The 72089-nt window shown below is 40.9% G+C and overlaps 2 protein-coding genes and 1 long non-coding RNA gene across 3 annotated transcripts in view; 2 read left to right on the top strand and 1 right to left on the bottom strand.

The window, feature by feature from the left end:
- The first annotated feature begins 24488 nt into the window (after window positions 1–24488).
- On the top strand, window positions 24489–34802 carry LOC131688197 (putative mediator of RNA polymerase II transcription subunit 26). Its single transcript, XM_058972368.1, has 4 exons — window positions 24489–24720; window positions 33303–33811; window positions 33882–34607; window positions 34650–34802. Exons 1-4 carry the CDS (start codon window positions 24489–24491, stop codon window positions 34800–34802), a joined length of 1620 nt encoding a protein of 539 aa, XP_058828351.1.
- Window positions 34803–47848: 13046 nt separating this feature from the next.
- Window positions 47849–50772, bottom strand: LOC131688196 (uncharacterized). Its single transcript, XM_058972367.1, has 2 exons — window positions 50766–50772; window positions 47849–50394 (listed from the first exon to the last, which is right to left on the bottom strand). The coding sequence occupies exons 1-2, from the start codon at window positions 50770–50772 to the stop codon at window positions 47849–47851; spliced, it is 2553 nt and encodes an 850-aa protein (XP_058828350.1).
- Window positions 50773–70391: 19619 nt separating this feature from the next.
- Window positions 70392–72089, top strand: part of LOC131690102 (uncharacterized) — a 3559-nt gene continuing 1861 nt past the window's right edge. The window contains exon 1 of the long non-coding RNA XR_009305508.1: window positions 70392–70517. This is a non-coding gene — a long non-coding RNA (uncharacterized LOC131690102). The remainder of the gene's footprint in view (window positions 70518–72089) is intronic.

Genomic DNA, 72089 nt, shown 5'->3' with positions numbered 1-72089 from the left:
TTGACATTATTTGACTTTTTCTTGTACTTTTTTGATCTCATCAAATTTCCGAACCACAGTAATAATGCAAGTTTTCCTTCTTATATAAGCGGTTCTATTCTACAGATTCTAAAACCTCATGGATTCCCTTACCGTATAAACATTGGCTAAACGCTTCAAGCGTAAAACGTAGACTTAGGCACTTCGACGTAAGAATCGTTTATGTAGAACCATGTGCATAAAACCGGTCCAAGAAAAATATAATTTTATGCGGATTTTTCTGAGTAAGAATAATTTGAATTCAACCGGGTTTCGAAACTTAACTGATGAAGGTAAAGAATAATTAAGTTGTCGTTGAAAATGTCTTTTTAAATGTCTGAAAATATGTTTGATCTTAAATTTATGCTAACCCAGGATTGGATGGTTTCGTACACATACAATTTCGCTTCTTAGATTCCATGGTTTATTCAATCCATTGAAAACTTCCTATAGTTAATAATTACAGCGAGAACGGACGATAAGTAACATTTCGAAGCAATCAAATTATAATTTCCCGTAATTTAAACACACTAAACAACACAAAACAAATTGTTGAAAACGTTCACACTTTTAAAGCAAAACTTTTCCGAGTCCCTTAAATGCGAAAGCACTATATACTCATCATATCGAGAATTAGACTTATCTTGCCTGGAGTGTGCGTTAAATTTGTTTTAATCCATGTTCTTTGGTATGTTCAGATGTTTCCATACAAGACTGAAAATTAATTATATGCGATAAACATCTTCAAAATGTTTTCGAGAATTGCTTACATGTCAAATGTCCGTACAGAGATCATAAATTAACGTTCTTATAATTAAAAAACAATCAGATTCAAAATTTAACGTTTCCTAGCATGCATTCGACCATGCTCAAAATTTTACTCCGTTTGCTCAGCATTCGCTGAGCATTTGCTCAGGATTTATCACTTTATTCATACGGAATTAGATGTTCGAAAAGCAAAAACACAAATGGAGAAAACATCTGTCAAAGCAAAGTCTTTATTCATACCAACTTGAGCAAATGCTCAACGCTACTGCTCGACTGCTCGAATCTCAAGAAGCTGAGCAAATGCTAGTTTTTATTCATACGGCTTATTGTCCCGGCAACAAATATGGGGTTCGAAATTCTTCAAATTAGACGGCCTTATACTGGGCTTCACCCCAGACCCCACCATCCTCGGATCTTCCGTTTATGAATCGGATAGCCTGTCAATTATTCTTCAGTTCTTCCCGAAAGACATTTCCACTTTTTTCGCCAATCAACACTTAAACGTTTTCAAAATTTGAATCATGAAACTGGTTTATATCATGGAAACTTCTAAAATAGCAACAAAATGTCACATAAAAAACATCGAGAGAGAAAATACGAACTGTGTCGAATCAGACCCCGCCTACTATTATATATATATATATATATATATATATATATATATATATATATATATATATATATATATATATATATATATATATATATATATATATATATATATATATATATATATATATATATATATATATATATATATATATATATATATATATATATATATATATATATATATATATATATATATATATATATATATATATATATATATATATATATATATATATATATATATATATATATATATATCCCGAGTTTGTGAATGTCCCCATTTCCCCCAGATGTCGGCTTTACTTGGTGAATGAAAAAGCATCAAGTTGATATGAAGACGTCAATTTTGCTATGAAAATCTAGTCAACTTGACAGTGAATGATTGAGAGACGCTTTGAATTTCAATCCTGGCTGCGGTAGATGCAACGGGGATGGCATTTGAAAATGAAAATTCGCATCGCTGACTCAATATCTCATAGGCTAAATCATATTACATAGTAAAATATACTCAATCTTCAGAATCTGCTTATTAGAATAACAGTTTTTAATCCAATAAGGTTCGGTAAGAATGAGAAATTAGTAAAAAATAATGAAAATAAGAAAACACATAAATTTTAGTAAGATACCAATAGTCGCATACTTAAGAAAAAATTTTGCTAAAAAAGCAATGAATAGACCTATGGGCAATATTAATACACTAAACGGAATCCTTCAATCCCTACTTCATAGAAAAAAATATAAAGATGGTTTAACCGTTATGTATCCGAAGCGGTACCCCGGTACCTTTTTAGGTTTCAATTAATGAAATTCCTATGTTTTATCCATAGCTGGAAATTGAAACTTTGTGACATCTTAGAACTTCACTAAGTCAAGCTTTTGGGTTAATAATATTGTTGATATAGTAAGGGGGAGTTAGGAGGTACTCCTGATTTTTTTTACTACGTAACAGGCCGACGTGGGTACCCACAAAAATGAAATGACAATAAATAAGGTAATTTCCACCCGATTTTTATGTTTTTGGGTGTTTTGGATTCAGGAACTCATCCGCTTTTGGACTTGGTAAAAATGAATCGGGTTACTTCATTCGGTTTCCGGGAATCCGGATTTCCGGAAGCAGGTTCTAGTACTGGGATACTATGTGTGAACTTCAATGGAATACTAGCAACATGGGTATCAAAATTCTTGGAATTGCATCAGTAGGATGTATCTCGTGGTTTTGGAACCATTTGGTGATTTGATCCCGAAACTGACATTCCGGAGCAGGTTCCCGTGAGGCCGTGTGTGGCCATTCCATTCCAATTCCATTTTTTAAATTGCCATAGGGTCCCGTAACAATAAATAACAGACTTCCGAGACAATTGGAAGGGTTTTGATACTCATATTGATAGGACATTATTAAAATTTACAAGTCATACCCTAGTACTGGAACATTACTCCGGAAAATCCGGATTACCAAGCACCAGATCCATTCATCCGGTTCAATTTTACAAATCAAAAAGTGGACGAGGTCCTGAATCCAAAAAATCTAAAAGTGTCCAAATCGGATAAAGGAAGCCATAGTTATGAGCATTTCAATTTGTGGGTACCCGGGTACCATTAGATTTTTTGGATTGAGGACCTCTTCCACTTTTTGCTTTAGATGCATCGTTGGCCTGTTAAAGGTGTTTTTTTTGTTGGACACATAACAGTTAATAACCAATTTTTGTATTCAAAACCGCTTGTATCACTATAGGAACACATGTACCAATAGTGGTGCAATCGCTAATTTCGGTTGCTATAGTTGCAAATCCTATTGATATCTTATGGGCCTTGCAACTATAGGTACATTAGATCAACTATAGGTATAAGGGAGCTCAAAATTCAAAGAAAATCAATTTTTTCAACAGTTATTTGAACAAATTTCAAGGATAACAGTTTTATTTGTCGAATAATTTTGGTGCGATGAATCGACCTAAAATTATTCCCTTAGTTAGGCGTACAACCCACTAATGCAACTATTGGTACACCTTAACTATAGGAGCACCCACCCTACAACTTGTTTAATGTGTTAGTGTGTGTCAAGTTGTAAAAAACAACATAAGCGCTCTCAGTATCAGTAGCGCTGTTGCGCCGGTCCTATAAAAACAATCGAATAACCTTAACAACAATAATAACCTGTGTATCTATTTTTTTGGCTATTTTTTTGCAAATTCAAGACTAAGAGAAACGAAAGCAATTAAATTGAAAGACGGATAGGTATTCTAGAACGAATCAGTTATCAACTTAGACCGGAAAACTAGGACTAGCAGCTCATATAGATATAATCGAAAATAAATATGAAGAATCCTTTGCCTTCTGCTAACTAGGAGTTGGGCGTTGCACCCAAGGCTAGCGAATGATCATTGATAGAACATAACTCATCATCACGTTTTACCGCTGACGCCGCCGCACTATGGGGAGGCATGTGGCCAAAAATCGAAAATTGCATCAACTCCAATTCAAACCAATTTTATACTGAATGTTTATATATACTCTAGCTAAGAAATTCCCAGAGTATCTCGGAAATATATTTGACTTAACTGTGTATATGGGTGTCTAAAGGTAAAAATTTTGAAAAATAGAAATATCACGCGCGTTTTTTCAACTGTTCGTATCTTTGCTGAATTTTGAATGAAACATATGTTCATATATGCCATTTTAAAGTTAAGAATGCCAGCTTTGTGATTATATTATTGAAAATGCAAATATATTGCATTGGTATGGAGTTATATGAAAAATAACGATTCAAAGTCCTAAAATATACACAAATTGGATCCGGGAAAAAAAGTCCCCCAATGTCCCCCGGAATTCTCGATGGGGGATGCAAGGATAATGCATCTTCTAACTTATAGCGAAGATTTTAGTTGCCCGAATTTGCCCCAAACTGAGAACGCATCACTTGAAGTTTTAAAGGCAGTCTCAACTAGTCGACCAGAAAAGGATACTTCAGTACATGTTTCGGTTGAGTGCTTCATATTCCACAACGAAATGAGCGTGGACTACAATTTTGTTGAAAAGATAATTCATCTGACTACATTTTTGCTATTCAACATTACTGTGTAGCAATGAATGGTACTGAGTTGTACTGGAATTTCCGTTAACACGATCAATGTAACCAAATATTTGAAATTTTTAAATAGCATGATTTGTAAATTCAAAAAATGTTCATGCTTATAATAATGAGCCCCGGAATCGCCAAAAGCAGGTTTTGTAACCAAGAAATTTTTTATGGGCGCTCGTAATATAAAAAAATGTATTTCAAGACCTATTCTGATAGTTTTAACTATTTCGTTTTCGTGATATTGTTTTATATAGGATTCATTATGCTATATCTCCGGAACAAGAGTTCCAAATGAAACAACAATTAATCGCAAACTATAAATATGAAGAAGATATATTGGCATAGCAATCAACTGAAAGAGCGACATTTCTTTTAAAGCTCATTGGTCATTTCAACATTGAAATAATCACTATGCACTTCAAACTACTTTCTATTTACTTCTATTTAATAAATAAATTGAAATATTTTTGTCTCTTTTGCGGCATGCATTCTTTCTCCGTTACTATTGGTTTGAGGGTTAAAAAGCACATGTTATCTGAGTTTTTCCTTTTTTTCGCTTTTTGAGTTTTTTGTAACACTTTGAAGCCAAAAAAAAACTACTAACATTTTTTGTAAAAATAGTTGTAATAATAATTTTATCGAAAGGTCTTGTAGTTACCTGGAGAATGATGTGAAGAAGAACTGTGAAAAATTTCGAAACCATTGGCCCAGTAGATTTTGAGTTATGATGCACACCGCATTTTTTCGAGGTTCAAATACTGCATCATTATATGGAAAGTGATTGAATTGACTAAAACTCTCTGCGCCTCTTTTTTATTTGTTTAAAAAAAAATTACCCTGAATACCTTACACCAACCCCCCCCCACCTCTCCCCCTCCTCCTCCCCCTTAAGGTTTTTAAACCTGAATACGTCCATTATGAGTTTCGTTCATTATTAACAGCTCAAACAAACTTTTCGCGAAAGAATATGAGACAAAACATTTTTGGCCACCTGTTTGTATGGAACCTTCCCATAGTGCGCCGGTGGAACGCCCAACTCCTACCAGTAGAAGGCAACGGATTCTTCACATTTCCTTCCGATCATGTCCACATGATTCTGCTTAGTCCTAGTTTTCCGTTCTAGTTTCTAAGTTTATAATTGATTCTCTCTAGAATACCTATCCGTCTTTCGATTTCATTGCTTTCGTTTCTCTTATGGTTGATTTCTTCACTCTCAATTAACTTTTAAACCAGGTACGTTTAAACCTGGCTTAGACGTTAAGCAAAATCGGCCCTTAGTCATGAATTTGCCGAAAATAGCCAAAAAAATCGATACAGTAGAACCTTATGACAATTAAAACGTAGAAACCAATAATAACCTGCTCCCGAAAAAGATTTTTTTTTGCAATTTTAGCTTAAATCTCTATTGAATTTGGTACTTCAATTAACCTCACATGTAACTGTAAATAAAAATGTACCATTTTGCACTCCTAGTGGATCACTTACAAAATTACATATTAAAAGAGATCGCGAAAATATTGTCGGATCTAAAACAACTCTGTACTAAAACACTATTTTAGGCAACCCCTCTCTTCCCCATTCCACCCCTGGGATCGCCCGTGGCACAGATTCAAGGATTTTACTGTTGTTATTCGGGTTCCGACTCCCCGCAGATTACGGCAAAACTTCAGAAAAATAGGAATCCTTTTGTAATAAACATAATTTATTGTCACTCTGTGTTGCTTGCACTGTTTCGCCTATGAAGAAATCGTCGCCCACGGTGTCGCCGACTGAACTTCTTTCGCTTAGTTTTGCGACTATTTTTCACGCCAGCACCCACCGAAGTTGCGCTTACATTTTCCGTTTCCCGCCGAAATCGGGCACGAATCGCTTCCTCGGTGGTCTCCTCAAATTCTTCGAATTCGATCTGTTGTTCGATTTGCCTCAGCTCCTCCAAACACTGAATATCTAAAATGGGGCAAAACAGATGCAAGACATTATTTGTCAATCCAAACCGAATTCAAGCATAGTTAACTTACGTTTTTCGTCCTCAGCGGCACAATCACAGATGCAATCTTCACCGGCGAACGTCCCATCGCAGCCGCAGTAGTCGCACAGCAGCAGACATGACTCGTTTTTCCGCAGATCGTTACTATCGAGAGCTTGCAATCCTTTCACGAGCGATTCTCGGAGGGAACTTTCCGCCCAACTCGTTACAAATAACGATAGTAAACCAACACCGACCAATGATATCAGGTACTTCATCCTCACTGCCCACTAATCCTGTTGACAGATACTAGATCTCTTCCACTGGTTGTGTTCTATAGTTTTATAACTGGAACATCTTGTGCAGTTGTTTTGAACAGTCAGCTTCTTCTGAGGCTAAGGTCATGTTTTGTCCAGTAGGTTGCCCTTAAAAACATAATAAAACAAAAAGTCAACGTTGATGGTTTATTTTCAAACAATTATTAACATTGACCCTCACCGAATTTGCTTCGAAGACATTCAGCGAATTGAGTGTATAAAGCTTGGTGTCGTGATCGTAGTACGCCTAAAACCATCAAACATGGGGGAACTTGGCTGGATTGTTACCAAATTGTTACTAGCTACCACGGTAATCGTTGCTGCCGGTTGGCTGCAAACTGCTGATGGCTACACCTTAGAACTGGACGAAATGATGGAGAGCCGGTTGAAGAATTTGACCTGTGGATCCTACTGCGATCATTGTGGATGTACGGGCGAATTCCTGGAAGATCAGAACAAATGTGTTTGTAGCTGTGCGGATGGATTTGGTGGTGAGTTAGTGCACGCGGATTAAATTGATCAATTGAATAAGAGATCGTTTGCATAAATGATCCAAAATACTTCGTTTTAGGTCCCGACTGTATAGCTGAGGTGAAGGAAACTAAGCGCCTTATTGGCCTGGATTACACACTGGAGGTGAACGGTTTAGGTGAAGACCGACCGTACGTTCGAGTCCGGCGACAGATTAAGTCACATGTTGCAGGGCGTCCACGTGCGCGCCGGCAGCGGTACGGACGGCGAAGAGTGCGCCCAACACTAACACCTATGCCTGTCCGTGGGGTTCGCAGAGGGATGCGACGTCGGATGAATAATATAAGTATATTACCTACTCCAATACCTACGAGCGTATAAGGTTTATTCTGTAATGATAGATAGATCCTCTTTATTTTACATACATCAATAGTTTGCGAATATAAAGCTAATCTCGTCAGGGTATCTTACGATCGTTCACTTTTATTTCAAATCTAATTGAACCTGTGAATCATTGAATTCCTTAAGTTTATCATATACCGTGAATAAACAAAAATGAAAAAGCAATTGGGCCATTTTAGAGAAAAGCCTTCTGCCCATTTATTGTTGGCTAATAGTTTCCAAATCGTTTTCAGAATTTTGTTCTGAATCCTTTGAAGTATTTTCTTTCCAGTACAACAAGAACATGACCCGATATACACAGAATGAAACATTGTCGACCGAAATAATTGGTTATAAATCGTTCGTTTATTTTTTTAATCAGTGCCAACATTTCTGTATTTGAACTTTTATTACATGTATTGTATTTTGCTAGAATCCATTCAATGTGATCCTTAAAAGTATGATCTTTGACGTAAATTAGACCCAAGTGTTTAACTTTTTGCCTATGCAATCACTCTAAAATTCGACTTCGTAAGCGAGGCCTGATTCAGTTCGTCGAGATCGGAAAATGTCTGTATGTATGTGTGTGTGTCATTAAAACTTACACAATTTCTCAGAGATGGCTGAATTTTGTTTCAAATGAATGGTATAACGCTTCTATAAGCTGGGTTGAATTTTTAGTTGATCCGACATCCGGTTCCGCAGTTTCGGGTTGAAGAGTGCGGTCCAATATAAACTAAATTCCAAAATAAACTGGTAATTTTTGATTTCCGAATGATGTAATACATATTAAAATGTGTGCAGCATTACTTGGATTTGCAGATCTAGATAACAGTGACGATTCTTGGTGCCCCCGGGAAACGGGCCAAGTTTCTAAACTAATAGTACATCTATTTCCCAAAGAATTCTTGATCGATTTTTACAAACTTGATTTCAAATCAAAGATACAGTAATCCACTTAATTGCTACCGAATATCATTCGGTTCTGACTTTTGGTTCCAAAGTTACAGGTTAGTTAGTAAGGTCACAATGAAATTCCCCATTTGAATCGTTACAATCGTAAAACCTCAGAGCCTAAAAATCTATTAGAATGGTCACCAAATTACATCGATAAGCAGGTCTAAATCACTGATTTCCAATCAAACATTCTTTAAATATATATGCCCTGGATCACCTGAAGTATCGCTCCATCTGTAACTCTCGGAGCTTGTGTGTGTTTATGTATGTATGTGACTAACAAATGCACGTCGGTTGCTCGGAGATCCAACCGATTTTATCCAACTTAGTTTCAAATGAAACTAAGTTGGATAAAATGAAACTTTCGGTTCCGGAGTAACAGGTTGAAGAGTACGGTCACGCATGAAATTCCCATATATAAATTGGAATCAACATGTTATCTAAAATGCAAAATTTCATGAAATGTGTTGCAAATTGCTTGAATTTATATCTTCAGCTAGCTGGTGCCTAAACAAACCCACATTGTCCACTTTAGACACCTTCGGCGGAACCGAAAGCTTCGGGAAAGTTGTTAAGATCCTGAATTGAAGTCATATCTGCTTCTCACAAATATCTGACTCGATTTTCACAAATTTAGTTTCAAATGAAAGCTACAGCATCCCTATTAAGTGCTATTAAATATCCTTTGAATAGAAGTTCTGGTATCCTGTGTTAAGGAATAGAATAGTTTTAGACATTTTAAACGCACATTATGAAGTAAGACGGCGCCGGTGGTTGAGTGGTAAGCGTGACCGCCACTCATTCCAGTTGGCCTGGGTTCAATTCCAGCCGAGGTCGTTGAGATTTTTCTGAGGTGAAAAAATCTGTGGTCACGTCTTCCTTCGGAAGGGAAGTAAACCCGTTGGTCCCCGGTCCATGAAATTGGTGGATCGATATCTAGTCCAGGTAGTGGAATCGCCTCTCTGGCGTTGGTAAAGAAGAAGTAGATCCAACTTCTATACTCTTACTAACAAAAATATCCTCCTCCCGTGATACTTGTGGAGCGCGCAGTAGTATATACGGCCTCTAGCAAAAGCAAGTATCGGACTAACCATTCCTTCCCTTTCCTTCCGCGATCTACGTTCGGGCCTGGCCGGTGCCGGTATTGATCAAAAACACTTTAGGATTACCAGGAGTTGCACATTGAAAGATGTTTCGCTACTTCAAAGCATAATTATCTACTGATTCCCTGTGCAACTTCAGCTAGTCCCGGTCGATAACGGAGTAGCAGCCAGGGGTGGTCGCACAAGCTGAAGCTCAAGCATTTAAACGCACATTATGAAGTAAATGCGTCAAAATCGAAATTTTGTCAACTTTTCACAGATAAATATCGTTTGTTATTGTGAGTTACGAGGAGTTGACAATCAATAGTTTTAGACATTTTAAACGCACATTGGTAAGTAAATGCGTCAAAATGGATTTTTTTTTTCATTTTTTCACAGATAAATGTTGTTTGTTCATGCGAGTTACTAGGACTTGAATGTGCGTTTACTACATCTAAAACTATTGATTTTCAACACCTCTTAACTCGCAATAACAAACAATGTTTATCTGTGAAAAGTTAAAGTTTTTTCGATTTTGACGCATTTACTTCCCAGTGTGCGTTTAAAATGTCTAAAACTATAGATTTTCGACTCCTCGTAACTCGCAATAACAAACAATATTTATGCGTGAAAAGTTGAAATTTTTTCGATTTAAACGCATTTACTTCCCACTTACACACACACTCACATAGACATTTTTCGATCTCGATGTACTGAGTCGAGTGGTACATGACTCGGTCCTCCGGCCCTCGATTAGCAAGTTGGGTTTGCAGCAACTGCCTAAGCTTGTTGTATGCGGCAAGCAGGTAGCTGGAAAATCACCCAACATCCAAAAAATCGATTTCAATTAATTTTTTCGTTGGAGATTGCATCAAATCTCTGCGTTTCATGCATTTTAAAGGTATTTGACATCAAAAATACAAATTCGATTTTTGAGCTTTAGTGTACGGGTGTACCCCATTAGGCATAAATACGTTAGGCATACGGACGTTTGGCATACGTACGTTAGGCATAATGGACGCTAGGCATAATGGACGATTGGCATAAATGACGTTAGGCATAAATTATGATATTGAAGTATAATTGTAAAGAAGTCACATTTGGCGTTGACGGCCTCGGGACGTAATAGCACAAATGTTTGGAATTTTTGATATTGTTAAATTACTCTGGAAGCTGATGAAAATCGATCAACAGTTTATTCTATTGTATATACTTGAAGAAATCTTCACTCATATAAAAGATGCATAACGAATGCTTGGCATGCGGAAACTCTGCTTGCGCTAATGTCTTGGCGAACAATCGATAAATTGCACATGACTAAAATAAGCTAAACACTCTTGTTTAAAATCAGTTTCATTCGTATTAGGGTATATATTACGCACATTAACCCTTTCATGCCCATGCTGTTTATAAACAATAGCTATAACTTTTGATTTTAGCAGAATTTACTCACAAAAACCAGTAAGACTAGTGACTGGGACGATTACCTTTCATTTCAGCCCAAAGTCCCTAGAACTGAAGTTATTGCTATTAGCCTAATAGAACTCCGCTAGAGCAGTGCTACCTACTGATATTTTCAGTTAACGTTGATAAGTGGAATTTTGATATACCTTCGTTATTTCTCATTGTTATTGAAAACTGCTAAAACGCATCAATTTGGTCCGTCTTCGACTACCTTTTCGTAACATATTTCGTTTCGGTAACTACACACAAAACTCTCCCTATTGAAAATTTTCTAGGAGAATTTTCAAAACGGGTTTTTCTTTTTTTTAAACCCCATGAACGCTAGAAACAATTTGAGAATGAAAGGGTTAACTTAGATTAGATCCTGCATGCATGCTTGGTGTAACTGTCCAAGAAGAAAATATATAACCTTGAAGAACAATTCATGAAAGAAAGAATGATGCATTTTATTATTTATTCAACGAATATACGAATATTGCTGCTTCTGTATTGATTATCTCTCATATTATTTAGGTCAATGATTATATTCTCGAGGCCATTAAAAACAGAACTATGGAAACTGTCTGCTATGTGGGATAGTTTTTTCGTGTACTGTGACGAGTTACTGAAACGAAAAAGGTATCGTTATTCGTCACAAACATAAAATCCGTACCCTAATGCTGATGCAGTACATAACACTGCAAGTTTCCATTGGTGTTAAAACTTAATGTTTGTTCATAATTTTGCTTGTTTAAATATTTGGATACACTTGCATGGGTAATACATCTAAGAAGCTTGAAATGTGCCTGTACCAAATCTCTTCACTTGAATGAATGAACACTTTTTCCATTTCGTCCACGGAAAAATAAAGAAAAACTCTACACTTGCAAGGAATAAATATCTCACTTGCTATTTTTCATTTTGGAGTCTCTTTTTTCTAACCCGAAAAAGCAAGCGTACGGTTGAAATCTCTATAATAACGAAAACCTTGCGATTATTTTTTCACTTTTGTGAATTATGCCTATCGTTCATTATGCCTAACGTATATTATGCCAATCGTCCATTATGCTTAATGTACTTATGCCTAACATATGTATGCCTAACGTATTTATGCCAAACGTCGCGCACCCTTAGTGTACTGCCTGCTTTGGAAATTTTGCAGTTTTGGTAATTTCATATGTGGCCGAACAATTCAGTCTATATTTCCTAAACAATATAACCCAGTTATTCTCAACCTGGGGTCCGCGGACCCCTGAGGGGTCGTTAGGTTTTTGGGGGTCCGAGAAGAAAAATATATTTTCCGAGTGCATATTACAAGTTTTGTTTCCTTGTAAACTGAAAATAACATATTGAGAGCATACAAAATCGATGTTTATCCGTGGGGGTCCGCAGCAATCCAAGGTAATTTCTACGTTGAGAGCCGCTGATATAACAGGTTCGTAGAAAACATTACCACAGTCTATAGTGATAATATACCTTTCATTTGAGACTAAGTTTATGAAAATCGGCCTTACGATCTCCCAGAATTCAATGTGAATTTAGTAATTTTGAAAGATGGTCATTTTTCTCGGGAATGCCGGAACCGTCTATGAGGGTCAATGTTGCCAAAGAGACACTGAACGGTTGTTTGTGAACTAGAACTACAAATCTAAGCAATTGGGCTTACAAATTTGGAAACGTTTCGCCTTTTCACATTAATTTCTGTATGCGTTGAAATCGGAATTTTTGGTGTGATCGTACTCATCACCCTATAATTCGGGTAACCGGAAGTCAGATACACAAAAAATCAATAGCAGCCGATAACGTTGCACCTCTCATTGAAGACAAAGTTTGTGAAAATCGGTTCAGGAAATGTCGAGAAACCGATGTGGACAAACTATAATTAGATTTTCTATATGACTGTACGTTTCAATTCGTAACTCCGGAACCGGAAATCGGAATTAAATGAAATTCTACAGCGATGGGAACTTTGTATCTTCCATTCGCGACTAAGTTTGTAAAAATCGGTTCAGCCATCGCTGAGAAAACGATGTGGAGATTATGTGAATATATTCGCACATACACACATACATACATACACACAGACATTTTCCGATCTCGACGAACTGAGTCGAATGGTATATGACACTCGCCATCCGGGCCTCTATTAAAAAGTCGGTTTTTGGAGCAATTGCATAACCTTTCTATATGAGCAAGGCAAAAAAGGGATCAAGTCTCCTCAGTCTCCTCTACACTGTGCCACATATATGACAAAAATAAAGTTTTGATGATCATGGAAATTAGTATGGAAAATCGGTTAAAATTGAAAATAAATTCTTAAAAAATCACCTCATCAATCAATTCATGAGAACACTATATATTTATAAAGGTATTCTTCTACTGAACACATTCGTGGAACATTGTAAGTTTGTGAAAATTCGCTGAAAAAAGTTATTAGCTAAAGAAGCAGAATGACTTTAAAACAAGTGGATTTTATTATTAATCATAGCAACCCTGTTTTAATAGCTTCATCGTTATACAAGTGTAAACTAGGCTTACCACCAACCGCTCCCGTATGGCTGATGCAGCTATTCAAACAGGGTTGCTATGATTAATAATAAAATCCACTTGTTTTGAAGTCATGCTGCTTCTTTAGTTAATAACTTTTCTCAGCGAATTTTCGCAAACTTTCAATTTTCCACGAATGTGTTCAGTAGAAGAATACCTTTAGAAATATATAGTGTTCTCATGAATAATTGATTGATGAGATGATTTTTTAAGAATTTATTTTCAATTTTAACCGATTTTCCATACTAATTTCCATATAAACATTGAAATTTTTGGAGGGTCCGTAGACACAACCGATTGATACCAAAATTTGCACAATTATTAAGGCCCATAAAAGGAATCAATAGAGCCTGGTGGAGCTAAAAGTCAAAAATTGAACCAGTCTAATGTAGATAGAGATAAAACGTGGCAGTATTGCCGTGTTGTTATGAGTTCACAGTGAACAAAACAAATGTTTTTACCTTATTGGTATAGAGCAAAAAATGGTGATAGCAATATAAACAGGGCCGCAGAGAGAAAATACGGGCCCGGGGGTCCAACGTATGGGCCCCCACCACTGTGTATTGCCTGAGTACAAAAAAGTCAATGTTTGAAATCCATTGGAGTTCACTGATATTATGTATAGTATACTGAAATTTTATATTTATGTACCATTTGGTTGCTCTAGTTGTTTGTAGTGCTAATGAAGGAAAAAAACGTAGAGTTTTTTATACTTTGGGAGTTTTTATTACCTCTTCGACAGTTTTGGTGACTTTGAAAAGCGCCATTTTTGTAATAGTATTTATAAAAGTAGGGAAATGACAAGATTAAAAAAAGATAAAAAACAATAGGAAAACTAAATATTAAAAGAATGTACAAAAAAGCTAAAAACAACAAAATCAACCACATAAACAAATGTCAATTGTCAAAAAATGTTTAATCGAGAAAAACACAACCAAAACCTATAAAAAATTTGTAAAGGAAAACAGTAAACTAGAAAAACATATTGCGAAGATTAAAAAAGTCGAACATTATTGAATAGATGGTGAACATAATGAAAAATCGATAGGAAATAAGGAAAAAAAATAGAATCAATGAAAATGAAAAAAAAACTACTAAAAAGAATACAAACATTAATATAAAAATGCATAAAACTGGAAAGCTCGATAAATCAAGAATAATAAAATTTATTTAACATTAAAAACAAGAAATATTTCAAGCAATAGAAAAAATAAATAAAATGTTAAGAATGCATAAAACTAGAGGAGTATATAAAGAAGACAAGAATAAAATAACCATAGAAATTAAAAAAAAATGGACGAACCACAAAATTTTGAAAAACTAGAAAAGTTTAAATGATGAAAAGACGAAAAAGTAAAGAAAATTGGAAGTATTGAACAGAAACGGAGCAAACAGATAAAATAGAGAAAATAGTAGAAAAAAGCCATACTATACAAACACAAAAATGAAGATATTAACACGAAAAAAAAATAAAATGGATATTATTTAAAGAATAGAGAAAGCACTAGAAATGAAATTTGAAATAAATTCAAACAACGAACTAAATGTAAAATTAAGAAAAAATGCGCATAGTGTCAAGAAAAGATAAATCAAATGTTTTTTAGGAAAATAAAAAAAATATTGTTAACGTATGGGAAAAGTATTTTCGAAACAGGTTAAATGGAAAACATGAAGAAATAACAATAACAAATTAAATCTTAAGAAAAGGTATAAAAAATTATATTAAATGAACAATTGGAAAAAATAAAACTACGATAAACGGAAAACTAAAAACTAGAAAATGTGGAAGAAAATAGGAGAAAGGTAAAAAATTAAACAATAAGACAAATTGGAATGAATTTGAATAAGTAAAATCGCTTTTAGAAATGCAAAAAAATGTGAAAAAAAGGAAAAGGCTATGACAAGTATAAATGTAGTAAATAAACAAATTCTAAAAATTGGATGGAATGACAAAAGGAAAAAATAAAAAAGCAGGGTATTAAAATATGAAACAATAAGAAAAAAATAAAGAAAGCAGGATTTTCTCGAAAAATTGCGAATAAAATTAAATAACAGAGAAAAAACTATAAATTAAAGTAAGTGATAGTGATAGCAATAGAAAAAAGCAAAAGTAAGGAACGTAAAAAGATGGATAAAATAAAATTATGCAAAAAGATAAAAAGGCAGAATCTTACAATTGTAGAATCCACAACTTGTATGTAATCCACAACTTGAAAAAATAGATCAATGAAATTTTAACAATATAAAAAAAAATCCGCGTAGGATTAAAAAAATGGAAAAAATATGAGAAACATGGATCAAATTTAAAATAAGGGTTTCGGATGGATTTTACGCTATGCTGGTTTCGAAAACATTCATAATCCTATAAAAACATGAACTATTCTTTTATTTGTGTTGGTGTGTTAGCACACCTTAAAATATTTTACAAGAATGTTGTAACTGATTTCTAGAAAATAGTTCAAAAATAAAATAAAATCGTTACGTTCAGGAAGCGACGTTCAAAATCTCACGCTCACTCCTCCAAAACGAAAAGATTTTGTATGCGGATTTAACTTGCTACATTAGTTAACTAATCTTGTTAACTAGTTGGTTTAGTTTGGAAGCAGAGTTAAATTTTCTCTTCGAAATCAATCAAACACAATTTAGCAATTTAGTTGCTTCTTAGAATCATTGGCAGCAGCAGGATTGTGAACTGAGAGATCTTCTCTTCATTCTCCATGACATATAAAATTTAAAACAAAACTATTAACACTATACTTGTCACGAAAGGGGCTTGTTGTGTACGCAATTTGCTGTTATAATAAAAATGTTGACAACAGGCCGTATTTGAAAGAATTGTAAAACGTATTTATTTGGTTTTCCATCCCTGGCCTCTTTGCTAGGGAGAATTGGCAGTCGAAAATAGCCGAAAAAGCTGCGTCATTTGAGTATGACCCCTTTACAAAAATGTTTCGGTATCATCTCGTATCTGAATATGATTTTTTATAGATTTTGTATCAATGAACGGCAAACCAAATATATTAAATTTCAAATTAAAATTTTTGGATTAATTCCGAATTCTTTTGGTATATCAAGAGTTTTTGATTACTCATTTGACCAATTGAGCTCTCAAATAGAGGTAGGGTTACCACCTCTAGTGGTACTTTGACCAGCAGAATTTTATTGAGCAGGAGATAGACTTCAAGAGACACATGGGTATGCGTTGAAATCAATTCGAATTTCGAATTAAAGTGATCACTTGACACAATTTTGGAGCGCTTCCATTGCTTTTTATTGTATAAAACGCTTAAAAACAAATAAATATGCACTGTTTTATTTCTTATGTAGCTCGCAACACTACGAGGAAAAATATCTTATTTTCTTCCCATTCACCGTAGAGTGTAATATTTTGGTAAAGCACTCCACCTTTCTGTGACGTTCACATTAAGTTGTATGTTTTGCATTTGTTAACAGTTTTGTTGATTTAGTTGGATGTAGTGATTCGCTTTCTCGGATATTCACAAAGAATCCAAAAGCACCAACCACTCTCGCTGTGAAGGATAACCCGAGCGAGCTTTGCTCTGCTCCTCAGTAAACAAACACGGGGTGTGAAATCACACTTCAGTTTCTTTCGAGAATCTTTGTGAGGAACATAGGGCCTGTAACCCGAGGATGATGTTTATGAGGGCTGGGTGCTGGGCGATTCCTGGTAAAGAAAAGGGCAACGCAAAATTGCAAAATAATCCAATGGATTCTTCCGGGCGAATTCAGATTTATCTGAAAGAAAAGACACGGAATTCGCCTCTAAAACCGGTGTGGCAACCCTAAGCAGGGTTTTTTTCTTTCAATAATTACTTTCGATACTAATCCAGCGCTTTCGAAGATTGGAAATTCAATAAATCAAAAAAATCGATTTCAAATTGGCGAAATTTGAAGACAACCTCATGACTTCTAATCAAACCATTTAATTGTTTAACCCTTACAAGTCTAATCATATTTTTGTTTCGATTATAGACATTTCAACCTTAAGGTCATTCGCTTCTTCATTCAGGTTAGGAATTTTCCTATAACAAATCTCTATTCTTGTGTGGTTGGGATTCGAACCCAGGTGAGCTGCGTACATGGCATTCAATGTACAAATTCCGCTATGCCCGCTCGAGTCTGATCTTGTTTCGATGCGAGATTTACGTTAATATAAACGTAGTTGATATCAAATATGCAGTAGTTTAGAATTTTCGCCATTCTAGTTACCTCATACACAAGATATTGAATTTTTCATTGTATTCTCAAATAAATTTTTGTCGAAAAAGTATTTGTCAAAATTTTAGTTTCTGTTAAAAATCCGGGCCCCCTTCAAAACTCCGGGCCCGGGGGGAAACACCCCGGTCCCTCCCCTCTCGGCGGCCCTGAATATAAATACAACTTTCTTATAAAGGGTTAGAATATTTTATTGAATTCTAAGCAACAATCCTGCAATATTTTGCTGAAGTTTATAAATATCATTAAATTTATACAAGATAAATGATCAGTACTCTTCTATTTTGGAATAGAATAACTATATTAGACGCTCATTGAACACGCGATAATTTTATTCCAAACCACTGTGAACCTGCATACGTTTGAACGCTGCCCATATGAATAAATACCATTCCAGAAACGTTTTGAACTTTTTCCAAACTAATCAGGTAATACTCACCATATTACTTCGGTGATAGCTAAATAAAGCGCCAGTCCACTTAGTCTCTGCGAAGTTTTCTTCAGAAGATGGCATGTAACGAAATAAAACTTCATCAATCGATAGAATTGAAATGTGGAAAGGAAGAGATTTTTTCTCCATCTAATATTTTATGCATCGCTAGATCTAAAATATGCATGTAACCATAAACTAAATGGTTCTTGAATGGTATGTTGTCAAAATGTATATAGAAAAAATCATGTTTTGGTATGGTGACTGTTCTTAACAACCCGTTGTTTAAATGGTAGAGTTTAGAAAAAATGATAATGGATATGTTCGATATTGTACCAAACAATGATTAATCTATTGTGGAACGAACCATATTGACAATGGTTTTTAAAAGTTTGATGCAATAGTTGGTATGAGGTTCACATTTATGCGTGTGTGCATTGGGTAGCCTTTCCACCTTGTGATCCTCCTCCTGCAGCCAAACGCAGCATGCATTTCACTTCATACAAAAAAAGATTCGCACAAGTGGCGAAAATCTGATTCGCATGAAAATGCCTTCTCCAGATTCAGTAAGCGTGGTATTCGGAAGAACTTACTTCATCCGCCACTCATCACGCAAGCCGATATGTGCAACATCGAAGCACAAAGCGAAAAGGAAAAAAATCGACGTTCTCTCAGCAATTAGCAATCTTGCTTTTTGGAAGAGATCATAAAACCAAACAATAAATTTGAAAGATCAACTTCTTTATTTCAGATTCCCAGCAACATATTTCATTTTACAACTTTTATACATCCACAGTTGCCACTTGAAATAACAATATCAAATTTTGAAAACATCTCCATTGTTTGGAAAATATTTTCATGTTCCCTTTAATATACTACTTTAACAATAAATATAAATTTTAGAATTAAACCGTATCCAGTTTGAGCCTTACACTGATGCTTAGTACACATTCTGTGGTGTTTTATTCTGTTTTAAAATTTTGATGGGTATGCACCACCGTTCTATTAGTTGTTTAATTTAAAACACGTTTAAAGCTGTGTTATTATGATTGACTACCAAGAATAGAGATTAACTTCACAATTTTTTGCAAACCAAACTGAAACTGCTCAAACATAACTCAATCAGCAAGCCCACCAAAATCTCCAACTAAACCCCAGCTTTGAGTAGGCACAAACCCAGTTCAGTCCGCTGGTGCTTTCGAAATACCTACAGAAGCGAGTTGTCAGATGCCTTAGTAATAAAAAAAAACTCATCGCATATATCCGAAATATGAAATGAAAATGCCAATAAGCTCATTACCCTACGTACCCAGAAACCGTCGAAAACATTTTGGCATGAGTATTCGCCTGTATCGTCAACCCAACGCACACACAAACATAAAAATAAATTCATTTGTCGCAACGAAAACGCCCAAGCAGCGCACACACGTCGCGGTGTTGAACTCAATCCAAATCCATCCTACCAACCCACTTTCCAAATCATCGTGTATACACGCAGACCCAGTTGATCGGGTTGGCCCCCGCCAAGGGCGCCAGCCTTAGGAGGTTGCTGAAATTTTCATTTGCTTTATAAACTTAGTGAGAATAAGCCATCAAATAAGTTAGAATAGGTTTACCATTTGCAGGCAAACAATATATTATTGTCAGTTGACACTCCTTGACTGACCAGATCGGTTGGTTATACTCGCACAAGGTTGTGGCACTCGACTCTCGTTAAAATGGAGGTTAACAGTGTAGAACAAAATTGAAAGGCACGGATTGTTCGTGATTTTTTTCCGATCCGAAAAGTTACTATTTGGTATATTTTCGAGAAAATATTATTTATAACAAAATGAAAAACAGGTGTTCCTTTTGCTCCCGCCAAGAATGCTACTGGAAAGCGTTGAAATCGTGCCATTTCCATGTACACACTTAACTATTATTACTATGTTTCAATTGCCGTAAGGTTCTACTGTATCGATTTTGTTGGCTATTTTCGGCAAATTTAAGTCTAAGAGAAACGAATATGAGCCTGCCTAGTCCTAGTTTTCCATTCTAAGTTTGTAACTGATTCGCTCTAGAATACCTATCCGTCTTTCACTTTTCATTGCTTTCGATTCTCTTAGTCTTAAATTTGCCGAAAATAGCCAACAAAATCGACTATTTTTTAAATATCGTACTGAAAAAAACAGTGGCACAAAATTGAGAATTCGCCAAGAACGCCGTATACGACTCGCACCTACAGCATTTCTATACTCGTGCATGCAAACAAAATTTCAAATCGCATAGCAGGCTGAAGAGCGCACGATAAACTTTGCACACAGCGAGGAAAATGGGTGCAAGTAGAACTGGCACCTGAAAAATTCGTACACGGCTTAACTGTGTACGGGTTAATGGTACTAGTGCCGAAAATCCATAACGTCTACTGCTTGGCATGCGAGTAACAAATGATTCAAACAGACCTGTATTTATAACCTTATTTATAACCTGAAAAAACTGCTGCACGAATGTGGCACAGGTATTAAATTATGACCAATATTTAAAGTAGGCGCCGTCATCTAGTAATGGCGGATTTATACGCGTACAAACTTCACATAGTTTTAACGAAACTAGGCAGAATAACACCTGGATAGTTCAGTTATACTTTTTAATGCCAAAAAAATGTTGTTACGTCATACGAACTACCAGTTTAAAATATGTATTACATTCTGCCTGACTATTGCTAACTTGACAATAAACCAAAGTAAGCCCGGCATTTGGCATTTTGCTTTGTGCGTTTCATCCCGCATATCGCTCGCTATCGCCGCAAAGACGTAGTTTCCCCTCAGTATCCTTTAGTTGCACTCGTAGTAGAGCACTGTGAACCCATCATGAGGTAAAGAGCTATTGCGGATTTTATTCAAATAATAAACGTTTGTCAGAACCTTTATTTCATACACCATCCAGATGATGCCGAATGCACGAAGATTAGCTTATGAAACCTGTACCGTATGCTCTAAACCGCCAGACCAGGGCATTATTTACCATTTTAGTAGATTTACTGCACCGCATGGACCGTTCATTTCACAAAATGGACACCTGTTTGTTGTTGTTTCTGCTCTACAACTTGATAAAACATGACGAATTCGTAATCATCGTGAGAGCAATAATGCGTATTTTGACAAAGTTGCAATATGAAGAGCATTGGTTGAAACACACTTTTTGCATTAAGATCACAAAACTATAAGTCAGGAGGTTGCGTTTCGACTTCGTCTGTACAAAATTTGGCACCAGACTGAGGCTAGTCCAAAATTGGAAACCATACTTGTGAACACACATGAACGATTTATGACTTTCAATGTACCTCGAGAAAAACTTGGCTCTAGAAGCTGTCAAAAAATGAGTCATTTTGGAAGCATGGACCGAGTTACTGATTCGTGATATTCTGCACAAGTGGTGCACATAGAACCTATCGATGTATGAGTTGGTCTAAATTGCGAAGTGAAAATGTTGAAATGAATGTTGCTCTTAGAAAAGCAAAAGCACAAAATAGAACAGATACAAGATTTCTTCAAAAAACTGTCCTAATTTTTGCACAACATACTCATCAGAGACTTATGTAAAATTTAATACAAGTTCACTGCCGGGCTCACAATTTTACAGTACTATATTAGAAGAGCAGGTTCTAGATGACGTTAGATCAATCGGGATGAAAAAAACCTATTTTAATCCACCTAGCGGTGCAATTGTGCCTTTCTCAATCATGAATCACGAGAATGTGTGCGTTGTTTATATTCATTAAAAACTTTTAAATGCATATATTACATTTTATTATTATACATCACATGACAACTATATACAGGAAAATAAATCATTATTCGAGATCTACAATTTTGAAAAAGAAAAAACAGCCACGGTAATATTGAACTGAAAAAAGGTGCGAAATCGGCAAAGTCCCAAAAAGCTGATTTTAAAAAAAAATTTCGAAATAACATAAAATCTCGACGTTTCATGCATTTTAAAGAGGTTTGTCATCAAAAATACGAATTCGATTTCTGAAATTTCATGGGGTCCCCCCTTTGAAAAAAAATTGAGTTCCGGCTTATATGGGAATTTCATATGTGACGTGACGATTTAGTCTATATTTCCGGACCCATATAAGCGATCCGTATGAAGTTTTATACACATCTGTGGGGATATTATAGCTATCATTTGGGACTAAGTTTGTGAAAATCGGCCCAACCATTTCCGGGAAACTGATGTGAGTTCGTAAATTTTGAAAGATGGCCGCTTTTCCCGGGCACTTCCGGAACCGTCTATGGTGGTCAATGTAGTCAACGAAAGTTTGTTTGGCCGTCGGTGACCTAGAACTGCAAAGTTAAGTTATTTGAGAGACATTTTAGCGAAATTTTTACCTTTTTTGCTTCCATCGGGGTATCGGTTTGAATCACAATTTGCTATGTGATCGCACGCCACAACCCGTAACTCCGGAACCGGAAGTCGGTTGGGGATAAAATTTAATAGCCATTTACGGGGACGCAACATCTTTCATTTGAGACTAAGTTAGGTTGATTCGGTCTAGCCACCTCCGAGAAACCGATGTGACTGTTAGTCTGAATTTGGATACTTCCGCCGGGGCTTCCGGAACCGATGATGGTGGCCAATGTGACCAAAGAGACTTTGAATGGCTGTTAATGACCTAGTACTACAAATCGAAGCAGTTGTGGTCACATTTTGGAAAATTTTTCACCATTATACATTCATTGCAGAATTTCTTAAAATCGACGTTTTCTGCGTGATCGTACTCATCACCCTGTAATTCCGGAACCGGAAGTCGGATCCATTAGAAATTCAATAGCAGCCTATGGGAACGTTGCACCTTTCATTTGGGACTAAGTTTGTAAAAATCGGTTCATCCATCTCTGAGAAAAGTGAGTGAGATTGTGTTCGCGTACACACACACAGACGCACATACACACACACATACATACACACACACATACATACACACACACAAACATTTGCCGAACTCGACGAACTGAATCGAATGGTATATGTCACTCGGCCCTCCGGGCCTCCGTTAAAAAGTCGGTTTTCAGAGCAATTGCAATACCTTTCTATTGAGAAAGGCAAAACCGTTTAAAAGTGTTGGTGTGGCAAGCAATTTGTTCATGTGACATTGAAAGTTCATCGGTCTTCACAATGAGCGCAATCAATGATGAAGACTTCAGGAACGAATATATTCGAATATGACTTTTATCTATGCGATATGTCTGCATTAGGAGAAAATTGTTTGAAATATAAAGGGCAAACATTGAACGTATCCATATGTTACTATGTTTCAATTACCGCAAGGTTCTACTGCATCGATTTTGTTGGCTATTTTCGGCAAATTTAAAACTAAGAGACAACGAAAGTAAACCGCTGTTTACCGCCGACGCCGATGATGATGAGTTATGTTCTATCAATGATCATGCGGTAGACTTGGGTGCAACGCCCAACTCCTACTTAGCAGAAGGCAAAGGACTCTTCACATTTCCTTTCGATCATGTCCATATGAGCCTGCCTAGTCCTAGTTTTCCGTTCTAAGTTTATAACTGATTCACTCTAGAATACCTATCCGTCTTTCAATTTCATTACTTTCGTTGTATCTTAGTCTTAAATTTGCCGAAAATGGCCAACAAAATCGATACAATTGAACGTATCCGTCAAAGAATATTGCAGTGTTTATTGATTATACATAAACTACAGAACTACTTCAATAATAATTTTTTTTCAGAAAACTTGCGTCCACTTTATAAAATGAACTCCTTAATTGTTATTGAGTTTTGAAGCAACTAAACTTGCATAAAGTAGCATCAATACTAGTTAGTCTTATGTTACTCCATTTACCATTTTCTAGGTCCAAGCTCTAAAACACGTGTCGTGTGACACTGGGAAAAAATATTCATGACATCATCACCGTCTGACTACCTGAGGTTAATGATCTTTATCTGGTAGTGGAACGTTTGTTCCACAATAAAATTGGTCAGAATATACTAAGACGAGACACAATGAAATACCAACGCGGAATACAGCAGAATCTTGTGCGTGTCCGATTAATACGTGATTTGTTCTAAATAGTTCAGATGCGGAACTACTGACCGGAGCACGCTTTTCCTTGATCTGTGAGACTTGGTGATGCGCTAGAACGATTCTCCGATATTAGTTACCTGCGCGAATCATGACAGGACGGTACAGAATTGTAGCTGCACTGATGTTGGCCACAGTCATCATCTGTGGCATCTACTCGCGGGAGCAAACACACATCGAAGACGACACGTTTGAGCTGGATGAATCGCAGCAAGAGCGCACGAAAGATTCTATTTGCACAACGCACTGCGAAGATTGCGGATGTTTGGGAGCCTTCGTGGAGGAAGAGAACCAGTGCATTTGCACGTGCAGTAACGATGACGGTATGTTGTGTGGATAGATTTAATTTCGTTATACAAACGTTCGGAATAACTGGGGCAAAAATTGGTCGAAGGCACTCCAGATGGCAGAATTTTTTACGAAAATGGGTTGCGATCCTCCAAGTAACGTAGTTGGAAAAGTATGTGCTCAAATTATATTTGTAAGGCAACTAGATTAAACAAACCATACAGGTACTTTCTAGATCGAGATGCTTTTGTGATAGCTCTAGTAGAATCGATAATATTTGATTGGAAATGGAATTCACTTTTCTACATCGTCTGGTCAGAATTAGATTTTGTGAGCTTTTTGCGCAAATTGGTTTTATCCGATTTTCTCCTTATTGAAGGAAAATTGGCTTTCGAACGAATTATTCTCCTTAGGGAAATATATAGTAAAGAGTATTTGATACTGATTTTCACAAACTTAGTTTCATCTGAAACGTATAACGCTTCCATAGGCTGCTATTGAATTTTTAGTCGATCCGACTTCCGGTTCCGGAGTTACGAGTTGAAGAGTGCGGTCACAGAGCAAATTCCCATATAAACTGATACAACCATGATATCCAAATAACGTAAAACATATTTAAACACACAGAAGACAAAGACAAACAAACGTAGATTGTTTTTCCTGTGAAGAAGACACTATAAATTGTCGAAACGTCGGATAACATAAACATACATTGTTTGTGCTGCAGTACATGCCTCAAATAGCCGAAAATCCATTGAAAAAAACTGTTTTAATCCACCTAGTGGTGCAATTGTGCCTTTCTCATTTATCCAAACTACGATTCCATGGCTGGTTATATTTAATATAATTGTGGAAATGTCTATTAAATATTCAGTGCGATTTACACATCAGTAAAATGAATCGACAGCTATGAATTTGAGTCGCTTTATGTCGACGCTGAAACACTTGAAACCAGCGGCGAATCCAGGAGGAGGGTGCGGGGAAAATTTTAAATCAGTTTCTTAACTCAAAATCATTTCAAAATATATTTTGCACTGGTTTTTCAGACCCACTAGGAAAATTTATTCTAGAGGAATTAGAAAATTTTATTCGCGTAGAGGAGACTTGATGAGGGAAGGACAATTTAGGGAAGGGTGGTGAGTGATGTGGGGGGGAGGGCCTCACCGTATCCCCCTAACTACGACCCTGTTAAAATACAGAAAACCAAAAGTAAGTAAAAAAAAAATTGGCCGGGATTATGTTGACGATGTTCAGAGTGATTGCATAACCTTTCTATAGGAGAAAGGCAAAAATGTGTCCGTACTCTTAAACCCGTAACTTCGGAATTGGAACTCAGAATTTAATGACATTCAACAGCAGCCTATGGGAACGTTGTACCTTTCATTTGAGACTAAGTTTGATGAAATCGGTTCAGCAATCTCCGAGTAACCGATGTGCGTATTTTTGGTCACATACATACATACATACATACATACATACATACATACATACATACATACATACATACATACACACTAGACTGGTTCAATTTTTGACTTTTAGCTCCACCAGGCTTTTCTGATTCCTTTTATGGTCCTTAGTAATTGTGCAAATTTTGGTACCGATTGGTTGTGTCTGTGGACCCTCCAAAAATTTCAAATTTTATATGAAAAATCAGTTAACATTGAAAATAAATTCTTAAATAATCACCTCATCATTCAATTAATTAGAACACTATATATTTCTAAAGGTATTCTTCTACTGAACACATTCGAGGAACATTGCAAGTTTATGAAAAATCGCTGAGAAAAGTTATTCACTAAAGAAGCAGTATGACTTCAAAACAAGTGGGTTAACCATAGCAACCCTGTTTGAATAGCCGTATCTGCCATACGCGAGCGGTGGGTGGCAAGTCTAGTTTACACTGGTATAACGATGTAGCTATTCAAACAGGGTTGCTATGGTTACTAATAAAATCCACTTGTTTTGAAGTCATACTGCTTCTTTTGTTAATAACTTTTCTCAGCGAATTTTCATAAACTTGCAATGTTCCCCGAATGTGGTCAGTAGAAGAATACCTTTAGAAATATATAGTGTTCTGATTAATTGAATGATGAGGTGATTTTTTAAGAATTTATTTTCAATGTTAACCGATTTTCCATACAAACTTCCATATAGACTTTGAAATTTTTTGAAAGAGTCCGTAGACACAACCAATCGGTACCAAAATTTGCACAATTACTAAGGACCATAAAAGGAATCAGAAAAGCCAGGTGGAGCTAAAAGTCAAAAATTGAACCAGTCTAATACACACACATACATACGGGGGCAGCAGGGACAGGAAGGACAGGAGTATAGGGGATAGATCCCAATAATCTAAGATCTTAGCAATTAAAGCACTCTAGCCCAACCGGAGTGCCAACCGGAACATCAGGATCGACGCCAGTAACATCCTGATTATGGCATACGGGCCATGGCGAGCATCAACGGACAGGACACGGATCACGAATACGATGGCGACTTTGGGCTGACAGGCGTGCTGTTCTACTCCCTGAGTAAGGAAGGATGACACCGACATGAAATGGCGAGTGGACTAACAGGCTGCCTCCTTCCCAACAAAACCCTGGCAGATCTCCGAGTACGTTCGAAACTCGTCATCATTTGGTTGGTGTTACTAGGTTCGGTTGTATCCCCATGAAGGATAGTGTCAACCCTTGCATGACCTCACTGCTGCTTTTTGGCAGCATAGATAATCACGGGATCGCGAGAGGCGACTATGTGCAGCGAGTGGAGATAGCGGCCCGGAGTTGGGACCCAATAAAATAGAGAAACAACAAGCAACTAATATAAATGGAGCAGGCACGGTGAATCCGTTTGCCAGAGGTGGGTTGGTGAGGTCACCACCACCAATAGTAGCTGAAGTCATTCAGCAAGAGCAGGAAGAGGAGAAGCCGAAGCAACAGCAACAGCAGCATCAAAAACAGCCAGAGCAGAGCGGAACCCCACAAACGCCAAAAGTAGTGGCAGCGAAGCACTTGGTGGAGGAGCTCCACAAGTTCGTGGGCACGAGAAACAATGTCTATAAAGACATTAAGGAGATGGTCATCAAAATCCGGAAGGCGCTACTGTCTGCCGCGAAAAAGTATGATACGGCAACGCAGAGGGCGGATGCAGCTGAGCGAGCATTGGCGTCGGCTAAGGTCACTATCCTCCTAGCCCCTCTGAAACAGGGTAAGAAGAGACAGATTGGAGTTAAGAACACGTCAGTTCCCATAACTCCAGAGAGGACAAGATCCTCGCCAGAAGACGAAAGACCAGGCGGGTGAAAGAGGTAGACGATCGAGGACGCTGTTGCTGCCGAAGGAGGAGCGAAAAGGGGAGCAGAAGAGGAAATCAGAACCCTCGGCTCGTCAGAAGGCGCCTAAGGGAGAAGCCGTGATCGTCAAAGCAAATGACGAGACTACGTATGCAGCACTGCTCAAAAAGGTCAGAGAGGACCCGGAGCTGAAAGATTTGGGGGAAAACTTGTCAAGAGTCAGGCGTACCCAAAAAAATTAGATGCTCCTCGAGCTGAAGACGAATTCTACGACTAGTAGCTCTGCCTTGCGGGAGACTATTACTAAATCAATGGGTAGAAAGGCAGAAGTTAAAGCCTTAAGCCCGGAGATGGTAATTGTGTGCAAGGACCTTGATGAAATAACAACGGAAGACGAGAGGTGCAATGAAGCAGCAGTGCAAACTGGGCGAGGTGCACATGACGATCCGGTTAAGTAAGGGATACGGAGGAACGCAGACAGCGATGATTCGTTTACCGGTAATTGCTGAAGACAAGGCGCTGGAGGTAGGTAAAGTTACAGTTGGATGGTCGAGATGCCTACTGAGAGCCGCCCCACGAGTAAATAAACAAGCGGAGAAATGCTTCAAATGTTTAGGCTTAGGGTATTTAGCAGGGGCTTGCAAAGGCCCGAACACATCCGGGATGTGCTGGAAATGCGGAGAGACAGGCCATCTTGCGAGAGACTGCACGCATAGGCCGACGTGCTTGCTTTGCACCCCAGCGGAAGAAAACGACCATCAGACGGGTGGCTTTAAATGCCCAGCCTACAAGAAGGCGACTGCAGGCCAACGGTGATGGAGATGACCCAGATAAACCTGAATCACTGTGATACCGCACAGCAACTGTTGTGGCAGTCTACTACAGAAACTATGTGCGATGTCGCTTTGATTGCAGAGCCTTATCAAGTCCCCCCTAATAACGGTAACTGGGTGGCGGGTAGATCAAGAACCGCTGTGATACAAGTAATGGGAAGATTCCCCATCCAAGAAGTGGTAGAACGTTCATAAGAGGGTTTCGGGATAGCCAAAATCAACGGCATCTTCGTATGTAGCTGCTACGCTCCCCCAAGGTGGACAGTAGAGCGGTTCAGCCTAATGCTGGAGCAGTTAACCGAGCAGTTGATCGATCGGAAGCCTGGGCTGTAGTAACCAACACAAGGGGGTGTATCCTGCAGGAAGCTCTAGCGAAGTTAGACGTACGATTGTGCAATGAAGGTTCTGTTAGCACATTTCGGAGAGACGGGAGGAAGTCTATCATCGACGTCACATTCTGTAGTCCCTCATTGACGGCGAACATGGATTGGAGACTATGCGAAACGTATACGCATAGTGACCACCAGGTGATTCGCTACCGTATTGGTCAACGGAACTCCGCGGCAGTACAGAGAAGGATGACCGGCGAACGAAAGTGGAAGACGAAAGCCTTCAACAAAGACCTCTTTGTTGAGGCACTTCGGCCGAACGGCGGGACCGAGAACGTGAATGCGGCTGACCTGACAAGAAGGATTGTGGCGGCTTGTGACGCCATAATGCCGCAAAAACTGGAACCACGCAACAAACGGCGTCCAGCTTACTGGTGCAACGAGATGCTTAGTACGATACGCGCAGCTTGTCTCAGAGCCAGAAGGCGGGCTCAAAGAGCACGGTCGGAACCAGATAGAGAACAGCGTAAGGCAGCGTTTCGGAAAGCTAGGGCCGCTTTAAAACGGGAGATCAGTCTTAGCAAGTCAGAGTGCCACAAGGAGCTATGTCGAGAAGTAGACGCCAATCCCTGGGGTGACGCATACCGAGTCGTGATGGCGAAAATGAAGGGCCCCGGCGACGCCAGCCGAAATGTGTGCGAGCAAACTGAAGATAATCGTCGAGGGTCTTTTCCCGAAGCACAATCCAACTATATGGCCACCGACACCGTACGGCGAAGAAGAAGGATCAAACACGGATCGGCAAGTGACTAACGACGAGCTAGCAGAAGCATCGAAGCGCCTAAAATCAAAGAAAGCCCCTGGTCCGGATGGAATACCAAACGTGGTACTGAAAGCTGCGATCCTGGCATATCCGGACATGTTCAGGATAGTGCTGCAGAAGTGCCTAAATGAAGGCAACTTCCCCGAAATGTGGAAGGCCCAGAAGCTGGTGTTGCTGCCAAAGCCAGGGAAGCCACCTGTCGATCCGGCCTCGTACCGGCCCATATGCCTGCTGGATACACTCGGAAAACTCCTGGAAAGGATCATTCTTAACAGGTTGACGAAATTCACGGAAGGTGAACGGGGACTGTTCAAGATGCAGTTCGGTTTCCGCTAAGGAGCATCGACAGGGGATGCAATTCGGACAGTGCTCGAGAGTGCTGAGAAGTTATCTAAACAGAAGCGAAGAGGAGATCGATTCTGCGCTGTGGTCACGATAGATGTTAAGAACGCGTTCAACAGTGCCAGCTGGGAAGCCATCGCTACAGCGCTGCATAGGATGAGGGTTCCCGACTATCTATGCCAGATCCTGAAGAGCTACTTTCAGAGCAGAGTGCTGCTGTACGAGACGAGCGAAGGGCAGAAGTCATTGCGTGTCACAGCGGGCGTTCCTCAGGGCTCCATTCTCGGTCCAACTCTTTGGAACGGGATGTACGATGGGGTCTTAACGCTGCAGCTGCCTAGGAAAGTTAAAATCGTGGGTTTCGCGGACAACGTGTCACTACCGGTGATGGGTGAGACACTTGAAGAAGTTGAGGTGTCGGTGACGGAGACAATAGACACGATCGAGAGCTGGATGAACGGGGTCAAGCTGCAAATAGCTCACCACAAGACGGAGGTGTTGTTGATTAGTAACTGCAAAACGGTTCAACGGATGCAGGTCGACATCGGAGGACACGTGATTGCATCGAAGCGTGCATTGAAGCAATTGGGAGTTATAATCGACGACCGGTTGAGCTTCAACGACCACGTTGATTACGCCTGTGAAAAGTCGGCAAAGGCAACGAACGAAATAGCGAGAATCATGCCAAACGTCGGCGGCCAGAGAAGCAGCACGAGACGTCTGCTATCTACTGTTTCGTCATCGATACTCCGATATGGGGTTCCTGCCTGGAGTGCTGCGCTGAAAACCAAGCGAAACCGTGAAAAGCTAAACAGGACATTCCGGCTGATGGCCGTACGAGTCGCGAGTGCCTACAGAACAATATCGTCGGAGGCAGTATGCGTTATCGCCGGGATGATCCCCATCTGTATCAACCTGGCGGAGGACGTGGAATGCTATCAGCGGAGAAATGCACGTAACGCTAAGAGACTGGTCCGAGCGGACTCGTTGGCTAAATGGCTACAGGAGTGGGATAACGCGGAGAAAGGAAGGTGGACCCATCGACTCATCCCAAATGTGTCGGCCTGGGTACATAGGAAGCATGGAGAGGTGAACTTCCATTTGACGCAGTTTTTGTCCGGGCACGGAGGTTTCCGGAAGTACTTGCATAGGTTTGGACATTCTTCGTCACCCCTCTGCCCAGAGTGTGCAACTGTGCAGGAGACACCGGAACACGTGGTCTTCGAATGCCCTAGGTTCGAAGAAGCTCGTAGGGGTATATATCGTCGAAGAGATGTGCCATGACGAACATACCTGGGACGCTGTCAACAGAGTGGCCTCGAGCATACTCTCCGAGCTGCAGAGGATGTGGCGAAAAAGCCAACAAGAAGCCACAAATTGGGTTTCGAGAGAAATTCCGCCGCCGGGGAACTCTCCGACTGTGTAGACTAGGTCCACCGCTGGGGACCAGTTGAGTAGTACGCGACGTAGCACCGAGTTTGGTTGTCGGGGCGCCTGTGAACCGGACGTCAAGCTTCACCGGAATCGCCGAACCGATCTCGGCACCCTACCGGGTAGCTCGTGAGTAGGCTAGATCCACCGCCGGGGATTAGACCGAGTAAACCGCGTCGTAGAGCTAGCAGTGGGTCGTTGGGGCGCTGGTGAACCGGAAGTTACGCTCCACCCGTAATCGCCGGATAGACCTCAGCACCTACTGGATGGCCCGTTGAGTAGGCTAGATCCACCACCGGGGACTAGATTGAGTAGATCGGGACGACGCGGAGAGCTAAATGGCTCACAAAAACGAGCATCGGTATCAGGATAAATCTACCGCTCGGTTGCAGGAGAACAGGAGTTTTGGGATTTTACTTGATCTGCTGAACTTCTATCGTGATCACCGCAAGCCTCTTAAATAAAAATGGGTTTCGGGAAAAAGGCCATAACTCCATCAACTTCCAATATTTTTTCATGCCTGCCTTTTACACTGAAAAATTAACTATCAAAAAATAATAACTTTGTTGTAATAAATTCATTGCAACATACTTTTAAAAAAATCTTTCCTCAATTTTTTCTCTCAAAAAGGTATGTAACCCCTTAATGTCTGATTTTGTTTTGTATGTGTGGTACCATACCAGTTTCCATGAACTTTATTTTTTTGTTAAAATAATGGTTGGGCTTAACTGTATAATATGTTAGGAAGAATTATAGAATAAAATATGAGTAATTCCTTTAGTATAAAAATTTAGTTTAAAATGTCACCGCATAGAGGGTGCTAACACAAATTTTATTGTCAAAAGATGGCTCATACCATGTACTAAAATTCTTCCAAACATATGTATTCAGCTAACCCAACCTTTTTACGCACAAAAATAAAGTTCGTGAGAATCAATTCCTAATTTACTATCATGTGCTGGCCCCATACAAAATAGACTCAAGCTCTCCCAATGAAGTTGGATTGATTTTCAGTCTTCAACAAAATTGTAGGATTTTTTTCTTATTTTCACTTATAGTGATAAACTGATGTGCACACTTAGCGGTGAAAATGTGGGCTGATGGAGTTTCTCCATGTAAATCGTCAAAAACCCCCATAAAAATTTCAAACACGTTGGTTCGGTAGCTAGACTTGTCCAATTTGCTCCAAATTTTTAGCAAAGACTCTTGGTGGGACTAGAAATCGACGCAGAGGTTGTCTAATGGGAGTCATTTTCTCTTGTCACGTGCCAGGTCACTTTTTTGTGTGATTGGATTGTAATGTCATTTGTCATATCTCTACATGCTTCGTCTCCCTTCTTCTCTTCATTCCTAGTTGCAAAATTATGATACCCCGGCAAAGGCACAAATCTCCATACTACGTGGAGAACGTTCCGAATAAGTTAAATTGTTTTGATATTAGATTCGTGGAGAATATTTTTATTCAAAACTATAAAAACTATTCACGTTAATTAATTCCAAACATAAATTCATAAAATATCAATGTCATAATCTTATATTTATTGTGTTTAACATTATTTTTCAGGACAAAAATGCTTACTGAACCTTCAACGAACAAACGGAAGCTTGAGTTACACTCTGAAGACAGAGAGCTCCACTGAAATGGCCACACATACGGCACACATGCGCGTACGTCGACAAAGTTCATTGTGTCAGATAATACGAGCTTGGCGTGCTACACGCCGCGCTTCGAGAGCAACGGCGAGGGCTAGCCGTAAAGCCAGTCGTCGTGCGCGACGTTCAACGACGACTACGACAGTTGTCACTCCCACACATACTGCTTCTACGACGACTACTGCCGGAACGTCAACAACACCGGCAGCTACAACGTCGACGACTGCAGCACATACTACAACCACTGCCGCCGGAACAACAACGACAACGACAGGTGCAACAACGACAAATGCAGCAGATACTACAACGACCACCGCCGGAACATCAACGACAACGGCAGCTACGACAACAACGACGGCAGCAGGCACAACATCCACCACATCAGGTACAACAACTACCGCCGACACAACAACGACGACTGTAGGAGACACCTCAACGACTACAGCGAGCACGACTACGACTAGTGCCGGTACAACATCAACAACGGCAGATACAACAACAACTCCAACTGATACAACATCGACGACAGAAGGTGCGACATCGACTACGACCGCAACAACGTCGACTGATGGCTCAACAACAACATCAGGAACAACAACTACCGGCGACACAACAACAACCACAGCTGCTACTACAACAACGACCACAGCTGCTACAACAACAACGACTTCTGCAGGAGACACCTCGACGACTACAGCGAGCACGACTACGACTAGTGCCGGTACAACACCAACAACGGCAGATACAACAACAACTCCAACTGATACAACAACGACGACAGAAGGTGCGACATCGACTACGACCGCAACAACGTCGACTGATGGCTCAACAACAACAACAGGAACAACAACTACCGGCGACACAACAACGACCACGGCAGCTACAACAACGACTACTGCAGGAGACACCTCAACGACTACTGCAGAGACGACTACGACTAGTGCTGGTACAACATCAACAACGGCAGATACAACAACAACTCCAACTGATACAACAACGACGACAGAAGGTGCGACATCGACTACGACCGCAACAACGTCGACTGATGGCTCAACAACAACAACATCAGGAACAACAACTACCGGCGACACAACAACAACCACGGCAGCTACAACGACAACGACTACTGCAGGAGACACCACAACGATTATGGCGGACACGACAGTTACCACAGTGGCAACGACATCGACTACAGTCGAATCAACTACGACAGATGGCTTAACATCCACTACATCAGACACAACAACAACTACAGTAGGAACAACAAGCACTACAGCCGAAACAACGACGTCAGGTGACTCAACAACCACAACATCAAGCACATCATCGACTACCGCCGGTACATCATCTTCTGCGACAGATACGACTACCACTGCAGCAGTCACAACTACCACTACTGCAAGATCAGTAATGACTACTGCAAGCACAACAACGACAATGGCCGATACAACTACTGCTGGTTCCACAACCACTACAGAAAGCACGACTACCACTTCCTCCGATACTACGACAACGGCCCGTTGTTGTCCCTGTGAAACAGGTTAAACAACCGGAACCCCTGATAAAAAGGACTACAATCGGCACGGCCACAACAACGGCAATCGCAACCTAGACTTTGGTTAATGACAGTGGATACAAATATGCCAACACGTTTAAAACTATTAGAATATCTGTAACAAAGAAAATAAGATAAAATCTATTTTGTGCCATTTCAGGAAATGCTTAATCACTAATCACCAACACTGATGCCACAAACATCTAGCTCTTCCGGATCTACTATATCTTTAGAATTGAATGTTACATTTTTTGTTAAGTGGGTTGTGCAATGGAAAAATTAGTTTCTTCGGATAAGAATGGTTATACAATTAATCCGAAATTCCATGTATTCGTAGCTCGAAGGGCCGAGCCTTGTGCATTACTGATTAAGTTCGTTAATCAGAGACTAAGTGCGTTTGCACAAGTTGTATAACCCTTGTGTACTTACTTGACACATGTTTTGTGGAGTAGGCTAGATTACTTAGCATAAGTAGGACACGAGACTTCTTCTAACTGCAAACTCACGTGTTGTTTCGTAGTCTACTTTGTCCCCGATTCTGTCTCAAAACATTTAGTACCTTTCAAACCATATTAGCTTGCTCCCGAATTTATCGCAATAACCTCCCTTGCGTTCTTTGAGCCCAAAACTGCTCCGAATTTTTTTCTTCTACAATAACATTGTACATCATCCATTGAAACCTTTACCATTCAGCTTTCCTAACATGGGCTCCTTAGCGTAAGTTGAGCCATTGGAGAGACCACTGGCGTGGTCCACTTGTCTTTTCGAAAGTGATTTTCGACACACTATTGTACACACTGTACGATTCGAGTAGTGTCTGACAGAACATTTGACAATGCCAACAAGAGCCAGCATCTTATCATATATCTGGGCACTTTATATCTGCTCATCTTTTCTCAATTCCCTTGTAGAATCGATTGGTACAATACAGGCGCACCTAGTGGTCTATTTTGGAATATTATGAAAGCGATTTGTTTTGAATATAGACGAATTTCACTGGCGTAGGTTTGCATATAAAACAAGTTGTGCTAGATGGATGAATAGAAGAACAAATTGATCCTACTCATCCAAACATTCTACGTGATCAATTGGGGATATAAGAAAAAAGTTGAATACTGCCGTTTCTACAGTGGAATATATTCTCATAATCGCAGGAGTTTGGCAGGAACGATTCACAAAAAACTTCATACTGGGAATTTACATAGATCGGCAACTGAAAGGTGTTGACTTCGATCAAAGGCAACCAAACACTCTCGGATCAGGATGCCGCCCTAAAACACGGTACCAGCCGTAGAACCATACTCAAGATCTGTCTGGAGTCTACCCAAATGAACATAGTACACAATGTTCGCTCTGGCTCTGTGCTCATATTTATAGAACCCACATTTTGTGTACGAAGTCGAACTCGCTATTTCGTACCTAAACACGTTCACCTAATTCACCTGCACAACCGAACCCCATGTACGTACACGATGTGCACACACACAGATTCGTGACACCAGTTTTCTGTTTCTCTCTCTCATCATCACTAGCGTTGACTCTTTTTGCCTTGTGCGAATCGTTCTCGTGTACGCACCGGGTGTACGTACACGGATGTTTGAACTAGAGTTTGCACATTGTTCGCTTGAGTTCGATGTTCGAGACGAACCTGTGCACGAAGCATGTTTGAGGTTGAACGCGTGCACGAATTTTTGTACATAGGTACAAACTTGACGATGTGTATGGTAAGTCTGTCTATCTGACTTTCATTCCGTTCCTTGCAAGCAAACAGACAGGTCGATAATGAAGAGCCTAGTGGCCAGAACACACACCCCAGTTGTACAACTGGGTTCTGTCGAAGTATAAATAACACCTTCCCATGGACAACAACACCAATGTCGTGATGAATTTCAGGAAGGTTTCTTCGCAATAGTTTTATCCGGCCACAGCACGGAGTATGCTTCCCAGCAAATTCAAGTTTGTGTTCGCCGATAAATTTGTCCAGCAGCCAGCAAGGATATTTCAGCTGAGGACTCAAAGCCAAGATTTTTATCACCCAAAATGATGAATGTGAAATTCGATAGGTGCTACGGTGGTAGCACGACATCAAGATGGGTTTCGTCGTCGAAGAAAGAAAATTAGAACACCAGCTCAGGATACTGCACAGATGTTGGCAAAAAGGACTGCCAAAGGTCTAATTTACGGCAGAATGATGAAGACTAAGTCCAGAAGTTTATCCAAACGAAGTAATTTTTATGAAAGTGCAATATTTTATACCTCCAGCCCAAGGTTTCCTCTGAGTCGATTTGTAGTCCTACTTGGAGTGTCTGCACCAAGTTTGAGCCGGATTGGGTAGTCTTGCTAGGGTATGGTGGGGTTTGGATTGGGTCTGCCAAACCTCTAAAAAAGCCATAACTCCGAAAGCAGCACCGACGAAGCAAGGTAGGGCCGCTTCTGCTAAGATCCTAAGATTCCAATAACCTAAGATCTTAGCAATAAAACCATTCTAGCCCAACCAGAGCACCAACCGACACATCAGGATCGAGGCCAGTAGCATCCTGATTATGGCATATTGGCCATAGCGGTTTTCAACGGATAGGACGCGGAGGACGAATTGGACGGTGACTTTGGGCTGACAGGCTTTCTGTTGTACTACTTGAGTAAGGAAGAGAGTGGGCTACCCATGTAACCAATAAGTATTATAACGTAGCCTAATATCTGCTTTAGATCCACATATAGGTCAGTCTTGAAGAGCCGTGAAGCCCTAAATACTTATATAATGCTGGTATTATGCCAGAATAGGCGAAATGTAGTGCTATTACTATGCAGAGATTGACAGCTCGTTTTTGCAGCACTAATGCTATTATATAGCACCAGCGTACAAATGTCAAATATGAAAGCCTAATATTGGCACTACTCATGCTATTAGAAAGCTTCAGTTGGCTGTCATTGGATTTAAAACCATTTCTTATGTTTCCTTTCGAAATGATGAGCAAAAAGGATGAATTTTAAAATAAAATGTTCTGTTTAAAACCGTAATTGACTCTTTTCTAATGCATTGTAATGAATATCCTTAATGGGTTTTCGTTCCCACATGATTTGAATGTTTTACGAAAAGTACTTTTAGTAAGTCTCGAACTGAGGTACCTTGCATCGTCCTTCACGGTAAGTGCGCTGCGTTTGCTACCTGAACAATATTGCAATCTGTATCGATTTTGTTGGCTATTTTCGGCAAATTTGAGACTAAGAGAAACGAAATCAATGAAATTGAAAGACGGATAGGTATTCTAGAGCGAATTAGTTATAAACTTAGAACGGAAAACTAGAACTAGGCAGGCTCATATGGGCATGATCGAAAGGAAATGTGAAGAATTCTTTGCCTTATGCAGAGTAGGAGTTGGGCGTTGCACCCAAGTCTACCGCATGGTCTATGGTAGAACATAACTCATCATCATGTTTTACCGCCGGCGTCGGCGGTAAAACATGATGATGAGTTATGTTCTACCATAGACCATGCGGTAGACTTGGGTGCAACGCCCAACTCCTACTCTGCATAAGGCAAAGAATTCTTCACATTTCCTTTCGATCATGCCCATATGAGCCTGCCTAGTTCTAGTTTTCCGTTCTAAGTTTATAACTAATTCGCTCTAGAATACCTATCCGTCTTTCAATTTCATTGCTTTCGTTTCTCTTAGTCTCAAATTTGCCGAAAATAGCCAACAAAATCGATACAGTAGAACCTTGCGGCAATTAAAACATAGTAACAATATTGCAATCTGTTCGATTGAAATGAAATATGCCGAATGTAATCTTCAAGAAGAGTTGCATAACCAATAAACTCACAGCATTACAATAGCATTATATCGGCTCTCTATTTGCTCTATAATGGCACTAAATGCACATCTAAAGCTTACATGCTTTAAAGATCCTTGAAGCATGTACGCGTTATATCAGCTTTATATACGCATATAGAGCAAGCGATAATGGTATATTTCGGCTGTGAATTTGTGCATCATTGATGCTAATATAGAGCTTTATTGCATTGTTAATGCTGTAATGGAGTTTCAATGCAACATTAGTGCAAATATATAGCCAATATAGTGCACTGGCTTAATGCTTATGGTTACTTGGGTAACAGCACGGCTACCTCCGTCCCAACAAAACTTTGGCAGGTCTTCGGGTACGTTCAAAACTTCAAAATTCCCGATTTTACACCGATCCAGCTCTGAACACTACTCCCCATGAAGGTGTCAACCCTAGCATGCTCACTGCTCGAATACATCATCATGGGATAACGAGAGGCGACTATGTACAGCGAGTATAGATAACGACCCGGAGCTAGGACCCAACAAAATGCAGACATCCAATACAACAAATTAGGAGGACGCGATTGCGTTTGCAAGGAGCGGTAAGCTGCAGACATCACCGGTTACGCCACTGGTAGCCACAGGGAGTACCAGCAGCAGCTTGTTACAGTGTGAGCAATGAGGAAAGGAAAGTGAGATGGGGTTACCGAATCAAGTGTTCGGTAGCGACACCACCCAGAATAGCTCACAGCTTGGGAAGTCGTACTTGAAGGAGGTGTGGAAAACGGCCGACGAGCTCTATGAGTTCGTGAAAGACAAGCACAATGTACACAATGAGGTGAAGCAGCTACTGACAAGTATCAAATCGGCCGTAATAGCTGCTGAACGCGAGCAGAAGGTGCCCTTGATGAGAGCTGAATCAGCCGAAAAAGCTCTGATGGAAGCGGCAAAACATGCGACGGCCGAAACTGAGGTGACACCGACGAGTCACCACAATACTCGCTTGTTGAAAAGAGTAAGGCATACGCCCGGGGAGCAAGAGGACCCGAAAAAACAGAAGAGCGAGCTGGAGCGTTCCACCGACCAGAGAAACGTTGGGAAAAATCATGGTTGGCGCATCTTGGGAAGCCAGAAGGCGAAGCGGAGGGAACGGAAACAAAAGGAAGAAACGAAGGAGCAAGAGAAGAAAGAGAAACGGAAACCTTCTCGGGATAGATACAAGGGCAATGCACTGATCATCGAAGCGAACGAAACGACGTCCTACGCCGCTCTTCTCAAGAAAGTGAGAGAGGACCCAGAGCTGAATGAGCTGGGAGAGAACGACGTTAAAACGAGACGCACTCAGAAAGGCGTGATGATCTTCAAGCTGAAGAACGATCATTCCGTCAAGAGCTCGACCTACCGCAGGTTCTACGCTAAGTTCTTGGGCAGCGAAGCGAGCGTGAGAGCTCTGTCGCAGCAAGCCGTAGTCGAATGCAAGACTAGATGAGAAAACAATCGTAGAAGAACTGAAGGGTGCACTGATAGAACGGTGCAAACTGGACGTACCGGTGACTATCCGGATTTGGAAATCGTATGTAGGCACTCAAACGGCAGCCAGCGGTCATTGCCAACAAAATGGCTGAGACCGACAAGATAAGAGTCGGATGGTCGGTGTGCTCGTTGAGAGTCGCTCCGTGAGTTACCACTCAGATAGAGCGATGCTTCAGGTGCTTTCATGCTTTCAGAAGACGCGTTCAGAGAGTACGATCTGAGGCCGTTGGAGAAGAGTGAACGGTAACATTCCGAGCGGCCATGGCCGCTTTTAAACGCGAGATAGTGCTAAGTAAGTCCACCTGCTACAAGGAGAAATAGACGCTAACCCCTGGGGCAATGCTTACCGTATCGTTATGGCCAGGTTCAACGGTCCAATTACGCCAGTCGAAATGTGCGCTGGCAAACTGTTAAGTATCGTGGAGGGTCTTGTCCCGAAGCACGACCCAACAGCCGCCTATGCCGTACGTTGATGCAGATTGTAGAAATGCTGGTGACAATCGAGTTTCCAACGACGAGCTCCTTATTGTGGCAAAAGGGCTGACAACGAAGAATGCTCCCTGACCGGATGGTATCCCCAACGTGGCACTGAAGACTGCGATCCTGGCGTTTCCGGACATGTTCAGGATAGTCCTACAGAAATGCCTGGACGAAGGCTACTTCCCGGATAGATGGAAGATCCAGAAGCTGGTGTTGCTGCCAAAACCAGAGAAACCACCAGGAGATCCAGCATCGTATCGGCCAATATGCCGGCTGGATACTCTTGGTAAGCTCCAGGAAAGGGTCATCCTTAACAGGCTGACGACCTATGCTGAAAGTGTGAATGGACTATCGGGTTCCGGAAAGGGATATCGACGGTGAACGCCATCCACACAGTCATCGTGAGCGCGGAGAAATCATTGAAGCAAAAGAGAAGAGATAATCGCTACTGCGCCTTGGTAACAATGGACGTGAAGAACGTGTTCAACAGTGCTATATGGGGGACCATCGCTGTAGCGCTGCACAGAATACAGCTACCGGACTATCTGTGCAAGGTTCTAAAAAGAACCGAGTACTGGTCTACGAAACAAACACGGGGCAGAGGTCGATTAGGGTCACTACGGGAGTACCTCAAGGCTCCATACTCGGCCCAGCGCTCTGGAATATAATGTACAACGGAGTGTTAACCCTGAAACTGCCCAGGGAAGTTGAGATCGTCGGCTTTGCATATGATGTTCTCCTGACGATAACCGGCGAGACTCTTGTGGAGGTGGATATGTTGACGGCAGAGACAATAGGTTTCGTGGAAGCCTGAATGGCTGACGTCAAGTTGCAGCTGGCTCATCGAGCTAGTACTGATCAGCAACTGTAAAAACATCCAGCGTGTCGAAATCAGCGTCGGGGGACAATCCATCCCATCGATGCGTGCGCTGAAACACCTGGGTGTGCTAGTCGACGATCGGTTAAATTACAACGGCAATGTCGACTATGTATGTGAGAAGGCTGCGAAGACAACTAACGCATTGGCAAGAATCATGCCGAATCACGGAGGAGCAAGGGACAGCACGAGACGTCTCCTGCCGGGTGTTTCATCCTCAATACTGAGGTATGGTTTACTGGTTTGGGTTGCTGCGCTGAACTTAAAGCGGAACTGGACGAAGTTGACAAGCACGTTTCGCCAAAAGGCTGTTCGTGTCGCGAGTGCGTACAGAACGATATCGTCAGCGGTGGTATGCGTAATTGCTGGGATGATTCCCATATGCATCACTCTGGCTGAGGATGCGCCATTGGCTAGAACGCCGCCGCTTACCTTACCGTTCAGGCAAGAGACTTGTTGTCTCTTGCTGTATGCAGAAGCCGCCTCCACTCCACTCGCTCCATTGATGCTTGTCTCCAGCCTCGCAGTCTTAGAAGGGTCCGCAGGTCTCTATCTGGTCGATCCACCGTGCTCGTTGTGTACCCCGTCTTCTTGTTTCGTAGGGTCGCCCTCAAGAACCATCTTCACCGGGTCGTCATTCGACATTCTTACGACGTGTCCAGCCCACCGCAAACGTCCTATTTTTGCGGCATGCGCGATGGGTGGTTCTTCTAGCAGCTGATGCAACTGATAGTTCATTCGCCTGCGCCACGTTCCGTCTTCCATCTGCACGCCACCATAGATGGTACGCAACATCTTTCGTTCGAGAACTCCACGAGCGAGTCCAGGTCTCGTGACCGCAGAGGACCACCGGTCTAATCAGCGTCTTGTAAATAATCAACTTCGAATTTTGTTCGACCGGAGCGTCCTCCGGAGTCCAAAGTAGGGACGATTTCCCGTCTCTGAATTTCTCTGCTGGTATCATTGTCGGCTATTACCAGTGAGGCCAAATACACGAATTCGTCGACCATCTCGATTTCGTCACCGTCAATCCGAATTCTGGATTGGAGGTCCACATTGTCGTCTCTAGAACCTCTTCCTCTCATGTATTTTGTCTTCGAAACGTTGATGTCAAGATCAATCCTGCTGCCTTCAGCTTTCAGCCTGATGTACGTTTCCGACATCGCCTCAAAGTTCCGTGCAATGTCGTCGGCGAAGCCAAGTTGCTGGACGGACTTCCTGAATATCGTGCAACTAGTGTCTATCACCGCTCTCCTTATTACACCTTCTAACGCAACGTTGAACAGCAGGCACACGATAGACCATCACCTTGCCGTAAACCCCTTCGAGATTAAAAAAACACTCGAGAGTGTCCCTGATACTCGAACAACACACATCACCCGATCCATCGTCGCATTGACTAATCGTGTTAGTCATACGCCGATTTGAAATCGATGAATAAATGATGTGTGGGCACGTTGTATTCGCGCCACTTCTGTAGAACCTGCCGAATCGCGAATATTTGGTCCGTGGTGGCGTGGAAACCCATGAATCCCGCTTGGTAGTGACCCACGAACTCCCTTGCAAAGGGTGACTATCGACGGCAAAGAATTTGGGAGAGGACCTTGTAAGCTGCGCTAAGTAATGTGATCGCGCGGCAGTTGCAGCAATCCAACTTGTCACCCTTTTTGTAGATTGGGCAAACGACACCCTCCATCCACTCCTCCGGAAGAGCCTCCTCCTCCCAAATTTTGGCGATTGCCCAGTGCAGCGCTCTAGCCAGTGTTTCACTAACGTATGTTAATAACTCGCTGGGTAATTGATCTACATCGGCAGCTTTTTCAGCCGACCTATCTCCTCATTGACTTCTTGGAGATTAGGGGCCGGCAGCCTATCGTCTTCTGCGCGTGCTCCAAGATCCGTTGCCATACCGCCTTCGTGCTCTGCTGCTTCACCGTTGAGGTGCTCGTCATAGTACTGCTTCCACCTCTCAATCACCTCACACTCGTTCGTAAGAAGGTTGCCGTCTAAGTCCCTGCACATTTCGGCTTGCGGAACGTAGCCTTTGCGCGAATTATTCAGCTTCTCGTAGAACTTACGTGTATCGTTTACGCGGTACAGTTGTTCCAAATCAGGTCTCGGGAGAAATTCTGCCGCCGGACAACTCTCCGATGGTGTACCCCGCCGGGGACCAGTTGAGTAGTACGCAACGTAGCACCGGGTTGGGGTCATCGGGAAACAGTGAACCGGACGGTAGGCTTCACCGGAATCGCCGGAGCGACCTCGACACCCTACTGGGTAGCTCGTGAGTAGGCTAGATCCACCGCAGGGGATTGGACCGAGTAGACCGCGTCGAATAGCTAGCAGTGGGTCGTTGGGGTGCCAGTGAACCAGAAGCTACGCTCCACTTGGAATCGCTGGATGGACCTCAGCACCTACTAGCTGACCCGTTGAGTGGGCTAGGTCCACCGCCGTGGATTAGACCGAGTAGACGAAGCGGGGAGCTAAATGGCTCACAGAAACTAACGTAGGTATCTGGAGTCGCTTATCGCCGGGGTATTCCCGGTAAGGTAGAATCGCTGCCGTGGTCTACCCGACAGAATCGCGGCGAAAATTGGCTCATGAAACAAACACCAGTAGCAAGAATAATCCCGTTGCCGGGTAACTCTTAATCGGAGTAAGATAGTATCCGAGTTGATCTCAATAAAACTGAGAGCTAAATGACTCAAAAAAGCGATTAACGGTGTCGGAGGAAATTCCTCCGGCGGGGAACTATCTGTCGGAGTAGAGTAAGTTCACCATTGGGGACTATCCAAGTAGACCGTGATGGGGCTGGGAGCTAAATGACTCACGGAAACATGAGCTAAATGGCTCAAGGAATCAGCACCTAAACGGCTCACGAAGACGATAGCTAAACGGCGACGTAATAGAGTGAGACAGGAAGCAAGAGAAGATTCGAGAGTTAAATCAAAGCTCATAGATCGAGTCATTCCATGAACCAAGTGAGGCTCCGAGATAGAGCAGAAGAAAGAGGTGCGACGAAAGCACAACGAACTCCCCGGCGAAGTAATACCTTGATGTAGTTCCGTGGGGAAAAAGGACGTAAAAAAGTAAAGAGTGTTTTAGTGGTTAGGTACGAACGTGAGTCGTAACTCGTGAAACCCACTCAGTGGCAATTTCAAAAATAGCTAAAAATGGCCATTTGTGAGACTTTTTGACAATTGCGCTAAGTACAGCCGTACATACTAGCCTATAAAATTATGCAAATTACGTAGACAAACCGTATTTTTTCAGATCATGTTTTCTTTTGACTTCCGAAAGCGGTCCAAATAGCCATGTTACCTACATTGTCATTTTCAGCCGATTTTCGATTTTTAAATAGTTCTAGAAAGAATTGTTTTTTTTTTTTTTTTAATTACGAATTCTCATGCATTGACTTTCGAAATAACCGCTGTGGTCAAAGCTGATCATAGTAATAATGCAACAAAAGCCCCTTAAGAGTCATGAAAGACAATTCCTAATTTGGTAAAAACTGAATAAGTCCGCCATTTTTTACCGATTTTATGATCGAAATTTCGTTGAACTCAGAAATAAATATTCTTTCGAATTATCATGAGAACTGGGACGTGTGTTTGGAAAAATCTGGAACTATTTGTATATTTGTCATGGGAAAATCCTAAAGAAATCGTTAACCGTCAGAAAGTGCAATAGCACTTTTAATTTTCTTTTCAGAAAACTATTAGGTTCTTTACTGAAACAGTTAACCTAACTTTTCTTGACAGTTCGACTGTACTGTTTATATGGACTTAGAAAAATGTGTGGACGACTTGATTCGCTAGAAGCAAACCGTATAAAGAAGTCCATGTAAACAGTACAAGCGAACTGTCAAAAAGGAACACTCAGTTCATTTGTGATGTCACCGTAAAGTATTCAATACTGTTCAGAATTCAGATTCACTTCCGTACTTTAGGCAAAACAAGCTGTGTTACATAGCGTTACTTACTGCCAAACTGTTTTGTTGCAAATTCGGGATTCTTTTACCTACGCACGGCTGAACCACCAAATTATTACTCACCCCGTGTTTAGTAAACAAACCAGTACACAGCAATGAAGTTCATTTACCTGAGAGCAATCCCGGTCGTTACGTGTGACAATGGTGGAAATAATTCATCACACCAGCACTATCTGACTAGCCGAAGCCGATGCATCGATGTATTCACTACGAAATTAAAATAAAAGATTAATCAATATTGAGTTGAAAACGGTCAGCATGTCACTGGGTGCAATGAAATTAACTGTTCCCAAGACGACCCCCAAGGGTAAATAGCGGTACCGCCTACGCTGCCGATAAATACGTGATTTGTTCAAAACTGTTCAGTGATTGTAGTTGCGGAACCACCGGGCAGGGCACGCGTTCCTTTCATCTGCGTAGCAAGGTTATGCGATCAAACAGAACGCCCTTATTAGTTACCTGCGCGAAACCATGAGAGGACGGTGCGGAATTGTGGCCGCACTAGTGTTGGCCACGGTCATCGTCTTCGGCATCTACTCCCGAGTGCAAACACACGTCGAAGATTCCAAACTGGAGCGTAGTTTTTCGGTGGAAAATCGTTCTCGAAATGCTAATTGCACAACGAGCTGCGCGGACTGCGGATGTGGGGGAGCCTTTTCGGAGGTACAGAATAAGTGCATCTGCACGTGCAACATTACTGCCGGTAAGTTTAGTGAGCAAGCTAGGCGGGAAGGTCTGATTTAGGCTGTGAACCATTTGGCGATTTTTTTAACCTTTAGTTAAAATTTGACAGCTCGAAAGTTATTTTTGCTTGAATGGAAAAATTTAACCGAGAGAGCGAACCATTTCAAAAGTTGACATGTGGATAATTATTTAGAATTGACAGCTGCGATTACCACAAGTTGGTAGAGGTGTGAACATTTGTCGATATTTTAAAATTAGTTTTTTTCTTATTACATTAAGTATGACAGTCATAGCCTCAAAAAGTAAACATTCACATTATGAAATAACCCAAACAAATCTTAACATAACACGTTATCGTTTCCATCTTTATCCCTTAATTTTATATTGAGAAATATTGACAACCTCGAATAGGTACAGAAAATGTTTCCACTTTTTTATTCTGCATCATGGGCAAAATTTTAACCATCGAGCTGTCAAATTTAACTATCGCTCTGCTAATTTTAACCATGCTCCAGAGTAGGGTTATTTTAAAAATAACTTTCGAAGTGTCAGATTTTAACTAAAAGTTAAAAATTTCAACAAATGGTTCACAGCCTTAAAATGCAAACTTGGCTATGAAAGAAAAAAGCGAAAAGTAAAGACGAAAATGCGTATTTAGAACCTTTACCTAAAAAGGAACCATAGTGAAGCGGCCCAAGAGGAACGTTCTATAAATGATTTCGAGATGTTTACCTAGATATGAGAGGTATAGTGAAGGGATAGGTTTCAAATATACGAAATTACACAGAAAAACAAAGATCCACTTGGTAGAAAAGCACAACATTTTAAGTTGATGACCGCGGTATTGGGTCGAAGCAGCGCTTTTTCGTTAACTTCACTCATGACAACAAAAATAAAGACAATGGTTGCTTTGTTCTTGAAACAATACACACTAAATCTAGAGCTGCTGATTGTCGTTCACTTTGCGGCATGAAGCTCTGGATTAGTCAAAAGCAAACTTCTTTCAGTCTTATGATTTGTGAAAAAACTCAATGCTATTACTATCTTTCTCCACAACTTGAGGCTCTGTGTCAATCTCTGTGTCAGCTTATTTCAAAGCTAAATTTTTACATACTATGAGAGCATTGTACGGATATAATTCTGCAAAGAGATGGTTGATTTCACTCATTGTACCGCCTACTGATTTGAAAATACGGAACTAAGAACTAACATTTTAGTTGTTGACTTCCACTGAATTCCAATCGCTCATTCTGTATTGTTACTTTACGTTCCGTTCACATCTCAGTCAAGCGGAAATTGAAGCAGAAAGGACCTTTTGAGCTTTAGATTCCAATTCAATGAAAACTTTCGTTAGGTACCGAAAATTCTGCCCATCGCTAGAAAACTAACTTGATTAAGTGAATTCTAATTATCTGTATCCTTCAGGCCTCGACTGTTTGCAGCGAACAACGAATAATACCAACAGCTTGAGCTACGCTCTTGAAACAGAGAGCTCCACTCAAACAACAACTCCTCAAGTGCACATCCGTGTACGTCGACAAAATTCACTCTGTCAGGCGATACGAGCCTGGCGTGCCTCACGTCGTGCTTCGAGAGCAACGGCAAGGGCCAATCGCAGAGCTAGCCGTCGTGCGCGTCGATCAACAACCACAACAGCTGCTACCACGACAACTGCGGCGACCACATCGACCACAACAGTCGCAACCACGACTACTGCTGAGACAACAACGACTGCAGCAGACACAACAACGACAACAGCAGAAACGACATCAACCACTGCTGGGACAACTTCGACTACAGGTGGTTCGACTTCCACTACAGGAGCGACAACGACTACTGCCGAGACAACATCGACAACAGGCGAAACAACGACAACTGCAGGGGAAACGACATCGACTACTGCTGGGACAACGTCGACAACAGCAGGTACAACAACGACTACAGGAGAAACGACATCAACCACTGCTGGGACAACGTCGACTACAGGTGGTTCGACTTCCACTACAGGAGCGACAACGACTACTGCCGAGACAACATCGACAACAGGCGACACAACGACAACTGCAGGGGAAACGACATCGACCACTGCTGCTACAACGTCGACAACAGCAGGCACAACAACGACTACAGGAGAAACGACATCAACTACTGCCGGAACAACGTCGACAACAGCGGAAACGACATCAACTACTGCCGGAACAACGTCGACTACTGCAGACACAACGACGACCACAGCGGGAACAACCTCAACTACTGCTGAAACAACGTCCACTACAGCGGAAACGACATCAACAACCGCCGAAACCACGTCGACTACATCGGAAACAACTTCAACTACTGCCGAAACAACGTCGACTACACCGGAAACGACTTCAACTACTGCCGAAACAACGTCGACTACTGCAGGTACAACGTCGACTACAGCGGAAACGACATCAACTACTGCCGAAACAACGTCAACTACAGCAGAAACAACTTCAACGACTGCCGAAACCACGTCGACTACATCGGAAACAACTTCAACTACTGCCGAAACAACGTCGACTACACCGGAAACGACTTCAACTACTGCAGGAACCACGTCGACTACATCGGAAACAACTTCAACTACTGCCGAAACCACGTCGACTACATCGGAAACGACTTCAACTACTGCCGAAACAACGTCGACTACTGCAGGTACAACGTCGACTACAGCGGAAACGACATCAACTACTGCCGAAACAACGTCAACTACAGCAGAAACAACTTCGACGACTGCCGAAACCACGTCGACTACATCGGAAACTACTTCAACTACTGCCGAAACAACGTCGACTACATCGGAAACGACTTCAACTACTGCCGAAACAACGTCGACTACAGCGGAAACTACATCTACTACTGCCGAGACAACGTCGACAACAGCAGAAACGACATCGACTACTGCCGAAACAACGTTGACTACTGCAGACACAACATCGACTACAGCAGAAACGACTTCAACGACTGCCGAAACAACGTCGACTACAGCAGAAACAACTTCAACGACTGCCGAAACAACGTCGACTACTGCAGAAACGACATCAACGACTGCCGAAACAACGTCGACGACAGCAGACACAACATCGACTACATCGGAAACGACTTCAACTACTGCCGAAACAACGTCGACTACAGCGGAAACTACATCTACTACTGCCGAGACAACGTCGACTACAGCGGAAACGACATCAACTACTGCCGAAACAACGTCAACTACAGCAGAAACAACTTCAACGACTGCCGATACAACGTCGACTACTGCAGAAACGACATCAACGACTGCCGAAACAACGTCGACGACAGCAGACACAACATCGACTACAGCAGAAACGACTTCAACGACTGCCGAAACAACGTCGACTACAGCCGAAGCGACCACAACTACTGCCGAAACAACGTCGACTACAGCAGACACAACATCAACTACAGCAGAAACGACTTCAACAACTGCCGAAACAACGTCGACTACGGCAGGCACAACGACCACTACAGCGGAAACGACCTCAACTACTGCTGAAACAACATCGACTACAGCTGATACAACGACGACTGCAGCGGAAACAACCTCAACTACGGCCGAAACAACGGTGACTACAGTAGACACGACATCAACGACTGCCGAAACAACGTCAACTACCGCAGACACAACATCTACTACAGCGGAAACGACACCGACTACAACCGATGCAACGTCAACTACAGCGGAAACAACATCAACGACTGCCGAAACAACGTCAACTACCGCAGACACAACATCTACTACAGCGGAAACGACACCGACTACAACCGATGCAACGTCAACTACAGCGGAAACGACATCAACTACTGCCGAAACAACGTCCACTACAGCAGACGCTACGTCGACTACAGCAGGCACAACGACGACGACAGCAGACACGACATCAACGACAGCCGAAACAACGTCAACTACTGCAGACACAACAACGACTACAGCGGAAACGACATCGACTACAACCGATGCAACGACGACTACAGCGGAAACGACATCGACTACAACCGATGCAACGACGACTACAGCGGAAACGACATCAACTACTGCCGAAACAACGTCGACTACAGCGGAAACGACATCAACTACTGCCGAAACAACGTCTACCACAGAAGGCTAGACTTCACCTAATGATAACCCGAAAACGACTGCAGTCGCAAGTCGAGCTATTGCTACAGATTCAACAGCAATCACTGCAGAAACGACATTAACCACTACTGAACCAACGTCGACAACAGCAAGTGCGACTTGCTCTGCCACCAACCTTACGAGGAATACAGCCGCAACAATAGCTACTGTCGAAAAAACGACAACTGCAGCAGGTACAACAACAAGCACTACCTCAGAAATGACCAGTACTACAAACGCTTCAACTACTATTTCCGATTTTACAGCGATGGACAACACAACCTAGACAACTGCGAACAAAACTCACATGGCATTGTGGTCTTCAGATTGTATAGTTTCTGCACCCACCAAAATTAAACTTCTCCATCAGTTTCGGCGACCGACCAATTTTAATTCAGTGCATTTATCTGTTATACTGTGATAATTCAGGGTATTTCATTCCATAACCCAGTACTGTAACCACTCACTGATCTACACAGAAAAGAACTATTAAACAATGTTGAACAATTCTTATCTTGGACATTTCAACAGCAAATACATTTCACATTTCCATTTTGTTTGTTTTGATTACGTGCGATTTAAATTGTTCTAAAGAATATATTCAAACAACATGACGCATTTGGCTATGTATCAATATCTTTTGGTAAAAGGTGCCGTTCTTGCTATGGTTAGGGAGTCTTCTTAATCCTGGAACCCTCGCGCACAGTTAGACTTTATACAAAACTTTGGGGGTTTTCCATTATCTTTTTGTTGCAGTGATATTTATCAATACCAAATCATTGTGTATTGTTCAGATAACATTTTTCTACTTCGACACACCTCAAGCACAGACTAACAGACATAACACTCAAAAACAAAGCTTCGCCCGCTTTAACGGTCATTTTAAATATATTTATAGCTGGGACTGTGGCCACATTTGAAATTATGGCGCCACTGACATATGAACAAGCATATGGGGGATAGACCACTAATGAAAAATTGTTCCCAAACCTGAGGGGTAACCCACCAGTTAGTGTTTGGGACTGTGAATAAAAGGTGGAGCTAGTGTTTTGGGAAAATTGTCGGATCGATGTTTTTTGAAGGAATTCCCTCATAGTGTTATGTATGTTAGTCTGTGCCTCAATTGCAACAATTTGCACTAATGGTGCATTGAAACTCCATTGCAGCATTTACAATGCATACAGACACAGCCGGAATCTAGCACTATTGCTCTGGGTACATATATAAAGCGGATATCATGCGAACATGCTAGTGCCATTATAGAGCAAATATAAAGCCGATGTAATGCTATTGTAAAACTGTGGATTTATTCCTTAATAAAGTCTTCTTAAAAATTATATTTGGCATATTTCATTGCACTCGAAGAGATGCAATTTAACCTAGGAAACAAAAGCAGCGCACGAAGACGAAGAAGTAAGGTACCTCTGTTCGAGACTTGCTAAAGGTAATTTTCATAAAACAATATTCATATTGTGTGCGAACGAAATTCCGTTAAGGAACTTCAGTACAATTTAGGGAGTCAAGTATGGTTCTCAACAGTATTTTAATATTTTCCTTTTTGTTCATCATGCCGAAAAGGAAACATAACATATCGTTGTATAACCAGCTTCCTAATAGCATCAGTAGTGCCAATATCAGGCATTCAATTCGAATATTTGTATATTAGTGCTATATAATAGTATTTAGTAAGACAAAAACCGGCTGTCAATCTCTGCGCAGTAATAGCAGAATATTTCACCTTTTCTGGCATCATATCAACATTATATCAGAAAAACTGCACTAGGGTGATGAGCCCATTTGCGTCATGTTTCTATTATCACCCTACCCATTTGAAGCCGTTGGTGTCTGCCATCCTTGTCCAACGCATTGAGTCAAATGGTAGCGCAACAATAGGGGCATTCGATTCGAGTTTTCATTGCGCTCAAACACGAGAATTTCACTATTTTCAGCGCGTTTGTGTTATTATATTGGTTCTTAACAACGAATCAAAGCTGTTGCTGTCAATTTTTACGCATTCCATTGATTTTAGACCGAGAAATTAACCAAATAGTGAGGCACCTTGCTTAGTATGGTGAAAAAAGGCCCTTTACCCTATATGTAGATATCAAGCAAACATTATAAAGCTTATTGGTAACTTGGGTCAGTTCAAATTATCTCGCGATCCCGATCATGAGAAACACTCTCTTCAGAAAACTTGTTCAGGAGATAAAGAGCTCGTCCGTTAAAGACGAAATTGTTTGAGATAAAATTCTGCCGCTAGGTAGCGCTAGTGAGCATGTTAGCTTACTGTATCTCAAGATCCAGATTTTTTAGAAAGTCTGTGTCTTAAACTTAGGAAATCAAAACCGTGGACAGAGAATATTTCAGAATACTACCATTAGACGGTGCTAATGGCCATGTCATTTTTGATCTGCTGTATCTCAATTTGCAGACATTTAGAGAGGTCAGTATTTTCGGCAAAGTTGCTCACAGCATCAAACCCTATGAGGTGGTATGTCGAATAGTACTGGATTCTTCCACTAATATTTTATATCGAGATGACATCAAATCTCGACATTTCAATAATCAAACTTATTGAAAAAAAATCCACAACTGTTTGATTTCGATGACACGGCAATTCGTCGGTGTTAGGTCAGACCGGGCTAAGTGGCAATGTAGTGATTTTGAGAAAAACTTGTTTAAAGTTTGAATCGCAGCATCCTGTACATTATAATTGGAAAATATAATTTTTGCCTTAATTCTTGTTATTATTTCATATTTCAAATTGGTAAAAGTGAATTGCAGCTGAAGAAATTCTTTATCCAGTGCTATCATTAACTTATTTTTTGGTGTTTTGCGACTTAGTCCGGTCCGACTTAACACCGACCAATTGCTGCACAGTATAAGCGGAAGCGAAAATTTGTAAACAACGAATTGAGAATTATGTTTATAGCCATTGGTACGGTCATGCAGCTCTAAACAATTCATAAAAAAAATTATACCCATTGATTGAAACTCCAGCCGGTGTGCCGTACCCTCCACCAAGACTTGAACATTAGTAAATTAAATGATATCAACAACGCTGCCGATAAATACGTGATTTGCTAGAAATATGTAGTGCAATGAACCTGGAACGAGCACACATGGCACGCTTATTAGTCTCTTACCCGCGATATGACGGGGGCGGTGGGTGCTCGTGGCCTAACTGATGTTGTTCACGGCCTTCGCACGTTCTCTTGGGAGTAAACTCAAACTAGAGTGAAATTAGTGTATCGGTTTTTGAAGGAGAATTTGTGCATCTGTACGTATAGTAAGACATGGCAGAAAAAAATGATACTCAAAGATCAAATGTAAAAGTAGGCTCCAATGTCTAATTTAACATCCTTTAGGTAATTTTTATCCCGAAAAACGCACAATAAATGATTTAAATTTTGAAGTAGCACTCTTCAGACGGTGCCGGTGGTTGAGTGGTATGCGTGACCGTCACTCACCCCAGTTGGTCCGAGTTCCAATCCCAGCCGAGATCGTTGAGATTTTTCTGAGTTGAAAAAATCTGTGGTTAAGCCTTCCTTCGGAAGGGAAGCAAAACCGTTGGACCTTCGGCCCATGAGTTTCTATTTATCAATTTCTAGTTTTAAAAACATGCTCTATGCCGTAAGTCATACATTTTTTTTTGTATTTTTTTTCTAATGTGAATAAATCTCGGGATTTAAACATGTCCTTGACTACCTAACACAGTGGCAGCGAAAAACTGAGCTGGGGCTGATACTGGTGTTGCTATGCGAGATGCGAGAAACCTGCTCACAGCAAAACAAACAGCTGTTATCAAGGTGAAACCCGAGCGGATCGGAGCCGACTACCTGCTTTTACTTTGACAGGTTCCAGCAGATTTCTCACATCTTGCATCCTGGGACGGGACTCGCGGATAGATGTTTTCTTTTTCTTTGATTTCTGATTCGTCTCGCCTCTCATTTTGCCCACAAAATTTTAAACTGTTTTTTTCGTATCCGCTAGTCCCGTCCCAGCCCAGCGCACATCCTAATGACAGTACCAGCCCCAGTTCAGCTAGTCGCCGCCACCATGTGAGGTGTCCAACATAGTCAGAATGCGAGAAGGTGGGGTTTTAGCGCAATTCATCATTCATATTGAAGTTTGCCATTTTTACATGCACATATTTCTATAATTCTTCAAGTAGTTGATGGCCAGGACACAGATATTGGAGCCTTTTTCAAACTATTCATACTGGTTTTTGGTGTTGGTGTTGGAAATACTACTAATATATTCCAGTCATTGTACTTCAACTAACGGGTGTTCAATAAAAAATGAGACTAATTTCAAAACCTTTCCGTAATTATAGTGAAGAGCGAAAATTGTCTTCTCTCCAAGAGAATTTCTGTCTGGGCTCCCTAGAAATCAGTGGCGCAGTAGCGGGGGGGGGGGTTGGGGACAAAACCCCCCCTCTCCGAAATATTTTGGAGAAATTTGAAAAAATTAAATATGTTAAACAAAAATATGCCTAATATTTTAAATAAAATTCTCAAAGTTTCATTTGCAAAAGTTATCTTGTGAAAATATTTCCTTGTAGTGAAAATTGGCTGCTGACTCGACACCTACCTGTCGGCACGTTGTGGAGGCTAGCTGAACCGCTGAGGACTATAACGAGTAGATCGCGGCGAAGCGAGGAGCTAGGAGCTTAATGGTTCACGAAACTGATATCGGTACCGACAGAAATTTCGCCACATTCTGTAGTCCTTGACTGACGGCGAACATGGACTGGAGAGTGTGAGAGAAGTATCCCCATAGAGGCCACCAGGCGATTCGCCACCGCATCGGCCAATGGAACCCTGCTGCAGCACGAAGAAGGACGGGCGGCAAGCTAAAGTGGAAGACGAAAGCCTTTAACGAAAACCTCTTTGTTGAGTTACTTCGGCGAACAACGGAATCAAGTACGTTGATACGGCTGACGGCTAACAAGAAGGATTGTGACGGCTTGTGACGTTACAATGTCACGAAAACTAGGGCCATGTAGTAGACGGCATGCAGCTTACTGGTTAAATGAGTAACTCAGTACGCTATACGCTGCTTGTCTTAGAGCCAGAAGGCGGGCTCAGAGCGCAAGATCGGAGAGTGAGAGAGGAGCGCAAGCGACTTATCTAGAAGGTAGGGACTCTTTAAAACAGGAGATCAAGCTTAGCAAGCCAATTGCCATAAGTAGCTGTACTGAGAAATAAACGCAAGTCCCTGGGGGACGCGTACTGAGTCGTCATAACGAAGACGAGGGTGCGTCGACACCAGCTGAAATATGCCCGGGTAAGCTAAAGATAATCGTTGAGGGTCTTTTCCCGAATCACGATTCAACTACCTGGTCACCGACACCGTACGGCGAAGAAGGAGGTAACACAGTCGAGTGTCAAGTGACTAACGACGAGCTCAAAGAGGCGTCGATGTGACTAAAATCAAAGAAAACCCCCGGTCCGGATGGAATAGCAACCGTGGCGCGGAAAGCTCGATCTCGGGAGAACTTCTCTCGCCAGGCATTTTCAGGATGCTACTGCTGAGGTCTTTAGACGATAGTAATCCCCGAAATGAGGAAGGTGCAGAAACTGATGTTGCTGCCAAAGTCAGGGAAGTCACCGGGCCATCCAGCCTCGAATAGACCAATGCCGCAGCGAGACAATGCGAGTCGCAGCGCGCGTTACTCAGGGCTTCATTCTCTGTCAAACACATTGGAATGGAATGTAAGATGCACTGATAATATAAATTCGTGAATATAATAAATCATGCAATGCACGAATTCATTCGTCGTTTTCTGCAACGAAGTATTTTCGTGTATTGTAAATAGTAAGTTTCGTTCATTTCATGAACAAGAATGGCCGTATGGTGAACGAAAGCTTTCGTAAATTTTACACATTTAATGTACACTGCACGAATGTTATCGTTGATAACGACATTATTTTTCGTGAATGAAATGAATTGTTTTGTTTATTTTAATAAACGTTTGTGTATATTACGAACGATTTCGTTGGTCGCACGAAATCTTTTCGTTTATCTTAGAAAAGTTTTCGTATTTATTGGCCTCTTATTGTTTTCAGTCGATCTTTTAGGATCGATGTTTTGTGCTTCCTGCAACCGGCGGACACGGATACGACTACTAAATAGTCAGACAACAACAATTATCTGACGAATAGCAACAATGGCTCCATATTGCTCTTTTGACGTGGACGGTTTGACGAATGGTGCTCGTAAATATTATAAAGATATTCGTATATAACAGCGAACGACTCGTTTGCTGAATGAAGCTGTTTCGTAATAAGCTAACGAAAGTCATTTCGTGGTTTTCACGAAAAACTCGTAATAAAAAATAAAAGTGTTTCGATAGAACTACGAACGATTCATCATATGTGCGAAAAATTCGTATATTTTATGAAAGTTGTTTGTACGAAATTAATTCCTAGAGATTTACGAATATATTCTATCAGTGTAGGGTCTTAACACTGCGGCTGCCCAGGAAAGTGAAAATCGTTGGTTTCGTGGACGATGTGTCAATAATGGTGAGACACTTGAAGAAATGGAGGTGTCGGTGACGGAGACAATAGATGCAATCGAGAGCTGGATAAACGGGTCAAGCTGCAAATAGCTCACCACAAGACGTTGTTGCTGGACAGCAACTGCAAAGGGGTTCAGCAGATACAGATCACCATCGAAGGGCATGTGATTGCATCGAAGCGTGCACTGAAGCAATTGGGAGTGATAATCGACGACTGATTGAGCTTAAACAACCATGTTGATTTCACATGCGAAATGTCGGGTCTTTATCTATTGTTTCGTCATCGATACTGCTTGGGGTGCGGCGCTGAAAACCAAGTGAAACCGCGAAAAGCTGAACAGGACGCTTCGACTACTGGTCGTACGAGTTGCGATTGCGTACCGGAGGCAGTATGCCGTGATGCCGAGATGATCCCCATCTGCATTACCCTGACGGAGGATATCAAGTGCTACAATCAATGAAACGTCAGAAACGTGAGGAAGATGATGAGAATCGATTCGATGGTGACGCAGCAGTAGGAATGGGATAATACGGAGAAAAGTCCTACTGGCTCATCCAAACCTGTCGACGTGGGTCAATAGAATGCACGGAGAGATGACCTTCAACCTGAAACAGCTTCTACCGAGCCACGTCTGCTTAAGGAGTATCTTCATCGGTGTGGGTACGCAACGTCAACACTGTGCCTGGAGCGTCTTTGAATGTCCGAGGTTTCAAGTATTTGAATGTCCGAGGAGAGTCTTTGAATGTCCGAGGTTTGAAGTGACGTGCAGGGAGCTACTTAAAATGAGAGAACCGGACATCAACCCGGATAATGTAGCCTACAGAATGACAAGCGACGAAGAGACGTGGAACGCAGTAAACAGAGATATGATGTAGATCAGTGATTCTCAACCTGGGGTCCCCAGGGGGCCGCGAAGTCATTGCTGGGAATCCGCGAAGAAAAATATATTTTCCGAGTGCATATTGAAATTTCAAATCTTGTTTCCTAACAAATTGAAAATAACATATTGATAGCATACAAAATTGATGTTTATCTGTGGGAGTCCGCAGCAACCCAGTGTGATATCTAAGGGGTCCGTGGTATGAAAAGGTTGAGAACCGCTGTTGTAGATCATGACCATCTTACAGCGGAAGGGACATCGAACAACGGTTTCGGGAGAGCAATCGCCGCCAGGGAACTCTCCGGAGGTACAAGCTAGATCCACCGCCGAAGACTAGCCGTTTAGACTGCAACAGAGCAGCAAGTATGAGTCGTCGAAACGCCAGCGACCCGGACGTCACGCTCCATGCAGATTCGCCAGACCGACTACGGCACCCCACCGGTTGTTCCGATAGAAAAATAGCGAAAACCAAAGAAGAATCCATATTGGGAAAACTTTTTTCGCCAGGGAACTCTCCGTTAGCTAGATTCACCGCTGGGGACTAGACTGAGTAGACAGCGACGAGACACCGCTAGTCGCGGGTCATCGGCGCACCAGTGCATCGGATACCCTGCTTCACCAGAATCGCCGAACTGACCTAGGCACCTAGCTGATTAGCTCGATCTCGGGAGAACTTCTCTCGTCGGGGAATTCTCTGTCGGAGTAGGTCAGGTCCATCGTCGGGGACTAGACCGAGTTGTTCGCGAACAAGTCGAGAACTGAATGGACCATCAGGGAAGTAGTGCTAAATGGCCCAAGAAGAGAACTAAATGGCTTAAAGGAGTTGCGGTGCTAAATGGCCCCGGTTACGGAGTCAAAGGGCTCAAGAATTTGTGGTATTGAAACCAAATAAGAATCGGTATCGGGAGAATTTCTTGGACCTCTCCTTTAGCTTACAGTCAGATTCACCGCCGAGAACGAGACCGCTTAGACCGCGACGATACACCACCAGCAAACCGGAAGCCCCACTCTACCGGAATCGCCGAACTGACCGTAGCACCTGGCTGGTTGACTCGAACTTCTCTCGCCGGGGAACTTTTCGTCGGAGTAGGCTAGATCTATCGTCGGGGACTAGACCGAGTAGTTCGAGAACCAGTCGGAAGCTCAACGAGGAAGTGGTACTGAATGGCACAATGGAACTGAAGGGCTCAGTAAATTAGACAGTCTGAAGTTTGCCGCCCAGATTGTCCTCGTAGGGGAAGAGCATTTATTCTATACCAACAGCCAGCTTTCCTACCTTGACTACCCAAACCTGTTCCCTGAGTTGTTGGTTTTTGAACATTTTTTCCTGCTCACAATGTTTTTCAACATTTTTTCATATATATACAAAAAAAAATTCATATCCCCCCCCCCCGAAAAATTTTCTTACTACGCCACTGCTAGAAATGAGTGGCATGTTTCTTTTCGCTCGGGTGCTGTCAGTTCAATCGAAAATGGCATCGAAACAGCAAGCACACCGTGAGCGTGTTGTACGGTTTTACGAAACGCATGGTCATCGTGGAAAAAAGTTTACGGTAGACCACTTTCGAGACGAAAACGTGCCCATGAGTACAGTTTACCGGATCCTGGCATCCCTGAGCGTGGAGCGGAAGGCCGATAGCGGCCGTCCGGCGAAGATAATGGCGAATAAGAAGCAGGAAGCGTTGAAAAAGCTGTTCGACAACACAGACGGAACGAGTTTGTGTGACGCCGGCCGAAAATATCACTGCTCCCATACCTTCATCCACCACACCCTCAAGATGGAGGACATCATCTGGCTGAAGAAGACTCGCTCTCCCGAGTACACGGACGAGCAGATAGCGATCGTGAAATCGCAGTGCCGGTAGATGACGAAGAACTGCCGCGGGACGTCGTTCGTGCTGGACGACGAAAGTTACTTTCCGCTCTCGAGGACCCACATTCCAGGAAATGACAGCTACTATTCCAACGACAAGTCGGCCAGACCACCCGAAGTAAAATATAAGCTTAAGCATAAATTTGCAAAAAAATGTTATTCTGTATATCGCCATATCGGACAGAGCGATTTGGCCATCAATCAGCAAGTGTACCAGGAGGAGAGTCTTGAGAAAATTCTTCTGCCGTTCTTAAAGGAGCATCATGCTGATGAGAAGTACGTCTTCTGGATGGACAAGGCGTCTTCCCAATACGCCAAGAAGACGCTGGAGTATGTTGAGCAGAAAAAGATACCGTACGTGCCGAAAGATTGCCCCAAAAAAATTTTCGGTCCCTCAGTGCCCTAGTGTACAAAAATAATTGGTGGGCACGATACGAAGCAGTTGACCGCTAGGATCCGGAATTGTATCCGGAAGATGGACGTCAGTGCCGTCCAGCGCTCTTGTGGGAGCATCGCGACTAAGTAGCGTCGTTCGGCTGACCAGGGCCCCTTCTCCACTATTCATTGACGTTTTTTGAAGAATAAACATTATGTTTTTAATAGAAGAATATTGAATTGGCTGAAAATTTTGTTTTGTCTTCCGTGTATCCTACATAGTAGAATTGTATCTTACATTGTACTTTTGTGTAGACCTGAGCGCCACCGCGTCACTAATGTGAAATAAATCTTTCACATAATCTTAATATACTTACGTAAACAATTTCAAGGAACTCGGACTATTATTTATGGACTATTCACTCAACTATTTGGTTTTGAAATTTCTATGTGAGCTATTGTGTACAACTGCTAGCAACCAGTCTCATAGGCGCGAGCATTAGATACAAGGAAACTCTAGGACCTGTAACCCTGTCATTCTTTTGTTAAGATTCAGTGTAATTTTCGAAATTAAATGAAACTGTGCTGAGCACCAAAAATACATTACCTAGCTACAATTCATGTCCGTGAAATAATTAAAAAAAACTACAGTCGTGATTCGCTGGTTGGGCCACACCTCTGTCCAACTAACGAATTTGATTCGTTAGTTGGACCGACTGACGGATGTCAAAAACTCTCCAAAGGAGACGTTAGTAGTGTAATTGCATCTATTCACATCTCTAATAATTGTCAGATTGATTGTCAAAGCGAATTTGACATAAGATTTTGACATTCAGATGCTTTTTAGTTTGACAATGGTCCAACTAGCGGAGGTCCAACTAAAAAGCGGTCCAGTTAAAAAATGCCCAACCAGCGAATCACGACTGTATAAGACGCGTGACTCTGTGTAAAAAAAGTAAAAGCTTACCGTCAAGCTCAAGACTAAAACATCATAACTAAAATATGATAACACGACGAGAATTTACGAAAATCGTTGCACATCCTAGGGGCAAATCACTCTAGAAATGTATAACAAATTTGCATCAAATTAGAAAAAAAAAGCAATTAATTTCCATTTTTGCATCAACTTCGCAAAAAAGTTTGTTTAACAAACGTCCTACGCTGATTCACTTTGTTCGACGTTTTGTTGAACGTAAGGCTAATTTTTTCTAGGGTTTTGGCGTCATACACGCAACGCAAAATACATTATGAATTTCTATTTTGATGGAAAGAAATGCATTTAATTTAGCTGATTTTTAAAAATGCATCACAAGTGATCTGCCCCTAGTGCACATCGTTCAATTCTTGACTTTTTTAGTCAATAAAGTTAATATAAATCAATGTATCATCAAGTTATGAACTAGAATCATAAAAATATTAAACATATTCAGATACAACCACCTACTAAACATTTGAGTATAATGGATTATTTTTTTTGCAATAACTAATTTTGTAAAAACACAAAAATTAGGAGGTTTATTTATCATTGATTGAATCGTGACTTATTTTGATTTTTTCTTTAAGTATAGTTGGGCAGAGTGATCTTGACTTTTCGCGACGTTGGTGCACTGATGTGGCGATGTAGAGGGTAAGATTTCTGGTCTCATAAATTATTCATCGTGTGATCTAGACCCACTCAGGAAAGATTTTTCGTGTCAGTTGCATCAGTCCGGTATCACAGACAAATAGGACGTAACACGAGATGAATTTTCATCACTAGTAGGAAAAACGGTCGATTTAAATTACAAAAAGGCGCCATATCAGCGAGCGTGGCGTTAGTGAAAAGATTTTGACACAGAGCTAAATGCGTTACTTAGTTTCTGCACCCACCCGAAAACGTTACCGTCTTTTTAATCTCATGCACACCAAAACAAATAAAATGGGCTAGAAATGTGAAACTCATTCTTGTCGAAGTGCCCAAGACGGGAGTTGTTTACAACCACATCTTAAGTTACAACACGATGCCAATCTGTGAGTAAGTACATAATAGGATGTTAGTACTTTAATTGATTCGGTGTATCGAATCTAACTAGATGTATGCAATGGATTAAAACTTGTTGGTCCCCGGAACTGCTGGAGAAATTGGCGGGGTGCAGGTGCTACGAAAACTAGAGATACGCTCAGACCATTTTCAATCAGGCTTGTATAGTGATCAGTTTCAACCCAACAGGAGCTAAAACATCAAGTCGTGAAATTATGAATGATAGTAACTGTATATTTAGGTTTCGTCAGTGTGTAGATCTGTGTGATTCCAGCACATCGAGCATACTTCAAGATAGAAGCAAATCTTACGTTGAAAAAAATGTAGTGCCATGGAATCGTATATGCTTTATCATCGCGGCGATTTTGTACTCACAAGAAGTAAAAGTAAACGCCAGCCTGGAAAATGAAGTAATCCCAGTAAAGTTCAGCCGGAACTGGAACCAGCCAGAATCCCGGTTCATTTCCGGCTGAGCTTAAATGGGATGTCTTGAAATGTGTCTTTACACGATCACTAAACGTGACATTTCTGCGCAGTAATGCTATTAATAACGCATCGTGTTAGGGTACCTGATATTTGCGGGATTCTAAAAGAGCGACGGTAAAGAAGACTAAATAGAAACAAAAAAACAATGAAACGACAACAAGAATTAATTTCCTCAAACAAAACAAAAACTGTTTTACCGTTGCTTAATTTCCCAAATATAGAACAATAAATAATTATTCATTCTTCAAATTTGTCCATTGCAATCATTATTTCATGCGAAGTCGTAGTATGCAACATCGACCATTTTTCTATTTAATTCTTCAAATTTAACAACTGTAAAAATAGTTCCATCCTTCATTTATTATCTTGCATTTCGCAAGCAGGGTGGGCACTATTAGATCATCAGTTAAAAAAAATAATGTGGTTGCGAGAATTGCATTTTGTGCAATGTGTTCAACAGATGTCGCTAGTACATTGTGGGCGATGATTTTTTTTAGAATGGGAAAGGAATTGTACTGCCAAGATTTTTTAGTTACATAGGCGTCAATATTCATCACGCCGACACACGCCGGCGTGCCGCCGCCGATAGGGTCCAATGGCGTGACGCCGCCGCCGGCCGAATATGTCGCTTACGCCGCCGCCGATTAAAAATACATCGGCACACACCTCTACTTTTGTGACAGAGGCTAATTCTGCACAGAGCGTCTTTGTTATTCATATGTATGTTTACCGTATTCCCTGAGTGCATATAAGGAGAGGTACGACACTGTCAAAATTGGAACAATGATTATTTGTCAGTGTCATTCCAAACGAGTCAAATCCATGTATTTTGAGAGGTCGTTTGTTCGTTTGGAATATTACTGACAGATAATCATAACAGTTGTCTTAACTCTCCTTACATACACTCTGCTTATTCCGATAGACGCTGAATCCCTCTGGATAAAGACTCGCCATCTTTATCTTATTCTTATTATTTATCTGCAAGTGTCATTCCAATCGAGCACAAGATCTGTCAAAAACACTCAATCCGAAGAAAAATTGCTTCGAATCCTTCTGGAACGAGGGCCATTGACAGGTCTCGTGCTCGATTGGAATAACATTGACAGATAAATGGTAAACAAACGATAGACGTGTCGAGTCTTTATCCAGAGGAATTCAGCGTTGTTACTTATTCCAGAACCCTATAGACAAAGGGGGCTTAAGTTTTTTTTCTTTTCATTAACAAATCGATTTCTTCAATTCGATATATTGGCATAGGGTAAAGTTCCTATTTCCACCATACTAAGCAAGGTGCCTCACTAATTCATTAATTACTCGCCCTACGATCAATGGAATGCTTGAAAATTGACATCAACAGCTTTGCTTCGTTGTTAGGAACCAATATAATAACAGAAATGCGCTGAAAACAGTAAAATTGTCGTGTTTGAACGCAACGAAAACTCGAATCGAGTGCCCCTATTGTTGCGCTACCATTTGAATCAATGCGTTGAACAAAGATGGCAGACACTGCTCTAAGTAACGGCTTCAAATGGGTACGGTGAAAATAGAAACATGGTACAAATGGGCTCATCACCCTATGTACATTTTAGGAACAAAATCTTAAAATCGCGGCCGCTAGGCCTGCCTCATGAAGTTGGAAAAATAAATAAAGTTTGATTTAAACTCTTGTGAACATTTCTAGCGTTTCTTCTCGCTACCATGTCTTCAAAGTCGACATCATGGATATCTCAAGAATCGCTAGGGCAATCAGTTTACTTTTTTCGTTTAAAAGCTTATTAATTTATCTTGTCGTTAACCCATCATTTTTGGAAAATTCTAACTAGACGTATTTTGTTCGGAAGTTTAACAATGAAATTTCAAAGAAATGTGAAAAAATAAGATATAATATAAATGATGTCGAGAAACTTTTGGATAATTGGTATTTTTTCTTTTTTTATGAACGACTAAAAGTGAGTCAATTTTTCCTTTTTTATGTTGTAACAACATTCAATTAGCAAGCAATTTAACCGATTCTGGCAGCATAAGTCACTAAGTCACTTGAAGAAGTGGAGGTAGCAATTGGAAGTGATAATCGACGACTGGTTGAAGTAGACGACGGCAACGAACACAACAGCGAGGAACATGCCAAACATCGGCGGTCCGTGAAACTGAATTGCTCTCTAGTATTTCGTCATCGATACTACGATTTGGGGTTCCAGCCTGGAATGTGGCGCTGAAAACCAAGCGGAAACGCGAAAAACTGAACAAGACGTTCCGGCTGCTGGCCGTATGAGTTGCGAGTGCGTACAAAACAATACCAGAAGTTCGAAGCGACACGCAGAGAGATGCTAGTAACTGGAAGACCGGACATCAAGCCAGATAATGTCGTCCCCACAATGACAAGCGACACGAACACGTGGACCGCGACCAATAGAGTAACGGTTTAGGGAGCACAATTACCAACGGAAAAGGCTCGGTCCACTCCCGGGGACTAATCGAATAGGCTGTGACGGAGCACCGGGTATGGGACATAGGAGCGCCAGCGAACCGGACACCACGCTTCACCCGGAATCGCCGGTTGGCCCGAGAGAAATATAGCGAAAACCACAGAAGAATCGGTTATGGATAGCTCTTCTTTCGCCTTGGAACTCTCCGCCGACGTAAGCTAGATTCAACGCCGTGGAACGGACTGATGGAGTTTTTCACTGAAAATCCCCGGGGCAGTGGATCGCACTGGTGTGGTGGTGTGTGATACACGGAAGCCGAGTCGTAGTGTTGAATGGGAGCCGATAAGGTGGATAAGCATGTGTGCTATGCCCACATAAATTACCCTCTCCGTAATAATGCCGGAAAGAAATCAGGTTCCGGGCAAGAATAATTTAACGAGTCGGGTAGTTTCCTGAATACCTTCCCTGAGTTATCACGCGATCTTCGACTGCCTCAGATTCAAGGAAGTGTGAACGAGTTTCCGGCTCTAAGCGCAAAGAAGAGGGCGTAGAATACCATCGCCGTGGAGTAAGATAACTCCACTGCCAGAGACTAGACCGAGTAGTCCGCATCGATGCACCGGAATCACAGGACCGACCTTATTAAAGCCACGCTTCACCCAGAATCGCTGAACATATCTCGGCACCTATATGTTGGCCCGTTGAGTAAGCTAGGTCCACCTTTGAGGACTAAATCGAGTTTATCGCGACGAAACGGATCGTCAGGAAATTTACAGTTGGAGTAGGGTAGATTTAAGACCGAGGATTATCTGAATTCATCCTGACAAAGTGGGAGCTAATTAGCCCATGCAATGGACATCGGTACCGAGAGAAATTCCGTCGCCGGTGAACTTGCAGTCGGAGTGGGGTAGGTTCACCGCTAGGAAATATCCGGGTGTCGTTTTCGGGAGAAATTCTTCCGCCGGGGAACTCTCAGTCGAACTAAGGTGAGTTCAACGCCGGGGACTGTCAGAGAAAATCGTGATTAACCTGGAAACTAAATGGTTCATAGAATAAGGTGCTAAGCGGCTCACAGAGACGAGACCAGTCTCATGAAGACAAGAGCTAAATGACTCTCGAGGACCGGAGCAAGGCGTCTTGAGATATTATACTGCTGGAGAATATCCGGAGTTCAGGACCAAATTGCTCGAGTACGCAGATCATCGAGCCCGCGTAATAGATAGAGACGGAAAGCAAGAGAAGCGTCGGGAGCTAAATGGCGCAAAGATCTAGCCATTTCATCGATCAAGTAAGGCTCCGAGATAGCTACGGAAAACTCGAGGGCAAAATAAAAAACTGCGGTGTAAGTACGATGAAGTCACTAGGTGACGTGACTGTGAGAATAATGCCCCAGGACATGATCATAACATAAACCACTCCTAGTTAAGGATGATCAAGTGCGAGTACTGTTAGGTCATACTTGTGTTATTTGTTTCACTATCCATACTCTTCTATTCTGTAACCCTTCTTCAAGTGGAATAAAAACCGAAATGTTGTATATCATAATCTCATTTTTTATTTATTTCTAAGACTACTTCCTCCTGAAAGACGACGGTCAAGAACAGTTTCCACTGTTCGCCAACCTCCTCTTTGATTCTAGTTTAAGTCAACCTCAATCACTCTGATACGATTAGGTTTGCACGTCGTGGGCGCTGGTGGTTCAGTGACAACAGGTGGACAGGTGGGTTGCTCGGTGGTTGGTTTGCGGCACCGCTTTGGTTTTCGTTGTTGTACTTCAATAACCCGGGTTTTTGGTCGAGGTGTGCGTGGTATTTTTTCGATAATCGGGCGAACTCGGGGGACTTTTTCGATAATCGGGCGAACTCGCGGGACTTTTTCGATAATCGGGCGAACGCGAGTTGGCTTGCAGTGTGATGCTGGCACGACTCGACACTTTGCATTCGCTAGGGCAATGCTGTTTGCCCGATTGTAGGACCGAAAGCGACTGTTGTGCAAGCGCTGAACTTCAATGGCTCGCTTCGCGCTCGGGCTTTCTGTTGCGAGGCTGATGATTGTTTGTTCTGGCTCCACTGCTGGCTCGTTGACACCTGGAAAATGAATTGGTGATTGCGTGATTAGCTTTGATTTGCTCGATGTGATTGTACTGTTGAATTAGAAATAATATGTATAAACATCAATCTCCCCGAGGGGAGTTCGGTTCATATTTTTAGATTGAACGTCGATTGTACGGTATAGCAATTTTAAATGACATTAGCTGAATGATTTAATATTGTGCCGTTTTCGATTGAGGCGAATCTGAGTCAGATACAAATCCCAGCTGCTTTCAGAATTTGATTCAGTTTCGGGGTCAAGCTCAGGACAAGATTCGCCTGCTGACTTCTTTTTCGAAGTAAATGAAATCTCTTCTTTTTTGACCCCGGTTGAAAGTAATACAACATTGTTGCCAACATGTTGGTTTTGTCCTGCACTTTGTTTAGATTGACATTTCACGAGAATTGTCTGGTCCACCTTCATTTCATTTTGTTTGATGACGAAATCTTTGTGACGACCTGTGAAATTTTCCATCTAGCTGGAAACCCGCAAACATGTTTCAAGCTCATAAAAAAGAAATAAACAATATATCTATAACAAACATGGAATAACTTCATTGAGCGCTGTTTCGAGCTGGTGGTAATGGAACAATTTCAGCGACTAAGGTGCGTACCTAACATCATACTTGACAGGGACTCAGTCGAACTAGTATTCTTTACACTAACATATTTGCCGCTTTCGATAGAGTGAACCACGCTTTAACAATCGCTAAAAGGCTAAATTTGAAATCAATGGTCGTTTTTGCAGTTGTTTCTATCCTTGCCCACCGATCGAGAGGTAATGGTTGTCATTGGAGATAGCCAGTCATCTACATTTACCTTTACGTCAGGAATAGCCCAAACAAGCCACTTGGTACCGTTGATGTTTCTACTTTACTTTAATGACGTGTATTTAGTGCTGAAGACTCGTCGCCGCTCATTCGCAGACCATTTTTAAAATGTTTCATCTCATCCACTCGATTGAAGATTGCAGATTTTCAACAAAAGCTTTAAATCTTGGCTTATTGTGGTATAGCAAGAACCGCGTTTGAATTAATCTGAAGAAGCGCTCGGTGTTCAAACTTTCACGAAAGATATTCTAACAGACCGCTGGGAAGAGTTTCGCCAGGCACGTTTGAGCGAGAGGTAATGGGGGGAGGTACTCTCCTTTCGACTGTCCTGGGTTTGTACTCGCCTGATACGGATATAAAGCATAAAAGTCGTGGAATAACGCTGAAGTTGTCGTTTATTTCCCGCCCAAACAGAATGGATGCATCGACCGTGCTACGTTTCATGATTACACATGATTGTTATGCTTTGAAAACCAAATCTCGATTAAAATCATAGGGTCAAGCCACACCGGCAACCACTTTAAAAATACCATTATACCGTAAACCGGGGTGACTTTGATCATCGGGGTGACATTGATCACTCGAAACTTTTTTCGTAGATCGCTTATTAAACCAGAATAGTCTACCGAATTATTTTAATTTGAAATGATTTTTATTCTAAACTTATTAAATACTGATTTGTTATACTTTTTGAGTATATTGATCGATTTTTGGGTACAAAAACTACAAAAAACCGAAATTTGACTTTACCTTATTTTTACGAAGCTTCGTAAAGTGTCTATTTTTAATAAAACAAATAAATCTCAGATTTGAGCAAGAGTAATAAATTACAAGCGGTTTTTTATTTTCCTTTAGAGTGGGATGTGCCAAATTTACTTTTAAGAGTTTCGTTATTTTAAATACAATTTTTGTGGAACTAGTTGGCAATTATTTCAAATTATTTTAAGCTAAAATTCGAAACATTTTTATTGGTCAATTTTCCAACGTGTTAAAATGGATGAAACTTTTTGTATATTGATAAAGCACTGAAATAAGCAATATTAATGGTTTTAAAAGTTTTCAGAATCTTTTATTCTAGTTGGATACTAATTATACGAATTTTGATTACTCGAATTGTGCAGTACATTGAAATACTTTGTATAATACCAATTAACATCTATTTAGCAATGAGTACCTTTCCAGAATTAGGCTAAACAAACATTTGAATGAAAAACATTGACATCAATAACTTAATATGGGTGAACATGCAGGTTATCAAAGTCATCCCACAATACGAAAACGGACTTCAACTTGAAATCATTTTTGGAAAAATAGCTGTAATCGGACAATTTTAGGTGAAACCATCCAATCTTGTTCTCCATACATCAGTACATGGTTTAAAAATACTAAATGTAATCATTACTTCGAAAAGTGATCAATGTCACCCCGGTTTACGGTATATCAGAACAGTTCAATAGATATTACATACCCAGTATACTAAAAGGCGGCTAAGTGGGTCAGTGGCGTAGCCAGGGGGTGTTTTGGAGGTTAAAACCCACCCAAACTAAAATTAATTAGATTGAAGAAAAATTATTGATGCTGATTAATATAATTAAATATTCTACAAAGTATTTTTGGAAGAATATCCTCTGATCACTACTTTGAGAACCGTATTTTAAGCATCATGAGGACTATTGTAAAATTCTGGGAAGGGGATCATGTAACTTATCTCTTAGCCGAAATCCCATAGTTGTCAATTTACTGCAATGTAAAATAAAATAACTACCTGAATTACCATCAGCTCATTTTTGGAAAGATGCTGCAAAATATGGATCAGAGAAATTTTATCGAATGGGAAGCTAAGTTTGAATAGGTTGATTGTCTATGGAACATATAAACTTGCTCACCGAAAACTTGCATACATTTCAACATTTGCTGAAAGTGTTTTTTTAAGTTGCGTAGAGTTCAGACAAAAATTTAATATGGTTAATAACAAGAATAATAATTCGGAAACTAGTTGGAAGATGAAAAATGACGTTTACAGTTTGTCTCTACCAGGTTAGGCTCGGTTTTTATGAGTGTTGAAAACAGCCAATCTGATAACACTGCGAGTGGTGGTGTAGTTTCGGAGGCTTCCCAACAACAACAAGTGTCATCGAGCGAGACAGACAAAGGAAATACTCCAACAAAGTAGATAGACGCTGAGTGCGAAATCAATAGTAATTTATAGTAATTCCCCAATTAAATCATCCCTAGTGTTTATCGGTGAGCGAACGTAGTTATCCTGACGGAGATTAAACAGGATCGTTGTGATTGTGATCAATCGTACGGATTGTGATCAATCGTAAGCAGATTGCTATATAAAATGAATTGTAGCTATAGATTCCCACCGACTGGGAGATGGACGTGGTGTAAGGTTCTCACACTGTCTGCATTTGCATTTGCTAGGACCACATCGGAGTATGCAGATAGGTTCTAAACAGCAATTCCACTCACAGCTACGAGAAGTGACGAAGACCAGCAGTTGTGACGAAGTATCTTGAGTCGAACATTAGGGTGGCTCACCACCACATGTGAGTTTTTCATGCATATTTTATTAATTAAATTGCAAAACCTAAATTGAAAACCTATATTGAAAACCTAAATTTAAATCCCGAAAATGAATTTAATTGTATAACCTAAAATTTATATACCCTAGTTATGTTCATGCTGATAATAGATATATTGTTTATAATTTTTGATGCTAGAATTCGCTGCAGAGACGAGTGAAACATTACATATCATTGTTCCTTCGCTATTTCTAGGAGATAGAAGACTGAATGTAAGTCAAGAATTTGTGTTTGACCTATATCCAATAATGGCCAATAATAAATTTCAGCTTAAAAGCTGTTTCAGCTGATACTGCTAAACGGAGGTTATTCTTTCTCCTCGAATCACCCGCGATAGTGAACAATGTGCATTTGATTTTTGTTGTATTATCAATTATATGAATAGCCTCGAAGTAGGCTTAGTGTATTAGTGGTGTATATTTGAGTGTTGAATTGAATGGCGTACTAAAATTTCATGTATTAGGTACTGGGACTCGTTGTCAAGTTGTGAGCTTGAATAATGAAGAAAAGTAAAATAAATGCTCGATAAATTTTTAATGTTCACGATCACATTCATTCGAGACTGTCAAATTTTGATGTTAATACAATGTTCACAATACGAGTTAAAACGTGTTTTAACGCTATCTTGATGACATTTTTCTTGTTGTTAATTATTTTAACGTGTTTTAACTCTGTAGTGTGAACGTAGTATAAGTTACATTGAAGAACTTCAAAACGTAAACCTGCCCATTTTCTAATAAAATAATTTTGGCGGTTTATCCTACTAGAAGTAATTAAAGAGAATGTACTCTTCAAGCAAATTTAGGTCGAGTTTTAATGTCTCCAGTAAAGTTTTCAAAAATGCTATTTCAAACAACTTTGTTGAAGACATGAATATCCCATTCATTCAGAGTATCGAAATGTATTGGCAGAAAACCTTTACAACAAGTTATTTAAAAAATCTCTTCTGCGTTTTATAAACAATAAAATTCACATTACATTGAAGGTATGATACTCTGAAGCTTACAAAAATGATATATTTAAGAGAACTAGCTTTAAAAAAAATCCCAAATTTTAAAAGGATTAGGAGTTTGTCCAGAAACACAAAGAGTGTTTCCGTTTTTTGGAGATAGCATCAATTCGTTCTTCTAAGTTCAGAAAAAAATAATTTTTGCCTAAATTGTTCTCCATTAAGTAGAAATATAGCATGTTGTTTTATATCTCAATATGATGTATTCATGTAGCCTTCATATTTTCAACAAATATTTTTTTAGGTTGGAAAACTTCTCACACGTGTCAAACCATCAATGTTTAGGTTTTTTAAATTAGGTGTCCTTGAACGTTGAAATTTTTTTCGAACATTTATCCCACTTCAAATGATCGCATTCTTCGACATCATTGACATATTATGCAAGAAAATAATCTATAGAGGATTGAAAACTGTTCCATGTTGATTCTCCTTGTTTGTAACCTCGAACGACATCTGTTAGACTGCTTATGTTTCTGAATTTTCAATAATTTATCAAGCTCATGTTAAATTTTGGCAAAAAATCCGAT

Source organism: Topomyia yanbarensis, chromosome 3 (genome assembly GCF_030247195.1).
Source record: "Topomyia yanbarensis strain Yona2022 chromosome 3, ASM3024719v1, whole genome shotgun sequence".
Taxonomy (NCBI): Eukaryota; Metazoa; Arthropoda; class Insecta; order Diptera; family Culicidae; genus Topomyia; species Topomyia yanbarensis.
This window is presented reverse-complemented; position numbering and strand designations above follow the sequence as displayed.

What these genes read in the sequence shown, in the direction of transcription:
- LOC131688197 (XM_058972368.1), top strand. Translation starts at nt 24,489, where the DNA reads ATGACAGGACGGTACAGAATTGTAGCTGCACTGATGTTGGCCACAGTC. An exon ending in CACGTGCAGTAACGATGACG is followed by an intron (nt 24,721 to 33,302) that starts GTATGTTGTGTG and finishes ATTATTTTTCAG; the next exon opens with GACAAAAATGCTTACTGAAC. An exon ending in CGAATCAACTACGACAGATG is followed by an intron (nt 34,608 to 34,649) that starts GCTTAACATCCA and finishes CAACTACAGTAG; the next exon opens with GAACAACAAGCACTACAGCC.